Source organism: Taudactylus pleione, unplaced genomic scaffold, assembly GCF_031769625.1.
Source record: "Taudactylus pleione unplaced genomic scaffold, aTauple2 ptg000125l, whole genome shotgun sequence".
Classification (NCBI taxonomy): domain Eukaryota; kingdom Metazoa; phylum Chordata; class Amphibia; order Anura; family Myobatrachidae; genus Taudactylus; species Taudactylus pleione.
The window spans coordinates 6,042,776-6,114,864 of record NW_028284527.1 but is presented as its reverse complement, the minus strand read 5'-3'; the positions used below and the strand labels follow the sequence as shown (position 1 = coordinate 6,114,864).

General features: G+C 44.9%; 1 protein-coding gene across 8 annotated transcripts; it reads left to right on the top strand.

The window, feature by feature from the left end:
• Window positions 1-20,089: 20,089 nt before the first annotated feature.
• Window positions 20,090-64,431, top strand: CCSAP (centriole, cilia and spindle associated protein). 8 transcript variants are annotated; one of them, XM_088472513.1, is made up of 5 exons: window positions 39,418-40,029; window positions 46,838-47,082; window positions 47,666-47,720; window positions 49,914-50,050; window positions 50,815-51,025. In XM_088472513.1, the coding sequence occupies exons 1-4, from the start codon at window positions 39,690-39,692 to the stop codon at window positions 50,033-50,035; spliced, it is 762 nt and encodes a 253-aa protein (XP_088328639.1). In that variant the 5' UTR covers window positions 39,418-39,689; the 3' UTR covers window positions 50,036-50,050; window positions 50,815-51,025. The 8 variants fall into 8 exon arrangements, with proteins under 8 accessions (XP_088328637.1, XP_088328639.1, XP_088328636.1 ...); XM_088472511.1 differs by lacking the exons at window positions 47,666-47,720; window positions 49,914-50,050; window positions 50,815-51,025 and adding exons at window positions 20,090-20,224; window positions 64,114-64,431 and having other exon boundaries at window positions 39,637-40,029; XM_088472510.1 differs by lacking the exons at window positions 47,666-47,720; window positions 49,914-50,050; window positions 50,815-51,025 and adding an exon at window positions 64,114-64,431 and having other exon boundaries at window positions 39,418-39,563; window positions 39,637-40,029.
• The last annotated feature ends 7,658 nt before the right edge of the window (window positions 64,432-72,089 follow it).

Here is a 72,089-nt window from a genome sequence, read left to right as displayed (position 1 = left end):
TCTTCATGCTCTCTCACAGGTTAGCAAACTGTCAAGCGAGGAGCATGGTGAGCAGAGGCCAACTGAGGCAGGTAAGTGCGAATCACATTTTTTCAACAACACAAGAACTGTTCATATTTCCCTTAAAAAATGTTTATAATTTTATCTAATTTAAACAATGTTGTAGGTGCTGGGAATCAAATTCCACCAGTAGAGTAGGAGGTGGGCCCAAGCAGGCCAAGGCCAAGAAGCCTCCGTTTTCACGAATCGAGCTGGAGACATTGGTGACCATGACAATGGAGAACCTTGTCAATGCCCCAAGAAATATGGGGGCTGGAGCCAAAGACAGGATTTGGGAAGAGATATCCAGGGCTGTTAATGCTGTGGGGACAACCTACAGAACCATGAAAGTCGTTAAAAAACGGTAGGAAAATGATATTGTGAGTGTACTGAAGTCCAAAGCTTGATCTTATTTAAATAAACTAACTCTTAAAATTTCCAAAATCACATTGACAGATGGACGGATTTCAAGTACCAACTGAAGAGGAAGCTACAGAGTAGGGTGGACCATGCTGCGGGGATAGGTGGTGGTCGCATCCCTGAGGAGCTGGCCTTGACGAGGTTGGAGACGTTGGCTCAGGGATGTGTGACGGAAGAGGAGATAGTCAGCATGTCCACTATGGACACTGACATGGCCGACTTCAACGCTCCACATGTGCAAGTAGGTAATTTTTTTTTGGTAGCCAAAAAGTATAAAGCTCAAACTTCAATGCGATTTTTTTTTTATGAAAACAAATAAAACATTTTTTTTTATATTCCAGACTCAGAGGAGGTAGTGCCTGCTCCTGAGGTCAGGTCTGGGTCCAGCACAGATGGAGACTCTGCAGGGGAGGATCCAAGTACTCCATCTGGGGACCCTGTGGAGTCTACTCCAGGGCAACCATCAGACCGAGCAGTGCCTCTCCTCACCAGGTTGGTCTCCCAAACTCAGGAGAACAGATGTGTTCTTCTGAGGATGGAGACCACTCTGGTGAGGGTGGCGGTGGCCCTGGAGACCATTGCTGGGGCCCTAGATCGTTTGGCCAATACCTAGGAGCAGGCCAACCCACCTGCCATGATGGAGCGAGACTCCCTTCCTCCCAGGACCACCACCTCTGGCAGCCCAACAGCCACCCCCGCAAGTATGGAGAGCCCTATGCCTAGGCCAGAGGAAATCCCATCTACCTCTGGCCAGGCCAGTCGGCGTGTTACACACCAGTCGGCTGTCCATAGCTTACCTCTTCCTCCAAGCTGGCCCAAACGACGAAAGTAGCCCTGGATATCTCCTCCCTCACCTGTTGTCCAGTCCCCATATTTCTTGTCACCAATGTCTCAAGCTCTATTTTTTATTTAAAAAATATATATATATATTTTTTTTATATTTTTATTTGAATTATATGCAAATGTTGCGGTCACAATTTATATTTAAATTGTGCTGAAAGGCAAATTTCAAATAAAAATTTTTTTTTTACAACAAAAATGTAAAGCTTTAATTATATCAATGTATACAAGGTTTAAAAAGTATGGTATCTAAAAAGGATGCTACGCAAAACACAATCCTAGATGTTTTCAAAACTGTTTTCCCTAAAAAATTTACAAAAAGCACAAATAAACATTTGTGTTGCGAATTCCCTAATGCACATGCAAGTGAAATCAGCGGGTCATTCAGACCCATTCGCGAGCAAAGGACGCTCGCAAATGGGTCGATGTTGCCTCACTGCGCATGCACACGACGGAGGGAGCTCCGTCGTGCGCATGCGCGAGACCCGGATAGCGACGGGCTCTCCGTCGCTCCGGGTCTCGCACCAAAGGGGGTGTGCTGTCGATGTTGATTGACAGCACGCCCCCTTTGGTGGGCGTGTCGGGGGCGTGACTGCCAGACGGAGGTGTTCCCATGGGAACGCCTACCGTCTGAGTCCGGCCCCACTGACATCAGTAATGATGTCAGTGGGAGTGATTTTGGCTCTGATAGAGCCAAAATCACTCCTGGTGGTCACCCACAGCTATGCAAGCGGCCAGGAGGCCGTTCCAAATTTAGCTGGGACGGCCCTGATTCAGAGTTAGCGGTCTGGTCAGAGCGTTCAGCTCTGAATCAGGCCCTCAGTTACAAGGTAATTAGCAGTGTTAATAGTTATAATGCAGCAATCTTAGCTGCTTGGTTTGTGTGGTTCAAAATAGAAACATCGCAGGTAACATCAGAGTAACGATTGTACTGTTGTGGCTTACGGACGCTTCTTGCCTACCTTAGCCTGGACGATCAGCCTGTTCGTAGAGTGACGTTGTCATGCATCCGCAATTCTTGGTCGTACGAAGCAGGTAATTTATTCACTCCCCTAAAACGCCTGGAAACGCTGAAGAACGCCTCAGTTTGCAGACCACTACCCCCGTATACTCCCACAAACGGTCTTACCTGTCAATCAACTTTAGCAATCCACTTCCGTGTCGGAAGCCCTACGACCATCAGTATTTTTCATCGGTAGAGCTTGTATGCACATGCGCACTGCTAGCCGTGCGCAGGCGCAGAAAGAAAAACATTGTATGCGTACGACCGTGCGTCCGCAACAACCGACTCTGAATGAAGTCCTCTGTCTGGACAACGAACCTGCCAGTTCATTTGTCTCCAAAAGCAAGAGGGGAGATTCCGCACTGAAGCCTGATGAATGTTTGACAGGCAAAATTACATTACATTACAGAAATTCAACATCAATATATAAATGACCTTCTTATGATTTCATTAGTCATTCTGAGGCTGGTGGTGCACCCAAGAGCCAAAGGGTACTATACTGCAAGTTGTAAAGAGAAAAGAAGTAGACTCTTTTGCTGGAGCACACTATAAATTATGTATGTATTAACATAACTTTTAGTAAGAAATATAAAATTAGTATTAGAATCTTGCAAGCTAGTGTCAGACGACACCACAAAACAAACATTTAGTAATGGTTTTAATAGTAATAAATATAGTCACTGATAAGGTAACTACCCTGTAAGTTGTCACAGGGAAATATACCAGTGGCAGAAGGAAATTTCCTTCATTAATATCAAGGCGATATTTAGCAACTAATAGGCAAAATATTTGTTAAATCGCTATACAACCCTAATGGCTAAAGATAATGCTTTTCAATTGAATAATAAATTTGATTAGGATTGTATGGTTTTATCTCCAAAAAAGTTAGTATGAAAATTATGTGATACCACAATGAAATGATTAGATTACAAATATATGACCCAAAAATAATGCATAGTATAGATTTTATTTAGTACAATGAGATATTGAAATAAAAGATTTAAGAGTTTTTCTTTAGTGCCTGATAGAGTACATGATAATATCTGGTACCAGACACAATTGTAAACAAAAGACAGTTCTTTTTGTACCTAAAACAGTTTAGTACAAGAAACAAGTTGCTGATATGTATCCCAAAGTGTTATACCATACAGTGTTTTAATACAGGGGACAATTATACAAGTTATTTAAAGTGCTACACATATGCACATTAGCAAAAGATTATTCTTTTGGTACATAAAACAGTTTAGTACAAGAAACCAGTAACATATATGCATTACATGGCCCGAAAAGTGCACATTTATTTATTTATTTATTTATTAACAGTTTCTTATATAGCGCAGCATATTCTGTTGCGCTTTACAATTGTAAGCATTAATAGAACAAAACTGGATAATAACAGACAGATATATAGGTAGGAAGGCCCTGCTCGCAAGCTTACAATCTATAGGGAAATAGGCATTGATACACAAGGATAGGTGCTATATATTGCATTTTGGTCCAGCCAGAATGCACAGTTTCTTGGTTGGCTGCATGATCCAGTCACACAGGAATGTCGACCAAATGACATGAGGATGTGAGAGAAAGACGATGTGTGAGATTGTGTGTGGACTGTAAAAGGGGATGTAATTAGATATGGAAGCTATGAAGGTTATGTGGGAGGTTCTGGAATCTGATAAGCTTGCCTGAAGAGGTGAGTTTTCAGGGAACGCTTGAAGGATTGGAGACTAGAGGAAAGTCTTATTGTGCGAGGTAGGTTATTCCATAGAGTGGGTGCAGCACGAAGAAAGTCCTGTAACCGTGAATGGGAGCAAGTAATGCATGGGGATGAGAGACACAGATCTTGTGCTGAGCGGAGAGGTCGGGTTGGGAGATATTTTGAGATGAGTGAAGAGATGTATGTTGGTGTGGTTTGGTTAATAGCCTTATGTGTAAGTGAAAGTATTTTGTATTGAATACGGTAGAAAAGCAGCAACCAATGGAGGGACTGACAGAGCGGGGCAGCAGAAGAAGAATGTTTCGCAAGGAAGATAAGCCTTGCAGCTGCATTCATAATGGATTGTAATGGTGATAGCCTGTGTCATAAATCAAGGGCCAGCTGGCTTGTCCATTAAAGGGTGCTGTAACCCCCAAAGTGCACTCCAAAAAAAATAATAACATTTTTTTTGTGTGTTTGTGAATTGTGTGCGCAGTAGCAGCACGTGTATCAACAAAGTAACACCAAGCGTGCGCCTGTGTCATAAGTAAAGGGCCAGCTGGCTTGACCGTTAAAGGGTCTAAAGTGCACTCCAAACAAAATATAAAATAATTTTCTGTGTTTGTGAATTGTGTGCACTGTGGCTGCACATGCATCAACAAAGGAGCAGCGCCAAGCGTGCGCCTGTGTCATAAGTAAAGGGCCGGCTGGCTTGTCCGTTAAAGGGTGCTGTAACCCCCAAAGTGCACTCCAAAAAAAATAATAATTTTTTTTTGTGTGTTTGTGAATTGTGTGCGCAGTAGCCGCACGTGCATCAACAAAGTAACACCAAGCGTGCGCCTGTGTCATAAGTAAAGGGCCGGCTGGCTTGACCGTTAAAGGGTCTGAAGTGCACTCCAAACAAAATAAAAAATAATTTTCTCTGTTTGTGAATTGTGTGCACTGTGGCTGCACATGCATCAACAAAGGAGCAGCGCCAAGCGTGCGCCTGTGTCATAAGTAAAGGGCCAGCTGGCTTGTCCGTTAAAGGGTGCTGTAACCCCCAAAGTGCACTCCAAAAGAAATAAAAAATATATTTTTTTGTGTTTGTGAATTGTGTGCACAGTAGCTGCACGTGCATCAACAAAGTAGCGTCAAGCGTGCGCCTGTGTCATAAGTAAAGTGCCAGCTGGCTTGACCGTTAAAGGGTGCTGTAACCCCCAAAGTGCACTCCAAACAAAATAAACAATTATTTTCTGTGTTTGTGAATTGTGTGCACTGTGGCCGCACGTGAATCATCAAAGGAGCAGCGCCAAGCGTGCGCCTGTGTCCCATAAGTAAAGGGCACGGCTGGCTCATCTCTTAAAGGGTGCTGTAAGCCTCCAAAGTGCACTCCAACAAAAATAAAAAAATATTTTCTGTGTTTGTGTTTTGTGTGCACTGTGGCTGCACGTGCATCAACAAAGGAGCAGCGCCAAGCATGCGCCTGTGCCCCATAAGTAAAGGGCTGGCTGGCTCATGTCTTAAAGGGTGGTGTAACCCCCAAAGTGCACTCCAACAAAAATAAAAAATTCTTCTTTTCTGTGTTGTGAATTGTGTGCACTGTGCGTGCATCCTCAAAGCAGCAGCACCAAGCGTGCGTCTGTCTGTTAAAGGGTGGTGTAACCCCCAAAGTGCACTCCAACAAAAATAAAACATTTTCTTCTGTTTGTGAATTGTGTGCACTGTGCGTGCATCCTCAAAGCAGCAGCACCAAGCGTGCGTCTGTCCGTTAAAGGGTGGTGTAACCCCAAAAGTGCACTCCAACAAAAATAAAACATTTTCTTCTGTGTTTGTGAATTGTCTGCACTGTACGTGCATCCTCAAAGCAGCAGCACCAAACGTGCGTCTGTCCGTTAAAAGTGGTGTAACCCACAAAGTGCACTCCAACAAAAATAAAAAAATTTCTTCTGTGTTTGTGAATTGTCTGCACTGTGCATGCATCCTCAAAGCAGCAGCGCCAAGCGTGCGTCTGTCCGTTAAAAGTGGTGTAACCCCCAAAGTGCACTCCAACAAAAATAAAACATTTTCTTCTGTGTTTGTGAATTGTGTGCACTGTGCGTGCATCCTCAAAGCAGCAGCGCCAAGCGTGCGTCTGTCTTTTAAAGGGTGGTATAACCCCCAAAGTGCGTTCCACAAAAAATAAAAAATTCTTCTTATTTTTCTGTCTTTGTGAATTGTGTGCACTATAGCTGCACGTGCATCAACAAAGGAGCAGTGCCAAGCGCGCGCCTGTGTCCCCCCAAAGTGCGCTCCACAAAAAATAAAAAAATCTTTTTTTTCTGTCTTTGTGAATTGTGTGCACTGTAGCTGCACGTGCATCAACAAAGGAGCAGCGCCAAGCGTGCACCTGTGTCCCATAATTCTGTTAAAGTGTGCAGTAACCCCCAAAGTGTGCTCCACAAAAAAGAAACAATCTTCTTTTTTTGCTGTGTTTGTGTGCAAAATGTATGCGCAGTAGCCACACGTGCATCAACAAAGGAGCAGCGCCAAGTGTGCGCCTGTGTCCCATAAGTCTGTTAAAGGATGGTGTAACCCTCAAAGTGCACTCCACAAAAAGAAACAATTCTTCTTTTTTTGCTGTGTTTGTGTGCGAAATGTATGTGCAGTAGCCGCACGTGCAACAAAGCGCCAAGCGTGCGCCTGTGTCCAATAAGTCTGTTAAAGGGTGGTTAACCCCCAAAGTGCGCTCCACAAAAAAAAAAAATCTTCTTTTTTTTCTGTTTTTGTGAATTGTGTGCACTATAGCTGCACGTGCATCAACAAAGGAGCGGCGCCAAGCGTGCACCTGTGTCCCATAAGTCTGTTAAAGGGTGGTGTACCCCCAAAGTGCTCCAAAAAATAAAAAACAATTTTTTTCTGTGTTTGTAACTTGTGTGCGCTGTAGCTGCACATGCATCAACACAGTAGCAGCGCCAAGCGTGCACCTGTGTCATAAGTCAAGGGCCGGTTTGGACATCTGGTCCGGACTGAAGGACGTGCCAACAATTTCTGACATGTCTACTGTCACTGCATATGATACTGTCACCACTGACAGAATGGTGGATGATTACATTGGTGACAGCATCCAAGTAGGGATGTCAGACAGTCCGTACTTGTACTGGCAGGAAAAAGAGGCAATTTGGAGGCCCCTGTACAAACTGGCTCTATTGTACCTGAGTTGCCCCCCCCTCCAGTGTGTACTCCTAAAGAGTGTTTAGTGAAGCCTGGAACCTTTATCAGCGAAATGCATAGGAGGTTGCTTCTACAAAATGTGGAGAAGATGATGTTCATAAAAATTAATTGTCAACTCTTCCAGGGAGTCCAGCCTCCAGAACGTACAGAGGGACCTGTGGTGGTGGATTCCAGCGGGGACGAATTAATGCTCTGTGAGGATGAGGATGTACACAACACTGAAGAGGGTGAAGAATCGGTGGATGAGGAGGATGAGGATGACATCTTGCCTCCGTAGAGCCAGTTTGTGCAGGGACAGATTAATTGCCAGTTTGTTTTGTGGGGGCCCAAACGAACCAATCATTTCAGCCACAGTCGTGTGGCAGACCCTGGTACTGAAATGATTGGTTTGTTAAAGTGTGCATGTCCTGTTTATGCAACATAAGGGTGGGTGGGAGAGCCCAAGGACAATTCCATCTTGCACCTCTTTTATTTCTTTGCATTATGTACTGTTTGGGGCCTAGTTTTTCAAACTGCCATCCTGTCTGCCACTGCTGTGTCACTCCTAGATGGGCCACGTGTTTGTGCCGCCCACTCGTGTCTCTTAGCATAGTCATCCAGCTAAATTGGTGCAACCTTTTGGACTAAAAACAATATTGTGAGGTGTGAGGTTTTCAGAATAGACTGGAAAAGAGTGGAAATTAATGTTATTGAGGTTAATAATAGCATAGGAGCAGAAAAAACCACAAAATCTATGATTTTAGCTGTTTTTATGCTTTTTTAAAAAAAAATACAGATCCAAAACACAAACCCCAGAACCCAAAACACGGAAGGGTAGTTCTGGCAAAACCAATCCAGATCCAAAACACGAAGAAAGATCCAGATCCAAAACCAAAACACAAAACACGAAAAGTGGCCGGTGCACACCCCTATATTAAATAAGGATGTTAGATGGTTATGGGGATGGGAATTACCTCCTAATAGAATACAGTAATAGGAGAAAGGGTAACAATTAAATAATTGTAGCAGTGTGAATAAAGGAAAATATGTTGGAAGAGGTAAAATGTGTTTTAAAGAGTGTTTGTGTGGAAGAGATTGTGTAAATGTTGACCTTATCAATGTGGTGAATTGTGGATTGTAATGATAATAATAAAGTGACTGGACGAAGCAGTAATGACACTGAGATGAGGTTTATATGTTTGGATTGTAAGATAAGTGCTGGGAGTGATGATAACCAGTTGGGAAAATAGTGGTGAGTGAAGGAGATGGTGTTAGGAGTGGGGGGGCAGAAAGGGGTTTGGATCGAATTGCAAACTGTAATAAACATATTGGGTAGGATTTTATCAAAATTTAAGCTATAATGTATTAGGTGATGATAGAGCAATTGCAATAGAGGAAGTCCCACTGGTCAATGGTAAAGTACACATTTTAGAGTATAGGGAAAAAGGAGGAGGAGTAGAAAGTAGGAGATAGCCATGTGTTTGCCATGGTAAATCAAAGGTTAGATAAAGACATTATAGTTCATGAAATCATTCAGTCCATTTGGTGTCAAGGCTCCTAATTTAAATGTCCATTAGCTCTCCCTTTTTAAAGATCTTTTGCAAATCTCCACCGCGAATGCCCAGAATGACCCTTCCAAGTCCAAATATCTTGAAATCATGGTATGTATTTTGGTGGTGGTAATGAATATGGCGAGCTACTGATGGTAGTTTTTGTATTTTGTTAGGGGAGATGATACATTTTTTTATGGATCCTATATTGTCTAATATGCGATCTTTGAAAATCTGAGAAGTCATGCCAATATATTTTTTAAAATTTCAACTTTCAATTGTTATGCAGCAGATCACTCCTATTTGTCCATGACCTGATCTGTCTTAAGCATATGCTGGCAGGCCTTGCAGGACCCACAAGGAAAGGACCTGGTTAGCTTAAATGTTCTTGGAGGATTTTTTATGAAGAGACTTTTTACCAAAACATCTCTAAGATTTTTGGAGCTGTGCCAACTCATAGATGTCTTTTGGTCAAGAATTCCGAGAAGTTCTTCATCTAGGTGAAGAATTGACCAGTGCTTCTGTATCATATCTTGTGTTTCCCTCCATTCTTTACAGAAGTTCCCAACAGATCTTGTTTTTTCCTTTTTATATTTTTTATCATTGTTACTTTGGGATTTGTCTGTAAAGATGAGTGATTCTCTTTGGGTTCTAGAGTTTACCATTTTGGATTTTTTTTATAGCTCTCTTACTGTAGCCTCTCTCCAAAAATCTTGAACTCAGTTCTGCACATTTTTTCTTATAAACTTTCTGGTCTGAGCAATTACATCTCATACGTAGGAATTCTCCATTGGGTAGGTTTTCTATGGTTGGCGGGAAGTTGGCACTAGTCTGGTGTAGTAATCTGTTTGTTACAGTCTTCTTATGATAGAGTATAGTATGTACTCTGCCAGTGGGTGCTTTGTAGATGTTGAGGTGCAAAAATGGTACCGCACTGTGAGTGATAAAGTGTGTCAATTTCAGATTTATTTAGTTTTTGTTGAGGCTCTCAATGAAAGACAGAAGCAGGCTTTCATTCCTCTCCCAGATCATAAAAATGTCTTTGATTTATCTCCACCATATAATCTGTTGTACTCTCCAAATACTGCTCCCACCAGCTCAAAAAGAGGTGTGCATACATGGGGGCACAGGCAGCGCCATTCCTCTTGTTTGTAGATAGAATTTGTCCCTAAAGGGGAAGTAATTCTTGGTTAGAATGAATTCCAATAGATCCAAATGAAAGTCATGGAAGTACTGGGTTCTTCCATCTGCAAAAAATACTAAATGGCATTGATACCAATGTTGTGGTCTATGCTCGTATAGGGCTTCTGCATCACAGGTTACTAGCATGAGTTGATCTTCTAATTCAGGGGTGGGGAACCTTTTTTCTGCCGATGGCCATTTTGATATATATAACATTATTTGTGGGCCCGGTGCAGACCATGCCCCCTTCAAGTGACATCACACGGGGGCGAGGCCACAATTGCCAGTGATTACAGCCAGGGGCGTAGAGAGCACCGCCGGGCCCCAGTAAAGAGGGGGTGTGGACTAATCATGGGAAGCATGGCCACGCCCCCTTGAAAAAAAAAACCCTACTTTTGCAGCCCTCCAGCCTGGCACAAAGCTGGGGGAGGCGCGATCTGTGTGATCGCTCCCCCCTCAGGCATAGGAGATTGCTGCGAGGGAAGGAGGAAGGGAGGGGGGGCGGAGCCGGACCTGGGCCCCCGCCAGGCCCCTTTGGAAGCCCGGGCCCAGGTAAATTGTACCCGCTCCCCCCCTCCTCTTGGCGCCCCTGATTACAACAATGCCCGAAGCATTCTGAGGATGCTCCGGGGAGCTGTAAGGGCAGCGGTGTGACCATCTGAAACATCCTAAGGATGCTCCAGGTGGCACTGCTGCATAGATTCTGGCTGCAGGGTGCCATTCTAGGCACCCTGCTAGCCAGATGAGGCTAGCAGAAAAAAGCTACAAAGGGCCAGACCAAATGACTAATTTAACATCATGTCATTTATTTATGTAGTATATCAGATGTGTCTTGGAGATATGACGGCAAGCCAAGAACATGATGGCATAAGTGCAGGTTTGGGAATATGCTTGCCTTTTTTGATAATGCCTGACACTACTGGTATCCCTAGTGGTTCAATGTTTTTTTGAACCTTGGGGAGAAGGTAAGTGTTTTTGGATATTCTCAGATATGATATTCATATTCCTGTTGAAGAATTGTGTCCTCAGATAGTGCCTTATCTATTATCCTCTTCAAGATTATGTTGTAATTGTCTGTGGGATTAAAAAGCACCTCTCATCTTCAAATTGACTTAATGCCTTCTTTACATACATATCCATAGGCCTGCTTATGATGTTTAATTCCTTATCGGAGGCTATTTTTTTTTTGGACCAAATCACTCATTGATTCAGATTTCCCTTGAAGCATATTTTCTTTCTGACTTTATGTTGCACTTTATCTAGATCTCTTGATACTAGTTCTTGAAACATCTTCACCTCAGGACAAATATATTTCTGTGAGATGAAATCTGATTTCTTTTTACACAGTGGCCTTTGGGGAGGCTGGTGTATGCTAGTTAATTAGATCTCCTGTTGGAGTACTTCTAGTGCTTGAAGTGCCCTTATTGCATCCTCCTGGAGAGTTTGGTCTTCTAATAATGTTGATATATTGCTTTTGGATCCCATAACTCTTGTTGGATTGGTTTACTTGGCAAATAATTTTCTGAATAACAGTTTCCATCTGAATAGTTTAAGGTCCTTTTCCCACTTGAAGTGATTAAATGATGTTGTGGATGAGAAGGATAAACCTCTGCAAAGCATAGCAATTTCTTCATCTGTTAATACCCTTTCAGAATGGTTGATGACTTTTAAACTATTGCTAGTGGTTACATCCTTATGTGTGTCCTGGTGTAATACAGAGGTGTTAATTGGGAGTCCCATCCTTGTTGATCAATGAAAGATGCTTCCACTCTATTCCCCTTTAGCCAAACCACAGACACCTTTTACAGTTCAGGTTGAGTGACCAGCTGTACCAGTGAATGGTGATGGTGTTTGGATTGGTGAACAGTCCATATTCCTTCACAAAAGAAATAACAGCTGCCATATCCTGATCCTCCCATCTTCCTCTTGGACAATATTTTACCCTTCCTCCTCTCCTAATCCTAAAAAATGGTTGTCTCTACAGGAACATGGATGTGGCCCAAAGACATATTTCTAACCTTTCCTTGTACAGTGACAAGGAGTGGGTACCACCAATCCTGTTGATATAGGATACTGCCGTGGTATTGTCTAGACAAAGAAGAATTCGAGCACTTTTGATGGAGGAACCAAGGACTGAAGAGACAGTTTTGCTGCCTTTAACTCTAGAACGTTGATGTGCTGGAGTGATTCTACTGGAGACCATTTTCCTCTAATTGTTGTGTCCTGAGAAACAGCTCCCCACCTTGGAAGGGAAGCATCTGACATAATGGAGAGCCTGGGGAAGGTGGAATGAGGGGCCTTGAAGCCAGAATAGGTGCAGTTGTCCAGCTCTGAATGTCTTGAGCTACTTGATAGGGCAGACAACATATGTATGATCAGTCGCAATGATTGTGAATTAGTGCTATGAGGACTCTCTGATGACCTCTGCAAAGTAGAGGCACATAAAAATACCCTGGATAAAGGGTCAACATCTATCGTAGAACTGCAGCCAGGTCTCGGAGGGATATTGTCTGCCTGCATAAAAAGACTGTGGGGAGATTCTGCACCACTTTCCATTTGTCCAGAGGAATGCTGAGTGAAAAGTAAATTGTATAACTGAGAAATCCTAGATACGGAATCTGAGTGGATGTGGTGACAAATTAATTTTGGTACTTAATAGTAAAGCCTAATTTTACCAGAAGAGACACAGCAATATTCTGATGTGCTCTCAGTGTTTCTATGTCTGGGCTTACTAAAAGGATACTGTCTGTATAGCCCATGCAATGTATGCATTGCTGACAAAGGTGGGATATGGCAGCTGTTATTTCTTTGGTGAAGGAATATGGGCTGTTCACCAAGCCAAACACCATCACCATCCACTGGTACAGCTGATCACTCAACCTGAACCGTAACAGGTGTCTGTGGTTTGGCTAAATGGGAACAGAGTGGAAGCATCTTTCAGATCTATCTTTATCCAGTAACAATCTCTGGTAAGAAGACAAGGAAGATCCTGCAATCCTTCCATACGAAAAGTTTTGTGTTATAGAAAACAGTTTAGAGCTTTTATATTAAACACGGGATGAACTGAGACGTCCTGTGTTATTATCAGAAAAATATGGCTTGTCCTGCCCTTTCTGGCAGGATCTGCGAGTTCTATTTTGCTTGCAGCAAGGCCATCTGCAATATGGCATCTAAATGCAAACTGCAATTTTTGGGGATACAGGGTTTCTATTGAGGAAAGCAAATTAAGGGCTGATTTAGTCCAAACTGAATAGTTTCAACAAGCATAAGTCTGAGATAACCTGGGCATATTTGTGAAAGCTATGTGACACAGTTATATGGGGAGAAGGAGTACTGACTGGCTGTCCTTCCTCTGCCTGGATTGGGAAAAGAGCAGTGGCGTCCCTCCCCACGGTATCACCCGGTGCGGGGAGGGACGTTGTGAGCGTGGCGTAGTCGCACGTGCTCCGTAAAGGGGTGCGGCCTCGTGAGAAGGGGTGTGGTCTCAGGGGACGGGGTGGCAAGATCCCTCGTGGACCCGTTCTTAATTTTACTGGGGAGGGGGGTGCAGGGGGTACTGACTGCCCTCACACTGTCAGGAGCTGGGTGCTGCACTTAATACTACAGTGTAGCACCCGGCTCCTATCACTGTGGGAGAGTGTCAGTCTGCACCTTGATGTCACTCCCCGGTGGGCGACACCCAGGTGCGGCCTGCACCCCCCGTACACCCCTTGTGACCCACTGGCCAAGAGGTGAAGAGATTTGTCCAGCACTCTGTGGACTTATGTGAAACCTCCTCTATCAGATCTGCTGTAGCCATGGAAGTTTTGGGTCAGGACCCCAGCTCTGGCTGCTCGACACACTTGGAGAAAGGGCTTCTTTCTGACTTCAAGATTTTTTTGCTTGAGATCAGCTCTTTCTAGCTTTATAACCTCATTAATAAACTCAGGGCCAAATACATTTTTATCTGAAAAATTTGGAAAATCACTAGTTTTAGGAGCAAGACATGAGAGACTAACTCTAGTAAGCCAACAAGCTCTGCGTAAATTAGTAATGTAGATAAAGGTCTGCCATATAATGATGAGGGTTGCTCTACTGACTTGAGCAAAGCAAATTTAGAGGCTACTAGTAACCCAGTGGATGAGATGGACTCATCTACACTTTCAGCCTTGTCCTGGACATATAATAAAAGACCTGAACTTCTGCAATTTTATATTGTATCTTACGTAAGATCTTATCATTAGTGTTAGGGTGACCTTATCTCTCACGGGGAACAAGGGAAGCCGAGGGAGATGCCGGGCACTCCAAGATCGCGTCACTAGGCCACCAACTAACGCGTCTCATGGCTTCCCTGAATCCCCGTTGTTCCAGCACGTTGTGCTCTCCTGCGTTGGATATCAGCGTGAGTCGTGTGTCCCAGAGGTACCTGTGGAGGACGGTCGGTGTTTTGCCTGGGTGATTAAATACATATGCCATATGGTAACCAACCCACAGAGCGAATACATTGGGTACAAGTAAATCTTGAGGAGTGTGTTCAACCTTTTTAGAGTTATATGTATTCAAATACATTTCTATGCACTATTGTTTTATCAGATGTTTGACCCGCTGAACCTGGGATTTGTTCTCACAGAGGGGAGCAGCAGTCCACTATTCATATTTTTACTGGTGCTTTCTCACCTTTATGCTGGATGTAAGGTGCTGGTGAGCTGAACATAACACTCACAATATTTATTCTGGGACACAGCCTCAGGATAATCAAGCGCCATCCAATTTATTTATACTACATATATTTATATTAGCTCTTATTATACCTGTTTTCTTATACTTCTAAATAAATATATATATACCCTATATCCAACTCCTTTATTAATATATATTAACCACATAACTAGAGGTTACAGTATTACACCAGTATTGTGTTAACCTGCTCTAACATAGCAAGTGTAAGTGTAAAGGCTGAAGCTAAGAGTTGGTTGAAAGCATTTAACACTGCTTATTTAAACTATGATCCTTATATGCTTAAATGCTACCAGGACATTGCCCTGAAAACAGAGGCATCACCAGGTCTGGTGACACCCGATGCACACCTCATATTCCCCCCATGCGATGGAGCCGTGTGCGTCCAAAAAGGGGGCTTTGCCTAACACAAAGGGGCGTGGCCTCATAAGAAATCCTGTTCGCATCACTGTGGGAGCATACCCACCATCTTCTGTGACAGGAGCCGACTGCTGCAGAAGAATGTCACACTGCAGCACCAGGCTCCTGTCACTAAGGAGGAGCTGGCATTTTATTGTCATCTCCTCCAAGGGTGACACCCGGTGCGGCCCGCAACCCCCCCCTGCACCCCATAGTGACACCACTGCCTGAAAACAATACTACAAACAGGGCGTTTGAAGTTATAGATAGACTTGTGGTTTTTACCATACACCTTACCAGATGCTTAGAAGTGGCTCCCTTATGGTGCTTTTAGTAAACGTACTTTGGCAAGATTATTGCCAACCACTTATTATATTCCAGGTAAACAATCACCAGTAGAATAAACTCCTACTCATATGATGGTCATATGGGATGTTCAACATTTGTTTGATGTGCCATGGATTAATCTATGTTGCATCAAGAAGGCTTTTTCTTTTATTATTGATCTGGCTGATAACATCACAGAAGAGTATGATCAAACATTGAGGGGCTCATTTATCAACAAATTTGATCACACGGAATGAATTTTAAAATTTGTTGTGTATAATAAATGGTGTTCAAGCCAATCAGCTCACAACTGTAATTTTTCAAGCAGCTAGTAAATAGATACGGCATCTGCTGGGTCACCTCAGCCACCCTGGCTCTGTCCCCGCCCCATCACTTGGGGATAATAGGGTGGGACTATGTGCACAGGGCTGCACAGGGGTGGGGCCTGGATGAGTCATTACATGGGGCATGACTGAACGGGTTGTCCTTAGGAGGAGTGTCGTGTCACTATGGTGACGAAGGCTTAGAATCATATCTAAGATGGGCGCTCCTCTCCCTGTGGTGCCCATGACTGCAGACACTGCACTCTGTTACTTGTGTCAGAGGGTTCTATCTCCAATGCTTCAGCTGTTGTCCCATTGCGGTGACTTGGGCACCTGGTGATAACAGATGTAACTGACAGAGCGGCAGTGTGACTTTCATAGAGTTGAGTGAGAATAAAAGTTCCCAAATTCCCGCAACCTCTCCAGCATAAAGAAAAGAGAACTATCAAAATTTGGGTGTCAGCTGAAGATCAAAGGGTCCCCCACAGGTGTGGATACTGAATTTCTGAGACATTTATAAGAGCTACATAACAAACAGAGTTGAGTATATTTAATCATTTGTTATTAATTATATGTTGGTTTATTATCACTTTTTTGTATTAAATAAATTGTATTGCACTTTTTACATATTTTGCTGTTATCATTTATGGACTGCCATTTGAAAGTATTTATCAAGAGATATAACCCAAGCGCAAGTGGTGGTGTGTTGTCAACTTCCCTCCTTGTGTGAATTGCAGCACACCCACAGGAAGTATTGCCACACTTCCAACAAAAGCAGATATATACACAAAAATAGTAGGCGGTGTCTAAAAACACATATCAGGGAGTATAGATTTAAATCACCTTTAATAAAATCTCATATATCTGAGTATAAGTGAACATTCAGAAGCATCAATAAAACTCGCAGGAGTATATAAAAGATATACACAACATAAATAAAGCACAGAATCAAAATTCAATATTATGATATCAAACAGATATAATAAAAAAAAATCTCTAATACTTCTCAGCTAATGAATATACATCTATGCTCCAATGCATCTGTAGAAACAAATGTTTTAAGCCAAGTTCAAAGAGGCCCAGTTGACAACAATGTATCTGGTAGCTGAGAAAAGCTACTTGTGTAGCAGTAGGTTGAGAGCTGAGTGGCCCAGTATAACTAAGTGGCTGACAGTGTTCCACAGTGCACTAATGGTGTGCGCTTCCAATATGAAATTGTGTAGCAGTACGGAGTGAGAAGACTCAATACTCCGCTGTACTCACTCTCCTCTTGTTAGTCCCACCGCTCCAGCGGCTTTCAGATGGTGGTAGCTGCGGCTCCAGCAGTGTGGAAATGATGACAACACAAATGGACGCCGTCTCTCCATGTGGAAGCTCCGTCCGCAGTCCTCCGAGTGTCTCACCCACAAGAGGCTGCGTGGGTCACATGGGGCGTCAGCTGTTTGTAAATGTGTGAGCCGGAGAAGTAACTAGATGTAATCCCAGAGAGTGAGCATTCGCCTGCAGTTGGGCTCAGCTCTCAAATGATGGCCCGTGTCCTCAACACGTTTCTCCGCAAACCGGCAGCTATTTCAAGAGCCTCAAGCATGGATATCTCTAAAACCAGAACTGTTGGGGAGCCTTGAGGACCGCGTTTGAGAACCTCTCCATTAGGGGTTAGGGTTAGGCACTAGGGGAGGGTATGGTGCGGGAAGGGGGAGGTTAGGTTTAGGCACTAGGTGGGAGGTTAGGTTTGGGCACCAGGAAGGGAGGGTTAGGGTAGGGGGAGGGTTAGGATACCGACTGGCAGGTGCCGGTATCCTAACCCTGTTGGGTTGCAGGCGTTGGTATTCTGACCACCGGGATCCTGAGTGCCGGCTTCCCATACCGAACCTTTATAACATTCTACATTCTGATGTCGACATTATGAATATCGATATTATGAGTGCATACCAATATAAGTACCCGTGTTCCAATTTTACTTAAAAGTTCACAGGCACATTTTTTTTATATCAGGTGCTTAATTACTAAGAAATGACAATAAGGGGTATATTTACTAAAGTAAACCAATCAGATTCTAGCTATTATCTTCTAGAAGATACTTGATGAATGTAAGGAGAATCTGATTGGCTGCTATAGGCAACAAGTCCACTTCTAAAAACCTCACTTTAGTAAATATACCCCTAGGACTGGTTTTCTGTTGCCATTTATGCCAGTGATAGATCCACCTATTCAAGGATGTAGCAAAAGTTTGTAAGGGCCCCTATGTACCACCCAATGGTGAAAAATGTATATAACATGTAACTTTGACAAGGAAGATGGGCCCCATAGCAGCTGCATCCCTTGCACCTATGGCAGTTACGCCATGCACCTATTGCAGTGATTTATCAATAAAATCTAATTGTTGATGTTGGAAACAGTCGAGCATTTTTTTCTACTTCACATGTTCCAAAGCCTCACTGAGGGCCTGATTCATTACGGAAGGCTTTTGCAATCGCAGCTCCATAATTACACGCAGGTCTGCTGCGAAAATATGCTAATGACTGCTATTGCAATGCCATTGCACTACCAGCATAGAGAGACACCCACTGCTTCCCACTACCACTCTCACATCCGTAATACCTTGCAGTCCTGTGTACACATCGGAAACATCAAGTACCATCGGCCCCTCACACAGAATTACAGCAGCCCTGACCTTACTCAGAAATTGCTGACGTCGTTGCACCCGGTAAGTACTCAAGCTGCATATGCCGTCGTAGTGGCTAAGTTATGCACACCCATGTAACAGCGTTCAAACTGACAGGCACGCCTGCGTTTCTCCAACCACTCCCCCGTCACCACCCCCAAAACGCTGACTACCTGTCACTCACTCTGCGATGGCGTACCACGCTCTGCGTAATCGCAGTGCGATAGCTGTGTAGTCTTCGCGCACGAGCACTCTGATGCACACACATGCGCAGTACGCAACAATCATCTAACCGTATGCTGTTGAAGTTGCGATCCTTAATGAAACAGGCCCTGAAAACACATGGCAATGGATTAGTGATGGTGGTCATAGAGAGAATTTATTCAGGAGGTAACTGCGGGTGGTTAGGAAAATGCAGTGTCAGGGCCATTTTCTGGCTGTGCTCTAGTGAGCCTCTATGAATTAGTTCGCAGCTGGAGGGGCTGTGGCATCTTAGGAGAGCAGCTCTGTATGAGACAGCATAGGCTTACTCAGTTGATGTGCGACCGATGTTTTAGCTTTGATACGTAAGCAGCGGATGTGAGACACCGGAGTTGGCTGTCTCAGTGCACAAGAAATCAGCTAAATCATTAGAATATTTTTGCTAGTCCGCTAGGGATTAGCGTTCATCTCTGATTTTGGCCCTTAGGCACGTGAGCGATACTGTACAAAAACGTTAAAGCATCATTTACCACTTTGCGGGGTGGTCACAGCCTGTGCATTTTCATGAGAAAGAGCCAGCTGATAAACACATGTACAAGTTAACGGAAAGTGCAAAGGTACAAAAATAATAAAAAAAATATTTTTAAATCCTACCTTCACCAATAACACATTATTTTGCCAGAGATAACTAGGGAAAGATTCAATTCTTGGTGATGTGCAGCTATGATGCTGCACAAATCCTTATATATGACAATAGCCAAACTTCGCTAACGTGTGTGCATTCCCTTATGTGGTGTGAGAGAAAATTAGTGATGTTACCGGTCGTGAAATGCTTTCATCTGACCATCCCAGGAGACACTGGATTGAATCCCCTCAACCTTTAAACACCATTGGTTTTCACTTCCTGCTATAGTACTGTAACAATGGGCGAGATGAACTAAGCATCGCATCCACAATGCGGTACATCCTTATCGGGTACATATCGGCGTTAATTATGCTGATATGTACCTTGAAACGCAATTAAAATCGTAAAGGACAGCTCTCCCGATAAGAGCTGTCCTTTACATGCTGCGCCGCGGGGTACACCTATTTTCAGTCACCTAATTGAATAGCAAATCCAGGCGGCTGCGGGAAAAACCCTGCACTGCGTTTTTTTTTAAAAGCCCGCCCGCAGTTGGATATGCCCCTACATGTTCCTTGACAAGTGACGAAAAGCTTAGCTTGGTAATTTCCCAGCACGCTTCGCTATCATACCTGGCTATTGCAGTGGCGTTATTAGGAGAAAACAAAGCACTCCTGGGGAAATCTCTGCCTTCTATATGGACTTCCCTCTAATACATCTACATACACTGCTTAAGTTAATACATTTGACCCATATTTCCCTGAATACAGCAATGTAGGAAGCATAACGTTCTCTATTGTCATTCCTTCATCCCTGTAAGGAAAGCTGTAAATCAGCATCAGATGGTGTATGCATACAAGCTGCAGCTACTGTAAGTAGAAGCACTTAAATATATATTACAATCTGCACTACGGGGGCAGGAAGAGGAGGAGCGATCAGGATTTGGATTTCTCTTATGTTAACCACATAACAGCAGAGTATATGTGTTTATTACAGTCACACACAAACAGCAGGGAATCCTGATCTGTGGAAGCCATATATGAGTAGAAGCCTCCCAATCCTGTTTATGAACTGTGAGTATTCATCAAGCCCCAATAGGTTGTCTCAGGCAGTGCGAGAGAGAATAATGCTGGCAGCCCGGCACAGAACATCAATGGATGTCTAGTAATAATATTATCGTCCCATGTAGCCGGCTACTGCACTCACACAAGTGTCATTTTCCCGATAGATAGGGGGAATATCGGCTTATTTATATAGTAGTGTTTGTTTTCTACGCTGTAGCAACAGTTGCAACCTTGGTTAACAAACGTGTTTGATCGCTACTTATTGTATTTACATAGCATACTTGTGTGTGATTCCGAATCTGCGATCGCACAGCAGTAGTGGAATGGACACGGATACAAGGTGGCACACAAAGGGTGGCTGGAGATGTTTGTGGGGGAACGCTATAAATAGATCTTCCTCTCTCCGCGCTGCCAGCCCTCTGTGTGTAATAACTGATGATGCCCGGGCCATCTGTCACGGTTCTGTGTGTGGGTAAAAGGAAGGCTGATTGCAATAGAAATAATCTTGGTAATGCATATATGTTTATGTAAGGATCGCCGTACAGCCACAGGGAGGATTACAGGTGTGTGGAAGCACCATCAGGGTGAGGAATAAAAAATGAAGAAAACCTGCACTGCTAAGCACTATGTATGTGCTCTTGCATAGTAGACTGGACTTCCACTTTTCTGGGCCGCACTATACGGCTTATATAATGTTTGAGGTCTGGATGCCCTTTTTGTTTATTTGATAATACTGTCATATTAACTACAAGTTACAACTACATTGGATGGACATCGGAAGCTGATGGCTAGCATGAGGCTGAACTTTGCTTTTTATTCGTCCAGCTTCTTATTCACTTCTTATTCAGAACATGTTACATTAAATCAATTCAATCAAGTTAGATCACTAAGTTAACCTTAAATAAACAATAAATTGTGATTCTTACGCAAATTTAAATTGGATTTTACCTGGTACATCAAGGATTTGGGCATAAATAGGGCGGTAAAGCGGGCACAAGCACCACATTTTGTTCTTTTAAATAAGTAGCTGTAGGGGATGCAGTCAGAAAGCCGACGGTCGAAATGCTGACCGCCGGCTTCCCGACTGTCTAATCCCAGCAGGGGTCTAATGATAGGCGTTGAAATCCCGAAGCCAATCATTATCCCTGTGCCAAGAGCCCGATGCTCGGCATACCGAACGAAGGTAAGCCGGGCGGCGGCCACGGATAGCCGCGCGGGGCGGAGGGTAATGTTAGGGGCTCCCGGGGGAAACGTAGGGCTAGGCTAGGAGAAGGGGGGGTTAGAGTTGGGCAACCCCTGGGGGGAGGTTAGTGTTAGGCACCCCCCAGGGAGACTTAGGCTGCAGGAACGGGGGGGTTAGGTTTAGGCACTTAGGGGGGGTTAGGGTTAATCATTACTTACCTAAATCCCCTGTCGGGATCTTCACCCCTGCCGGGCTTCCAGCTGTAGTTGTGCAAGGGTTAAATAGCCTCGGTCAACAAATTTGACACTTGGAACCCACAGAGGGTGGTCACTTACAAATGACCCACTTGCCATTTGTCTTGATCAACAAGGATTTGGGGACTAGTAGGGCGGTAAAGCGGGCACAGGCACCAGATTTTATTTTAGATAAGTTGCTGAAGTTGTGCAAGGGTTAAATAACCTTGGTCAACAAATGTGACACTTGGAACCCACAGAGGGTGGTCACTTACATGTGCCACTTGCAATTTGCCTTGACCAACAAGATTTAGGGCATAAATAGTGTGATAAAGTGGGCTCGGGCACCAGATTTTGTTATTTTGAATAAGTAGCTGTAGTTGTGCAAGGGTTAAATAACCTTGGTCAACAAATTAGACACTTGGAACCTGCAAAGGGTGGTCACTTGCCATTTGCCTTGACCAACAAGGATTTGGTCATTAGTAGGGTGGTAAATCGGGCACAGGTAAAATATTTTGTAATTTTGAATAAGTAGCTGTAGTTGTGCAAGGGTTAAATAGTCTTGGTCAACAAGTTTCACACTTGGAACCCACAGAGGGTGGTCACATATATATGACCTACTTGTACTTTGCCTTGACCAACAAGATTTTGGGAATAAATAGGCTGGTAAAGCGAGCACAAGCACCAGGTTTTGTCATTTTGAATAGGTAGCTGTAGTTTTGCAAGGGTTAAATATCTTTGGTCAACAAATTTTCCACTTGGAACCCATAGAGGGTGGTCAATTACCAATGACCCGCTTGCCATTTGCCTTGACCAACAAGGTTTGGGGCATAAATAGGGAGGTAAAGTGGGCTCGGGCACCAGATTTTGTTATTTTGAATAAGTAGCTGTAGTTGTGCAAGGGTTAAATAACCTTGGTCAACAAATTAGACACTTGGAACCTGCAAAGGGTGGTCACTTGCCATTTGCCTTGACCAACAAGGATTTGGTCATTAGTAGGGTGGTAAATCGGGCACAGGTAAAATATTTTGTAATTTTGAATAAGTAGCTGTAGTTGTGCAAGGGTTAAATAGCCTTGGTCAACAAGTTTCACACTTGGAACCCACCGAGGGTGGTCACATATATATGACCTACTTGTACTTTGCCTTGACCAACAAGATTTTGGGCATAAATAGGCTGGTAAAGCGAGCACAAGCACCAGGTTTTGTCATTTTGAATAGGTAGCTGTAGTTTTGCAAGGGTTAAATATCTTTGGTCAACAAATTTTCCACTTGGAACCCATAGAGGGTGGTCAATTACCAATGACCCGCTTGCCATTTGCCTTGACCAACAAGGTTTGGGGCATAAATAGGGTGGTAAAGCGGGCACAAGCACCAGGTTTTGTAATTTTGAATAAGTAGCTGTAGTTTTGCAAGGGTTAAATAACCTTGGTCAACAAATTAGACACTTGGAACCTGCAAAGGGTGGTCACTTGCCATTTGCCTTGACCAACAAGGTTTGGGGCATAAATAGGGAGGTAAACCAGATTTTGTTATTTTGAATAAGTAGCTGTAGTTGTGCAAGGGTTAAATAGCCTTGGTCAACAAATTTCACACTTGGAACCCACAGAGGGTGGGCATATACATATTACCCACTTGTAATTTGCTTTGACCAACAAGGTTTTGGACATGAAATATGGCGGTAAAGCAGGCACAGACACTAGATTTTGTAGTTGTGCAAGGGTTCAATAGCCAATAGTCAACATATTTGACACCTGGGGTCCTTACCCAAATTAGTAACAAGCCCGACACCTCGGAGCATGGTCTGGTATTGGAATACAAATTTTAAAATCGGTATGGGGTTCCCCTTATTTTCTGATTACCAGCACCAGGCTGGTTATAGGGGGAAGGGGGGAAAACACTATAGCAGGGAGACACACTTAGCATAATGTCCCCCTGCCATCACATTATCCATCTGCAAACTATTCATCACAGTTCTGGAAACCCTTGGAAAGTTGGTATCCTGGCAGTGGCGTAATGATGGGGTGCATGTGGGGCACCTTGCCTTGGACACCATCTAACAGGCCCAGCAGAGAAGGAAGCCGTCAGCCAGGGCAATGTCCAGCGCTGTGATCAAGTGTTTAATCCCAGTGCTGCAGTCCGGTGAGATGTGTCCCCATCAGGACACATCAGTGTCCGCCGCTGGGACAGTATGTCTGTTTCCAGCACTTGTCAAGGACCAACGGTGGGTGACATATGGCACCTGCTGCCAGCTGGGTGCAGCTCGCAGACCGCCGGCCATTGAAGAGCAGTGACAATTTTGAATTTGAGCCAATCCCGGCGTGCAGACCGGTAGCCAATAGAAATCGGCCATGGCAAGCCAACTGGCTATGCTCTTGGTGTCTGACGTCAGACGCTGCTGGGTGGAAGAGTCAGTTTGGTGGAAGCGCTCAAAGAGCTCCAGTGGCCGTGGAAGAGTCCAGAAGATAACGGGCTCAAAAGAAAAGAGCTCCGGCGGCTGCAGAAGAAGCCAGAAGACATCAGGCTCAAGAGTAAGGATCTCCGTTGGCGGTGCCGCTGGCCAAGACGGGCCAGTGGCAGAAGAATGCGGCTGAGTACCTAAGAGTGCTGTAGTGGTAGGGAAGTAAAAGAGCTAATGAAGCTCTCCACCTCTCGCTAGACCACCAGGTTGTCGGGCACTAGGCCCTTGGGAGTAATCAGGCCTTAGACCTGTGGCCCTGATAGGCGGGCATTAGGCCCGTACTCACGAGGTTATAAGTGACCTTGGGCAATAGGCCAAGGTCACAAATAAGGGGGGTGTAGTTTTTTCAACTTTCCCTGGGCGCTAAACACACTAGTTATACCCCTGGACCCCAGTCACTGCTACCTGAGTGAAGACTGGTGTGCCAGTGGTAGTTGGCCAGCTCAAGGTGAAGGCTAGAGGTATCCCTAAGATGGTGGGAGTCGGCCCACCTCGGGTGAAGTACACATAGTGGTCGTGGCTGAACTAGGGTTGGTTCATTTAAAGACTACTGGACTGGTAAGTCTAATTCCAGTGCGGTTAAACAGGGGCGCCACCCCATAGAGGGCGCGCCCCTCCTAACATCCCGATTTTAGTGGGACAGTCCCACTTTTCGGGCACTGTCCCACTGTTCCACTAGTGGGCCGGAGTGTCCTGCGGGTGGTCGGGAGGTTGGGCACCCTGGACACCGGAGGTTGTGTGCCCGACCCCGGGGTAGCTGAAAGGATGCTGTGTGCATGCGCTCGGCATCCGTTCAGTGCAGGGAGAGGACTGGGGGAAGCCCAGCTAGTGACGGAGTGCTGGGCTCGCCCCCTGCCTGACGTTACATGGGAGGCATGCCATGCGGGCATGCCCCCAAATAACGTCATTTAGAGGTGTGGCCTGTGGTATTTAGGCGACGCCCCTGATAACGCAATGCAGTGTAATAGCTGAAAAAGTTTTGCCTATGAATACCCGGCAGAAAAAAGTGCAGAATCTGGTTTTTGAGGTGCAAAATTGCGGCAACCCCTCTAAGCCCTTTTTACACCCCCCTTGACGCTAATTGCGTCAAAAAATGCAAAAAAAACCCCACAAAACACATCCCAAATAAGCACTTAAATAAAAAATCAAAGTGGGGACACAAAATCAAAAAGTAGCAAAATAGCTTTTGGGGGTGTCTGGAAGTATGGGGGAGGTGTATTTTTGATTGCATGTGGTTGCTGAAGGTGCTATTTAATGCTTAACTTTAGCAATTTGAAAATATGCTTGCACCCATTTTCATGTACCCCAAATTTGATGGGGAAACTTATTAACCCCCCAAAAAAGTTGCAAAATGCTATTCTTCACCACTTGCTCAAAGACGCTGAATAGCGCCTATTGAGACCATTTAAAAACCCCACATACCTTCAGCAGGGCTAATCGGGGGTACCTATAGTGAACGGTGTGCAATCGGGAAGCTGGCGCATGGAAGCCCGACAGCCGGCTTCCTGACTGCTTTATCCCGGCGAGGGTTAAATGACAGGCTTCTAATTCTAGACGCCTGTCATTTTCCTGACGCCGGGAGACTGGCGCCTGGCATCCCGATCAAAGCCGCAAGGGAAAGCCGCGATGGGGGGGGAGGGTTAGGTTTAGGGCTCCTGGGGGGGGCTTAGGGTTAGGCACCCCCCCGGGAGGTTAGGGTTAGGCTAGGGGAAGAGAGGGTTAGGGTTAGGCACCCCTGGGGGGGAATTAGGGTTAGGCACCCCCCCGATGGACTTATGTTTAGGCGGCGGGGAAGGGGGGGTTAGGGTTAGGCACTTAGAGGGGGGATTAGGGTTAGGCACTGGGGGGAAGGTAAGGGTTAGGCACCCCTAAGGAGGGTTAGGGGGGTTAGGTTAGGTTAGTTCATACTTACCTGCGGACAATCGGGATCTTCAGCCGTGTCGGCCTGCCGCTGCCGGGATTTGATTTGGTAAATCGTATTTATTCCACAGTGAACATTGGTCAGAGCATCTTTAGGGGGGTGTCAGGCTGATTTGCCCAAAAACGACATGACTTTTCGCCGATTTCCACTTCGCCGGGTCCCGTTTTTGCACATTTGCAATTGAACACGGGGATATGCGGGGACGCGCACAATATTTTTTCGGAGGCAAAACCTCCGTTGATGGCGAAAAGTCCAGCCTCAGACTTTTCGCTCCAATTTACGCAGTGTTGCTTATTTGAGTGTTATAATCACTAATGCAGCAATGTGTATAAACTATGTCCTGGACCGGCATTGTATTGTACTGTAAGTCACTGGTTTCTAGTTCACTTATTTGTTTATGTACTGTGTAAGGCACTGCGGAACACTTGCGGCACCATATAAATAAAGGATAATGATAATAATAATCTCCCCTCCCTCCCAATCCACTTGGTTCAAACTGGTAGTAGATATTGATAAATAGGGGGTACCCCATGCTGATTTTCCCCTCTAATTTCCAATACCAGACCAGGCTCAAAGGTCTGGGGATGATTACTGATTTGGGGGGCAAGTGTCAAAGTTATTGACTAAGACTATTTAACCTTTGCACAACTACAACTACATATTCAAAGTGACACGTTCTGGTGCCCACTTTACTATCCTATTTATGCCCCAAACCTTTGGCTGAGACAGAGACCCTGATTCAGAGCCGGACGCTCTGACAGAGCGCTCGCTCTGAATCAGGGCTGGTCTTTTTTTTTTTTAGAGCGGCCTCCTGGCCGCTCGCATAGCTGTGGGTTACCACCCACAGCTATAGCGAGCGACCATCGGACTTGCGACGAGACCCTTGTGGTAGGGTCTCGTTGCCGCAAGCCCCAGAGAGCTTTCCGCTCAAACAGAGCCGAAAGCTCTCCCACTGACATCACTTGTGATGTCAGTGGGGCCGCCCCCAGACGGTAGGCGTTCTCTTGGGAAAGCCTCCGTCTGGGCTGCCACCCCCCCCGGCCCGTCCACCAAAGGGGGCGTGCTGTCACTCAACATCGACAGCACGCCCCCTTTGGTACGAGATCCGGGTCTCGTGCGTGCGCACGCCGGAGCCGGCTCCGTCGTGTGCATACGCTCTGGGCCACCATCGACCCGCTTGCGAGCGCTCAGTGCTTGCGACCGGGTCTGAATCAGGCCCAGAATCTGTTAAAGTTAAAATCTGCACAACGCCATTTTGCGAATGGCAACAAGACGCCATTTTGCGAATGGCCGCCCAACGCCATTTTAGCAAATCTCACACAATATCAGTACATACGGCGATGTTATTATTTAGCACCGTGCGTCTCCTAAGCAATAGAACACTATTAAGTCCTTACCAAAACTATACGTACATTTATTAATACCCATAATAGGAACAACCCTGCAAAACACGTACCACGGTGTACTCCACAAACACGTAGACGCACAACGCTAACTAGCGTATTTTCTTAATATCCCTACACATACACATTGCACACTTACATAGAAAGGTTCCCTAGCATTAAGGTTAATATCCAAGGTTATATTCAGTATTAATTATGCTATGAAGTGATTGTATTTAAGATCTAAGGTTTAGTACATGATAAGCAGACAGCGTTTGGTGCTATTCTAAACCACTGTTTATTTGCAGACTTCCGGTTCCATCGGCAAGGAAACCACAACATGCGTCTGTGAATTATGGATCATAGAGAGGTAGGCATTGAAATGTACTCTGTAATGTAATGTTTATTAGCCAGTTTAGACTTGTTCTTCGGCGGGAAAGCGGACACAAAGAGCTGTTGGAGGCTGAACTATTACAATACAAACTGACCTGTGAACTGCATCGTAACAGAAGAACCAGGAGGAAGTACCAATGGGATTATGTCAACTTGTTCTATTGTATTGCCTATCTCTGCAAGGGTTTATATGCAAGCATAATGGATCTAGTAGTTAGTCATCTTTCCTTTCTGTTGACGGAGGTTTCATAGTTGATGCCGGGAAATCTGGATCCAGAGCGCATGCGTATGTATTGACTGTACCTTGTGATTGTATAATCTGTTTGCGCTAATTGTATTTAGATCACAGCGTGTAACTATATGCTTTTTGTTGAATAATATCTTTTTTGTGCTTTGGAACCACAATCAAAGTCTGGAAAGCAATTATTTCTTGTGCGACTTACAACGCTAAAGAGCGACATTTTGGGTATAGAGATCATTAGGTATTCATAGTTGGGGGCTCGTAGAGTGAGATCATGCTGCCAATTTACACGGTAACACACGGTTATCGGTCCCTCATCAAAGGGTGGTGGCGCCATACGCAGGAAAGAACACATTACGCCTTCGAAAACCTGCTACCACTTGATGCTGAGAGACCGCTATCCGTTATTGTGTGAGTTCAAGGAGTGCTGATTAGAATCCAGTGACAAGGAAGGAAAAAGTTTGTTTTCCTCCGTTGATAAAGTTTTGTGTTAAAAGGGGAAGTCACACAATAGCGTACGCATATTTCCTGTATTGCTGCCACGTGTTCAAAATGGTTATTGTATGTATAGCGTGATTGCTTGTTAAAACCTCTGAGTTATACTATATTAAGGGAAAAAGGGTTTTATTTTCTGCGCAGAAAAGGTGTGTAATTGAAACGTGTGATTGTAAAGGCTCCTGTCTGTTAAGCCTAAAATAGTGGAGGTTACTGTCTGTTAAACCTCGGTGGAAACTCGGTAGGTGCCTGACGGGCCGTATAAACTACTGGGCCAGTGTACAAAGCATGTACATTGTGGTTTAGGTTATCAAGAAACTAAGGAGTTTCTTGGTCCGGCATCTATTAATCGCAAAGTCCATTGCTCAGTTAGGTTCTTTGGGCAATGCGATCGGACCGCATGGTTATATAAACCGTGATTGTGAAGTGGGTTGTCGTGGGAGTGAAACTGCTGGCAAGGTTAGGAGTTATTGGAACTTCTAGATGCTACCAGTGGGAGTAAACTCAAAGCAGGAAGCGAGCGACGGAAGCTTGAGTTAATATCGTCGCAAGTAGAATAATTTGCAATAGGTGGTTATTCTGCACCTCATTATACAAGCCGACTGTAACGCCAGGTGGGTCTGCTGTGTATAACGGGAGGGAGTACGTGAATGTAGCTCACTGAAAATTCTCTAGAAATTGCCAAGCATTTTCTCAGATGGGTGCGAAGCAATCTCTAGTAATGGTCGATGATGTGCTGCAGATGGAAGGGCCGTTAGGGTCGGCCAGGTATGTTATGTTTAAAAAGTATGGTGCGTACGCTACAGCGTATTGCGACATATGGGTCAAAATGACCAAGAAATGTAAAACACCTTTTCCTAAGATTGGTAGTTTTGATTTGGAGGTTCTGAACAATCTCAGAGACAGTAAATGTTTAGTGAAGTCTCTGAAGAAAAGGGTAAAGTTTAACGATTGCTTGAAGTTGTGGCAGCACGAGGGGGAAATGTGGCTTAGCGGTGTGCACGCGATGCAAACCAGCGTCTCGTTCACGACGCAAGGGAGCGCACATGCAAATAGCGTTGCATGCGCGCCGCAAAGTAGCGCACATGCACAGCAATGTAGTGTTGCGGAAGGTAATATCAGTAGTGCATGCGCACCACCACCGCCCTATGCGGATGGGGGTGAAGGTACAGTCGATCTAAAAACTCATAATGTAACAAGTAACTTGTACCCTCTTCTAAGTAACTATAAGGAACATGTTTATGATGCAGATGATGAACCTGTTGTGATGTCCGCTCTTTCCTATGTTGCACAAATGTTAAATGTACCACCACAGCAAGCACAGGTAGCTGCCCCGCTAGTGCCAGAAATGGAGGTATCCCCACCAGTGCAGGAAGTATTAACACCCGCCTTAACAGTAGCGGAGATTACTAATACCATACGTAGTAGTAGTAGGCTGAACCCTCAACTAAGTAATCAGACCAAAGGTAGCATTATGGCAGGCATCCATCCCGTCCGGACAATAACTGTTCCCAATGGGAATCTGAATGCACATGGTGTGGTGGCCACAAGGGATGTAGCGATGCATTGTCCATGGACAAGAGCAGAACTACGTTCCATAATGACAGATTTCCCCGACCCTAGGAAAGAACTAGCAAAGTGCCAGAGATTTGTAAAGGATTTAGGTAATGCTCATGAGCCAACCAATAAAGATTGGCGAGTGGTATTACGGGCATGTCTTCCACACAATACTGACGTGAAAAAGTTTATCACGGCCTCTGTATTGGATGGAGATAGTCCCATAACTGATGCAGGTAATCAGGACAATATAACCCACATTGCTAACCAATTGGCTGTATTTTTCCCATTAATTGTAAACTGGAGTAAAATCTTCACGATTAAGCAGAAAGAGAGTGAGTCTGTAGCAGATTATTTTACCAGAGCGCTGCAGACTATTACCCAATACACAGGCATAGAGGATATAAAAGACAACATCCATCACAGGGAAATGACAATCACAGTGCTTAGAGTGTCTTAAGGACACTCTAAAGGCCTGGGTTCAGACCTCACATCTTGGGTGGAGGGGAGTTACAGTGGACAAACTCAGGGAATCTACAATTGAACATGATAAAAACATCTTTAGGAAGAGAGAAATGCAGAGCGAGAAACTAATGGCTGTTAGTATCCAAGCTCTGGAAGGAATGCAAATAACACCGCAGCATTCTTACCACACTCAGCCACAATACACCTACCCCATACAACCTCCAAACCCTTATCCCTATACACAACCACAATCTTTCCTCATTCCCCAACCCACACAACAACAACCTTTCACAACACGTCAACTACGAAGGTGTTATAGATGTAACAAGGAGGGCCACATAAGTAAGTTCTGTAAGGCTAAGAAATGGGAAACACCAAACCAGGGAACATCGACATACCTACAGAAGGGGTACCCACAACAGTCAGGACAATTCCAGCCATCACCTGCTCACGTCGCAGCAGTGAACGCTTTGCTGGAAGAAGATAGTCAGCTCTAGGGGTCAGGTCACACCTGTAGTCTACAGTCAGTCAGGTTAACTGGGGATGTTAGAGAAGAACCTGTCATGTTAGTTGATGTAGCTGGTACTAAACATTCTTTTCTTGTAGACACAGGGGCGACCAGATCAGTGATAAAATCTCCATCTAATTTACAGGTGACCAGCAAAACAGTACCAGCAATGGGTATAATGGTAAAGTGCAACATTATCCTTTAACCAAATCTGCAGAGGTTACTATCGGTCCATTGCATACCAGGCATTCCTTCCTCCTGGCAGCAGTGGCCCCTACTAACCTACTGGGAAGGGATTTGTTATGTAAAATGGGGTGTGTCATTTATTGTACCCCTGATGGTATATTTCTAGATATCCCAGAGAGAGTTGCGCACGAGGTGAAGGATATAATGGACACTCCCCAAAGGTTAATGTTTCACTCTACCGGTTCAGATAAAAATTCATCTCAGGTAGAGCAAATGTTATCCCAAATACCAGGTTCACTTTGGACCAAGGATGGACAGGACACTGGATTGATGGCAAATGTAGCTCCAGTAATGGTAAATCTACAAAGTGGTAGGCAAGCTCCAAAAATTCCCCAGTACCCATAAAACAGGAAGTAGATATAGGGGTTTATCCCATAATTGAGCAGTTATTGCAACAGGGAATTTTAGTCCGTACAGCGAGTGTAGCTAACAGTCCCATCTTTCCTGTGAAAAAGAGTGGTGGGAGGGGTTATAGGCTGGTACAGGACCTTAGAGGGGTTAATAAGGTAGTAGAGAGCCAATTCCCCATAGTGCCGAATCCAGCTGTTATCCTAAATGCAGATCCCACCAAATGCTACCCATTTTACTGTCAATGACCTCTGTTCCTCTTCATCCTGTCTGTCAGTACCTATTTGCATTTACATACAGGGGGGTACAATACACATGGACACGATTGTCCCAGGGCTTCATAGACAGCCCCAGTATCTTCTCCCAGGCCTTACACGACTGTATACAATCTTTTCAACCTGCCAATGGATCTGTTTTAATACAATATGTGGATGATTTATTGTTGTGTTCTGATTTGTTTATGTCATGTTTAAATGATACTAAACTTTTATTGTTTCATCTCTCGCAAACAGGACACAAGGTTGCTAAGGACAAACTACAGCCATGCCAGTCCAGGGTTAAATACTTAGGACACTGTCTAATGCAGGGATTACAACATCTGACTACTGACAGAATCCAGGCCATACGCACCATGACACTGCCGCAGAACCAACAGCAAATCCGTACCTTCTTAGGAATGTGTGGATACTGCAGAATGTGAATCCCAGTTTTTTCTATTTTGGCTTTACCATTACAGGACTTAGGGCTGTATTCAGAGGCGGCCGTACGGTCTACGACCGCCTCGATGTTTGTCTAGTGCGCATGCGCACGAGGGAGCCGGCTCCTTCGTGCGCATGCATGAGACCCGCTACAACTGACAGCGCTGGTCGTAGCGGGTCTCTTTCCAAAGGGGGTGAGCTGTCGATGTTGATTGACAGCTCGCCCCATTTGGAAGGCAGGCCGGAGAGGTGGCAGCCCAAACGGAGGCATTCCCATGGGAATGCCTGCCGTATGGGGGAGGCCCCACCGACATCACTAGTGATGTCAGTGGAGAGCTTCCAGCTCTGACAGAGCCAGAAACTCTCCGGGGCTTACGACAAGTGAGACCCTACCCTAGGGTCTCGTCGTAAGCCCCGATGGTCGCGATGGCCAATGACCATCGCGACCATCACCCTAGTGGTCGTTAGAGCTGTGGGTGTTAACCCACAGCCTAACGACCGAAACAGAGGCGGCCGGTCAGGATGCAAGCGGCCACCCAGTTTCTGAGCGACCGCTTGCATCCTCCGACCGCCTCTGAATGAGGCCCTTAGTCTCTTCCTCAAAGCCCAAACATGTTGTACACACAGAGGAAACAGAGCAGGCTTTCCTTAACCTTAAGGATAGTCTGACAAGAGCACCTGCATTGGGAATACCTGATTATGAAAAACCTTTTGATTTGTATTGTACGGAAGCTGAGGGTTATGCAGCAGGTGTCCTCACACAAAAACATGCTGATGCCAGTAGGCCCGTAGCATACTACAGTGCACAATTGGACACTGTGGCAAGATCACTGCCAATGTGTTTAAGAAGTGTAGCAGCAACTGCTCTATTGGTCAGTAAGAGTGAGGATGTAGTACTAGGCCATGATATGATTGTCTATACACTGCATGCTGTATCTGCTTTGCTAAATTCTGCCCAAACCAAACATGTCTCCTCAGCTAGATTCACGAAATGGGAACTAGCCTTAATAGCACCTGCAAACATCACCATTAAGTGGTGCAGTACGTTAAATCCAGCAACGTATTTACCATATGTGCCTCAGGATGCGCAATGGGTGGAGAGAGGTGAGTCGCTGGCGGAAGGTGGGTTTTGCAGGTATACTGATGCACATGATTGTATGGAATATTTAAATCAGACCTTTACTGCAAGACCTGACATACAGGATACACCTTTAGAAAATGTAGATGTGACATTTTACACGGATGGGAGTTGTCATAGACAAACTGATACTGGAGAGTTATGTACAGGTTATGCTGTTGTAGATGACGAAGACATCATAGGAGCCGAACTCCTTGGTCCACCCCACTCGGCCCAAGTGGCGGAACTGGTGGCACTAAGGAGAGCATGTGAATTAGCAAAAGGCAAATCTGCTAATATCTACACTGACTCTAGGTACGCCTTCGGGGTAGTACACGATTTTGGTGCTCTATGGCATCTGAGAAATTTTATAACAGCAGCAGGCACACCAGTCGCACACTCAATACATATAAAAGGACTATTGACAGCTATCCAAATGCCTAAAGCAGTAGCCGTCATGAAGTGTAAAGCCCATACATGTGAAGACGATCCGGTGTCACTGGGCAATTACAGGGCAGACGAAACCGCCAAATGAGCAGTAGGTCTAAGAGTAAAAATGCCAAGTAATCAAACGATGATGTAGAAATTAATTGAGATGCAAGATTTGTGTTTCATTCAGGAAAAGGCAGTCTGGAGGTCTAAGGGATGTGAGCAAGAGTCCTCTGGACTCTGGAGAGATGGACAAGGTAAGCCAGTGGCTCCCAATGCGTACTACCCAAGCCTGGCTGAGGCAGCGCACGGTCTGACTCACCTGGGAAAGCAAGGTATGTGCAAGTTGGTGAGAGCATACTGGTGTGTACCGGGTTTTTCTTCCCAATTGGAAAAGAGAGCAATGTCCTGTTTGACCTGCTTGAGGAAAAACATTGGGAAAATAATCCCTACCGAGCCATCCCACATTCCTCTGACCGACGGACCTTTTCAGGTAATACAAATTGATTTCATCCAATTACCACCCTGCAGGAATCTCAAGTATGTATTAGTGTGCACTGATGTTTTCTAATCGGGTTGAGGCATACCCAGCTGCCACTAATACTGCTGCGTTTACTGCTAAAAAGATTGTTCAGGAGTTTGTATGCAGATATGGTATCCCTAGAATTATTGAAAGTGATAGGGGTACTCATTTCACAGGTGATGTCTTCCAGAACATGTGTAAGTTGATGGGTATTAATAGTAGACTTCACACCCCTTACCGACCGCAAGCCAGCGCCAAGGTGGAGAGGATGAACAGTGCTATTAAAAATTAATTAAGATTATGGCAGAAATTGGACTGGGGTGGTCAGAAGCACTACCACTTGTCTTTCATAGTATCAGGACAACTCCTAGACCCCCTCTCAATCTGTCCCCCTTTGAGATACTGTTTGGTAGATAACCCCATTTGATTATAAGTCTGCAGGAAGATTTGGAAAGTAACAACGAGGTTACTGTAAGGTATCTTATAACAATGAGTAAACAGTTAAAACAGCAACAGCAGAAACTGAAATTGTTATCACATGATATGCCTGAAACAAACTGTCATGATGTTGAACCTGGAGAATTTGTTATGATCAGAAATTTCTTGAGTTCAGGTTGTTTGACAGATCGATGGAAAGGTCCGTATCAAGTGTTGCTGATGAGTACAACTTCCTTGAAAGTGGCACAGAGAGATACCTGGGTCCATTCCACTCACTGTAAGAAGGTGGAGAGACAAGGCAGAGTCGAGGCAGATAATGTGGACCTGTCAATTGCGAGTCTGTTCCGGGAGGGTTAAAGGTTACAGTGAGATACCTGAGCTAAAGAAATTTGTAGATCATTGTTTTCAGCAATGGAGTGGCCTGCTGTGGTTATTTTTGTGTTTTCTCACAGAGTTTTCATCATCCTGGGTTGTTTCGGGATCTCTGTTTTCTGTGACGGAGGACAGAGATCGGAGAGGGGCGCTGATGGTGATATTGATGGAGTGGAGTTGGGAGAAGGAGCAATACAGTCACAAGGGCGGTATCTGACCAAACCCAGTACAGTAATTGTTAAGAGATCTGCTTTTGTGGAAACTCGGAGACAGTGTGAAGGTCTATCGTCTGAAGATTATTGAATTTGTGAGTTATGTGGGTCCCTAGTCGATGAGAGATGTATCCAACGGTGGCAGCCTAAGAATAACCCGTATTGGGGTGGGTATGCTTTAGAAGATTATCATACCATGGTAGGCAAAGTTTTAAACCAAACTGACTGTTGGGTATGCTATCATGTGCCTCAAGGACAACATAATGTAGGGTTAGTGCCATTTCCTTTAAATGTCTCTGAGGTTTTAGAATTGCGAAAAGAGGATGCACTGGATGGAAAATTTCTTATGCCCTGAACCACCTCATTTTAAACTCCACCAGTACCAAGCAGATAGATCACTTTTATGTTTGAACATCACCAACTTCAATAAACCAGGAACATGGGAGGTGACTGGGAATAACCAGACGATGACCTCACTAAGAGCTGATAGTGAACTTATAAATTTCAAACTTTTACGCACAATTAGAACAGGTGGAAGACACTTCCGGTATAAATATACACTACGTTCCACCAAGGAAATGGTTGGTAGGGTACCAGAAGGGTACTGTGCCATGGTAATGCAACCAGAAACTTGTATGAGTCAAATGGGAGAACCTGAAATAGGATCACTGGCTAGGGAAATGTGTTTAACGATAATGATGTTTACTATTCCTTATATACTCAATGATGATGTGTATTTTATATGTGGTAGAAAAGTGTATAAAAAAAGGCTCTCTACGAGTTCTGAAGGTTTGTGTTATCTGGGAAGAGTAGTTCCAGAAGTTATGACCCTTACACATGGTGAAATGCTTGGTATTCATAAAAACACACCATCACCATATCTTCACACACAGTATGAACACCGTGACAAAAGAAACATGATACCTAGTGATGTACAGAAAGCCACACAGTTAATTAGTGAAACAACTGGATTTCAAATTTTAGTAGCATTGGTTCCCACCAGGATCGCTCGGGGTACTCTAAATTTCCGATATATTCAAGATCTTGCTAAATTAATAGATAATATCACTGAGATGTGTGATGACACATTTAGGTACATAGGTATGGAGTTACAAGCTTATAAGAAAGAACTTGTGCAACATAGGCTTGTGTTAAATTATTTAACAGCTGTCACTGGAGGGTACAGTGTGACCTTAGCCACCCAATTTGGTGTCAAGTGCTGCACATATATTACATATAATACTAGTGACCCCAAGGAGGTGATAGACCGGAAGATGGACGATATTCTGCAGCTGAAATGGGAATTTCGGAAGAACCATAATGCTTCAGTGGCTGAAATAGAGGAGAAGGTAGAAGAATGGGTTTCATGGTTGAACCCAGTGAAATGGTTCTCCGACCTAGGAGAGTGGGTCCAGGAAATAGTTGCTAATACAGGTAAACTCCTGATCCTTATATTGGTTGTCATCTTAGTAATTGGCTTATGTGTCAGATGTGTTCCTACTGTGTTGAAATGTGGAAAATGTAAAGATAAGGTAGATCAAAGGAATTAAATTATGATGGTGGTCAGTAGTAACAATATGAATACTGAGGTAAAAGAAGGACTGCATTACAACCCTGAACTAGAATGTACCATCAGATGATGTATAGATTTTGCCATGCATTAAATGTATTATGAAATGTTTTTAAACATCTTAAATAATGTGAATCCCTATCCCCCTTCAAGACTTCCTTTATAGGTTAGGTGCATCCCCACATCTTTCCCATGATCTCCCAAGATCCGCGGTGTGCGTATAAGGGTAGTGTTATGTCCCTCCCAGATACACATTATTGATGGTTTAAGAACCACCTTGTGCCATGCCATAATATAACATTAAATAATATGTCATAGTGTAAGACTAAAAATAAATTTAAGACCAGAGTGTGATAGCGTATTGTTTGCTATCAAAGGGTGGACTGTCGAAGCCGGATGATTGGCTGAGACAGAATCTGTTAGAATTAAAATCTGCACAACACCATTTTGCGAATGGCAACAAGACGCCATTTTGCGAATGGCCACCCAACCCCATTTTAGCAAATCTCACACAATCTCAGTACATACAGCAATGTTATTATTTAGCGTTGTGCATCTCCTACACAATAGAACACTATTAAAAGTCCTCACCAAAACTATATGTACATTTATTAATACCCATAATAGGAACCCTGCAAAACAGGTACCACGGTGTACCCCACAAACACGTAAACGCACAACGCTAACTAGCGTCTTTTCTTAATATCCCTACACTTACACATTGCACACTTACATAGAAAGGTTCCCTAGCATTAAGGTTAATATCCAAGGTTATATTCAGTATTAATTATGCTATGAAGTGACTGTATTTAAGATCCAAGGTTTAGTACTTGATAAGCAGACAGTGTTTGGTGCTATTCTAAACCACTGTTTATTTGCAGACTTCCGGTTCCATCGGCAAGGAAATCGCAACATGCGACTGTGAATTATGGATCATAGAGAGATAGGCATTGAAATGTACTCTGTAATGTAATGTTTATTAGCCAGTTTAGATTTGTTCTTCGGCGGGAAAACGGACACAAAGAGCTGTTGGAGGCTGAACTTTTACAATACAAACTTACCTATGAACTGCATCGTAACAGAAGAACCAGGAGGAAGAACCAATGGGATTATGCCAACTTGTTCTATTGTATTGCCTATCTCTGCAAGGGTTTATATGCAAGCACCCTGGATCTAGTAGTTAGTCATCTTTCCTTTCTGTTGACGGAGGTTTCATAGTTGATGCCGGGAAATCTGGATCCAGAGCGCATGCGTATGTATCGACTGTACCTTGTGATTGTATAATCTGTTTGCGCTAATTGTATTTAGATCACAGCGTGTAACTATATGCTTTTTGTTGAATAATATCTTTTTTGTGCTTTGGAACCACAATCAAAGTCTGGAAAGCAATTATTTGTTGTGCGACTTACAACGCTAAAGAGCGACATTTTGGGTATAGAGATTATTAGGTATTCATACCTTGTTGGTCAAGGCAAAGTACAAATGGGTCATATGTATGTGACCACCCTCTGTGGGTTCCAAGTGTGAAATTTGTTGACCAAGGCTATTTAACTCTTGCACAACTACAGCTACTTATTCAAAATGACAAAATCGGGTGCCTGTGCCCACTTTGACACCCTATTACATGCCCAAAATCTTGTTGTGCCAGGTAAAATACATTTTAAATGTGTATAAAAGACTCAATTTATTGTTTATACAATGTAAACTTAGTTATCTAACTTGATTTAATTGTTTCAATATAACATGTTCTGAATAACAAGTTGGAGGACGAATAAGAAGTGAATAAAAAGCAAACGTCAGCCTCGTAGGGCACAAAGCTTAAGTGCACAGGATAATGAATATTTTAGGTTAATCTAGTTACAGTTGAGGGTTAGGGTAATCGATTCTGTAGTCCTTTTTGCCCAGGAGCTGACATCTCTAGTTATGGCTTGATGTGCAGTATGCTATAACCTAGCAAGAGAATAAAATGCATAATGCAAAATGCTTCTCTATGAAGGTCATATACCATTTCCTGAAGGTGGAGTAAATGTATTCCATTTATAGATTACATTTGTTTCTGTTGTACATTTGTTTATATATTTTATAGTATAGTATATTCCTGTTGCACCATCAGATCGTGGTATAAGCAGACATGCAAAAAAAAATGTTCATAAACCGCAATTAGTAGAAGATGCTTTAAATCTGTTCCCTGCAGGCTGCGCAGCTGCTGTGTCATATGCTTGTTCCAAACTTTGCATATTATTGTCTGTTTTTATAAGGAGATTTCTGTTTACTAATGTACAGTATGAGTCATTCAGCACATGTTGTACAGCCCCGGCCAGATCTACCTCTACGCGCTCTCATTGGTTATTGGGCTTTAAAGGGGCGTGGCCACGCAAGTGTTTTGGTTTAAATGCCATGCATGCATTCTCCTTGCGGTCGGAGCTCGCTGGCACCGGCAGCTCTTGGGGCCGGGCCGGGGTGTGTACAGTGTAGTGTGATGGTGATGTGCTCGGTACACAGCTTGCAGGCCCTGGGAGAGTTGTTATACCGCACCCGCTGAAAGCAACGCCACGCTGTAAGTTGCTGTGCCAACGGCGTGTACATAAAGCAGTGACAGCGGAGTAACTATACCAACTTTCCTCCCCTAGGGCCCTGCATGTGACCTGAGCATCCAGCCTGTGTGTCGGAGAGACCGGACAGGATGCACTGCAAACATCTCCGCACTGAATACATGAAACGATTCAAAGACCCGCACTGGGATGCCCACAGGAAATGCTATGAGGAGATGCTGAGGTACAGGCTGGCACGCCGGCTGCTGGAGCACGCACATAAGCCCTGGCTGTGGGAAGGATGGGAGGGAAGCTCAGATTCAAGCAGCGGGCACTCCACACCCCCAACAAAGCCATCAGAGCCAGCTCCTGCAACCCACCAGGCAGCAGAGGCCGCTCAGGTGTCCCAGAAGCTCCCACACACTGATGACCCTGATGTGCAGCCAGCAGACCCAGAGGTGCCCACAAATGGCCATGGTCCCTTCACACAAGGTATGGTTTAGTGACAGTGTTATGGTGCTAGATGTCTACAATGGAGTGCTCTAATGTGTAAAGCTGGGGACACACTATGATATTTGAATGATTTGCCTGATTCAGACGAACATGAAATTGTCAAGTGTGTATGCACGCTCCCGTGGTGTTGTCTGTCACATCTTTAGGTCGCCCCTACATGCAGCTGAATCTGAAAATCTCTTTACATTTTGTTAAAATCGTGCAGTGTATAGGCACTACCGGCCGATATGTTATCTTAATGATCTAACGACTGAACGTTGCATAGGGTATTTGGAGGATTGCACAATGGCCCTGATTCAGAGCCGGACGCCTCCTGGCCGCTCGTATAGCTGTGGGTGACATCACCTGTGATGTCAGTGGGGCCAGCCCCAGACTGTAGGGAACGCCTCTGTCTGGGCAGCCACGCCCACCAAATGGGGCGTGCTGTCACTCATAATCGACCGCATGCCCCCTCTGTAGCGAGACCCATAGCGACGGCTTGGCCGTCGCTATCCGGGTCTCGCGCATGCGCACGACGGAGACGGCTCCCTCGTGCGCATGCGCACTTGGCCAACATCGACCCGCTTGCGAGCGCACAGCGCTCGCGAGCGGGTCTGAATTGGGCCCTGCGTGTACACACAATATAGTTTGTCTGGGAGTTTAAGGAAAATCGGGATGACCATCGCATCATTAGCACAATGTAATAGTGTGTACCCAGCTTGAGGTGCTGTAATGTTCAGGGGCCCAGGGCAGGTCAGTGTACCAGCTTCTGGGGTCTGAGGTCCATCTTCCTTTAGGAAAAGTAGAGCATAAACAGCACTCAGTAGTTCTGTTCTAATCATGATTATAACTAGTATAATGGAGCTGCATATGCCAGGTCATCTCAGTCTCCTCACCCCGCTCTTCCCCCATCCTGCCCTTCTCTATGTCTGCCCCCTCACCTTATCCTATTGTCCATCAAGCCGACTCCCACTCTGATACTAACCCAAATTCTGGAAGCCAGACTTTCACTCATGTCTGTACCATCTCCCTCGCAGTGGGAGCTGTTGGGGCGAGCGCTGGTTGGTATATACAGTAGTAGCATGCACCTATATGCACACACATATACAGTGGTGGCAGCGGCATGTATCTATTATATAGTGGTGGTGACACAGTGGTATAATGGGGTCTTGTATAGTTCTGTACACAGTCTCCATTATAGGAGACACACGGGTACGTTCTTCAATCTGGGAAGCTGGGAAGGAGAAGACACGCAAAGAACCGCACATGTGCAGTAGCACACTTGCTCAAGTCGGAAGTCTGGCCTATGGCCACTCTGGGTCTTAGGGCCTCATTTAGACCCAGTCGCAAGCGCTGAGCGCTCGTAACTGGGTCGATGTTGACCCACTGGGCATGTGCACGTCGGAGCCGGCTCAGACGTGCGCATGCGCGAGACCTGGCTAGCGACGGGCGCTCCGTCGCTACTGGTCTCGTACCAAGGGGGGTGAGCTGTCGATGTTGAATGACAGCTCGCCCCGTTTGGGAGGCGGGTGGGGGGGTGTCCGGCCAAACGGAGGCTTTCCCGACGGAACGCTTGCCGTTTGGGGGCAGCCCCACTGACATCATTGCCGATCAGAGCAGGGAGCTCCCTGGAGCTTGCGGTTGCCGAGACCCAACCTTAGGGTCTCGTCGCAAGCCCTGATGGTCGCGATGGTCTTGACCATCACCCTGGTCGGTTGCTAAGCTGTGGGTGGTAACCCACAGCTTAGCTAGCGACCAGGAGGCCGCACTTCAAGATCCAAGCGGCTGCCCTCATTCAGAGCCCTCATTCAGAGCGATCGCTTGCATCTAACGACCGACTCTGAATGAGGGCCTTAGTGCCCAGAGACAGAAATATAAGATGCAAGAAACACAACTATGGAATTCCAGTTAATACTATGGGCGTGATGCATTTGCGGGAATTTAGCTCTTGGGCTAAATGCTTTGCTATTCATTTACTTCCTGCAAATAGCCCCAAGGCCACACTTATCACAGATTTCTGATTGCACCTTCCTGAGACGTGAGCAGAAATCTGCATTAAGCATGGCTTCGGGGTTATTCACGATCTGACAGCTGCATTGCACCTGGGAGCTGCAACATAACGCGGCTAATACAGGGCATTATTGTTGGAAAAAGTGTCCGTCCCGTGTATGAATTAAATCGCACCCTATGAAACAGGAGAATATAAAAAATATAATTTATACAAATGCGCAATGGGAATATGTCTCTAAAATAGTTTAGTTTTTCTTGTAAGGTATTGCCATAAAATAACTTCTGTTTGTCTATTAAGGGGCCTATCCGTTACCCGACTTTGTGACCAATCCGACTAAAACCTCCTGTTCACAAAGTCGAGTAATGGCTAGCCATCAAGGACCAGCAATGCGCATGCATGCTCGGTCCTTACCGTCCCCGACTGTCTACTGAACATGCCCGTCAACCTGACAACGCTCGTCAGGTTCGGCATGTTCAGAGATAGGAGGTCGGGCTCCTTCACAGACAAGCTTTTTGTAATCTAGAATAAATTCATTTACTAAGGGGGAGATGTATCAACTGTTGTAAAGTGGACAAAAAGAGAAGTTACCCATAGCAACCAATTGGCTTCTTCCTATTATTTTGTAGAATTACAGTGCATCCGGTAAGTATTCACATCACTTCACTTTTTCCACATTTTGTTATGTTACAGCAGTGGCGTAACTAGGGTATATGGACCTCTTGGCAAATTTCGAAATGGAGGCCCCCCCTGATGCAGTGCCCCCAGTAGTAGTAGTCCACAGTAGAGGCCCCCCCCCGATGCAGTGCCCCCAATAGACAACACACGTGTTAAAAAATAAAATAAAATGCCACTTACCTTAAGCCCCGCTCATGCTCTCGCCGCCGTCTGCACCACTGTAGTCCTCCCGGGCTGGCGCGCTCTCCCATTACCCACTGCAGGAGCCGGAAATCGGAACTCATGAGTGAGCTTCAGCCCAGCTCTTGCAGTGGGCGCAGCAGCCAATGAGTCTGTCTGACTCTTATTGGCTACTGATTAACACACACACAGCTGCCGGGCGGCGGCGATGTGTATGCAGCAGCAGCCAGTGAGAGTCTGTCTGACTCTCATTGGCTGCTGGCTGGTTAACACACACATTGCCGCCGCGACACTCTCTCGCTCCGGAGCTCACTACAAAAGGGCCAGCTGTCGATGTTGATCGACAGCTCGCCCCGTTTTGTAGGCGCGGCGGGGGGGTGGTTACACAAACGGAGGCGTTCCTGACGGACATCAGCAATTATGTCAGTGGGGAGCTTCCTGCTCGATCAGACCAGGAAGCTCCCTGGGGCTTGCGGTTGCCGAGATCCAACTTTAGGGTCTCGTCGCAAGCCCCGATGGTCGTGATGCTCTTGACCATCGCGACCATCACCCTGGTTGGTCGCTAAGCTGTGGGTGGTAACTCACAGCTTAGCTATCGACCAGGAGGCCACACTGAATTAAAAAAAAGAAGTGGCCGCCCTCATTCAGAGAGAGCGATCGCTTCTTGTGACAGCCTCTGAATGAGGGCCAGAGTCTTCACACAGTGATTGACAGGAAGTGTCGGTTTGGGGGTGGTGGTCAGAGAAATGCAGGCGTGCCTGTGCTTATGAACGACGTTATAGGGGCGTGCATAATTAAGCCCCTGCGTCGGCATATGCAGCCTGAGCACTCACTGCGTGCAGGAAGTTTAGCAGTTTGTGAGTGAAGGTCAAGTACACCACAACTGTGCGTATGGGTCCGATGGCTCTCAATATTACCGATGTTTTCGCTGTTTTGCTAACTAATGCGAATCATATATTTAAGAGAGAGAATGAAATGCCTAAAGTGGTGCACAATAAAATTAAAATATAACTTTTATTGACTTATATTAATATTGTCATATGAGACAAATTCAGCAGCGAAAATTTAAAAGGTAAGTAGTGAAAAAAAGTGTTGAATATAGTGATTTAAAATAAATGCAACGATCCTGTACTTCCACAAATACATATATAATCCACTATATTGAATGTGTTATATATTACCCCTTCTGTATTATATAACATATATATGGTATCTACTCCTTGCTTTATATCAGCATAAGTCAGATACCTAGATTGTAGTCAATAATAAATGGCTATGGACACCATTCTGGGGTGATAGCTGTGGCTATTATAACGTTGTCTAAATCTGTATTTGACAAATGGGTAAATCGCAGAATTAATAAGTGATGTTTTATAATTGCTTATAAACTCATAGTGCAAATCACTTTATTTAAATAAGCAATATTATATCTCTCCTGTTTTTTTCACATAGATAAACATATATATCTCCAAATGGTCATTTTTGTTCTGGTATAGATTTTATATAAATCTTAATATCAACCCTTAGTGCAATGCTCATGGGAAATATATGTAAATTCTATTACAGTGTAATTTCTGGTGTATCTGTTTCTCATGGGACCATGAGTCAGCCCTTCCAGATACTGAATGGATAACAGGAGGATAATGACTCCCAATATGCAGCCACAGATTATTTATACAACACACAATATTGCAATCGCCATATAGACTGGCTCTCTTAGGTTTTCACGGAGAGCATAAGGAGTATTGGATTTTTAAAGCATAGTTAGTGGTTACAGGATGCGTCGCGAACCAACGCGGCGTTTCGCTTTAGAAGCTTTATCAAGCTTTTTCATACTAACTAATGCGGATGTAAGTAAAGGTAAGGGGGCGGCTTTATGTAGTGCTGGGTGTCTGCATCTTGTGCTGAGGCGGCAGTGCGATCACATTCATTTGCATAAATTTGTTTCACCTGGGTGCGTGCGAACGCAGGCTCGCGATCCGTGCTGAATCAGGCTCGTAGCGCACACACACAGCGCGTCCTTCAAGCCTGCTCTTTCAACCAATCTCTACTGGCAGCATCTCTCAACCAATTGCCGCTGGCAGTGTCTTATCCAACTGCCACTGACCGGAAACCACCTGCTCCCTTCCCTGTCCGCCAGCGTACTTTGGGACTTATTCAGCAAGGAATGCAGTTGCTTATACGCACACATTCGGTCGATTAATTCGCACTGCGCATGCATCGCAAGGCGAAAGGCAGGTGCTGCGTCATAGTAAACCATTCCTGAGTAAGGTCTGGGCTGCCCTAACTGTCCGATGTTACCGTTTTGTTTCTCTATGTTCGCCAAGTATACGGATGCGAGTAAGGGGATGTGGGCGTCATTATGTCAGGCTGCGATCACAATGCGAATGTAAACCTTTACATGTCACTGCTGATATTAGCAACTGCGTTGCGTGCGTATAAGCAGAATAGCGATCCGTAGTGAATCAGGCCTCTTAGTTCCTGGCTCTGTATCCATCGGTGCCGCAGATCCTCCTTGGCTGCAGCAGTTCTGCCTGCGCTCTATCCCAACTCGCTGTAGGCGGACAACAATGACCAGGCGGGGGGCTCCCACCAGGAAGGAGGTAACCACTGCCCAAGCTGATATCTACTCTTACCTACCCCCAGTATTGCCCCAGCTGCTATTATAACCCCCTGCACTGCCTTCAGTATTGCTTACCCCTAACACCCTTCATGCCCACCAGTACTGCCCCAGCTGCTATCTACCCTTACCTCTCCCCCCTACCCCCAGTACTGCTTGTCCGTAACCTCCTCCTTGCCCCCAGTACTTCCCAAGCTGCTATCTATTGTTGCCCCCTCCCTACCCCCAGTACTGCATGCCCCTAACCCCCTCCTGGCTTAGGATGCAGGATGGGAGGGTTAGGGGGTGAAGGGGGGAGAGTTTGAATACTTGCGTAGCTCCTGTTCTTTTGACGCCCGACATATTGACTGCCGGTCTCCCATACCCAACCCCTGTAATGATGTTCTGTTGTAAATGTGTGTAAATGTTACATCACTGGTATTATGAAAGTTACAGTACTAATCTTCCTGATTAACAATTTCTTCTTCTCTGCTGTTCTCCATCTCTTACCAATAACATAACTACCGCTGCCAACCTACCTGCTCCTGACCCAATCGCAGCCACTGTGCCTCCTACCGCTGTACTGTCTTAGGGCCTGATTCAGAGCCGGATGCTATTTGCGCTGGCTCGTTCAGAAAAAAGGGGTGGCTATTCAAATGAACCATTCGCTCTTTGCGGTCTGTTCACGCCTCTAGGTCTGAACGAGCGAACAAAACTTGCGGTTGTTTTTTGGAAAACTACGCCCCCTGGCCGCTCGCATCCTACGCCATGTCCGCTATTTATTAATCGAGTACATCGACCAGCGTATGAACTGCTCGCTATTCTTGTGGTTGGTTTTTCCTACCGCAATCATGCGAGCAGTTCTGACTATAAAATAACCCAGTGACGTGGTCAATGACGCTGCTGTATTAATTATGCACACCCATAAAACGCCCATTTTGACCTTTAAGCACGCCTGCGTTCTGATCTCCACTCCCCGTTTTCAAGCACCTTCCCCTGTTACCACCCACATACGCCTCCTCCTGTCACTCAAAATAGCAGGCATTCGCTATTTAGAGAACAAACTATTTTTGGCCGCACTGACTGGTTCGCGCATGCGTATTACGATCTGTACGCATGCGCAGTTGTGCAAACATCGCTCGGAACGAACGAGCGGCCGCTTACGAGCGGCTCTGAATCAGGCCCTTTCTCCCCTGGATATTCTCCTTGTGGTATATACCATGTTTGAGCAGGGAGATCTTTACCTTCTGTGTTGGCAATGTATGTTATTTATTTGTGTCATGATCCCTACACTGTGTTGGAGCTATATAATTAAAAGATAAGTGATTTGTGTTTTGTGACAGAGAATACATGCCACAATGAGAAGAACACAGAATTGGATGAGAAATCTGTAAGTCGTTCCAGACCACAACTAAGTCAGCGTGCTTCATCCAGAAAGGATGGTCAGAAGTCAACTAGAAGTCCAGAAAAGACTAACTTGACCAAGGAAAGCAGGCATGCTTTTGCTCTTTATGCCTGTGGAGAGAGAGAGAAAGACACAGGAAGCCAGAAGACCCACAATGTGTGTGCTCCCACCCAGGAAAATGAGGTGTGTGGTTACTTTTCCAGAGAAAAGTCTATTGTGGAAAAGGGTTTCTGTTAATTTGTCTATAGATATTCTCATGGGGCAGGCTGCATCACGCAGCGCATTTTGGATGTGATGCATTCAGCTGCTGATCGCATGCACATGCAAAGGACCGCTCTCCCGATAAGAGTTGTCCTTTGCAGTATGGGGACTTTCAGGTTTATGACCCGGGAGTCCGTCTGTGCATACGCAAGTTCCTCTTGGGGAAGTCTCCGAAAAGAAGCCCATAGGCTTCTATTTGGCAACATTGAATATCTGGTCCAAGCCTCAGAAAGTTTAATTTTCCGGAGCTTGCTGTTGATGCATCTCGCCCAAGGTGACTAATGTGAGGAAATATAACATTTAAGAAGTAAGTTCAAGACAGACTGATAACTGCATCTTTGCCTGCTTATACTGCGCTGGCACACTTTATCCTGAGCAACATCATCTCTTTAATATGCCCACCCATGTGGTTGTCCAGAACGGACAGATCAGGTCACTTGGCTGGTCATGTGGGGCCATCGTCCAGATCGTGTTCATTGCTCACTGTTTTCCCCTTTTTATGAAGGACATCGACAGTCTTCATGGGAGGACTCCAATCAGTTTGGACCTACTCTATTACGGTATGCATGGGTACACTTTTACTTACACCACATTAATTAAGTCTAGCTACCTTAGTGCATATATATTTGTAGAGCTCTGTGTACATTGGCAATGTTTGTTCTGGCATCCTGTTATTGCTAATGCAGTGAATACAAGTCAAATCAAAATTAAGGTACAAACAAAAATATCTTGGTCTATAACTGCAACACAGAATATCAGCACCATCAGCATGGAGTGTGAAATTGTGTACTGTTCTTACTTTGTTATTGCTTTTACCCACATGTGCCGTTACTTTCGTTGCACATCCGGTGCATATGGGATCTGATTTTTTGGTATTCTGCTGCTTCATATACACAATATGTACATATTCCTCACACACGGTGGTTCTTGTTATTGTTTATGGAAATATAGTCCATATGTGCTGTACGCATTTTGAGATGCGTGTGTCTTTGCATAGGTGTGCCTGCTTTTCTACTAACTATTATCACTAGTGTGTACTTGCATAACCCTAAGTAACGAGAGATATGTCTCTTTACTAATGTAGTTTCATTTATGTAAGGTCTGTATGGGTACCATTTGCGTCAACTCACTCTTGCTGAATTCAGCAAATGTGCAAATGCCTTTTTCCACCCCAGTACCCACTCTGTGGTTGGAACAGTCAATGGATACAAGCTGCATTTACATTATTTTTTTTTCTTTTCTGCCATCATTGTTGCACTATTTTTGCATATCCTGTTACTTTTTGTCCCTCATCTTGGCTTTTGCTAGAAGGTAGCGGGTAGTCTGTCAATAGTAACATATTTTTAAGCCATCTGGCTTCATGTACACTCCAAGAGCATCGCACCCATATGAGCTTGCTGTACATCTTAGTCCAAAACCATGGGTATTAATATGGAATTTGTTCCCCCTTTGCAGTTATAAGAGCCTCCATATTCTGAAAGGCGTTCTATTAGATTTAGTACATGGCTGCAGGGATTTACATGTATTTGGCCACGAGCACTAGTGGGAATCGCATGGCACAGATGTTGCGCAATAAGGCTTGGCATTTTTAGATAGACTTCACTTTGTTTCAGCATGGCAATAGGTCCTTCCCTAAAGGTACGTACACACTAGACAATATTTTACACCATTATGTCCAAATCGTGAGTGTCCTGTTCTTACAAACTTTATAGACATACGGTTAGCTTTTATAAATAGCGCTGTTTACAGAGGCAGTGCACGCCCGACCATCTAATTTGCAGTCAGGCCATCCATCCGCAGCGCACACTTTGGGGACCGCTGTCCTAGACCTTTGAAATATGGATAGCCATATTCCCAATGTATATGTGCAAGACTCATTTGTAGCGATTTGACTTCACCATATCACCACATGGATATTATGGTAGCTAAATTCGTACAGGGGGGATATGGGTTGTCAGCTTTCATGAAAGCAAAAGATTGTGCGTCACTTATGCCTAGGCAACGGTTGTTGACTTCTAGGGTGATGGGGTCCGTGGTCACAATATAAGCGACTGGGTAATGATAACTGATGCGACAGGCTTAGGGACAGCAGTATTGACACAATTCTTGCAGCACAAGAATGCTTCAAATGTTTAAATTGTCTTACATGTCGTTACCTTACAGTGGGAGTTTTTGGCACCCACGTAATGGTAAGCAGTATTCAAAACGCCATAGGGCAACATGTCCTACCAAGTATATTGTTTATATGATCTCGTGTCTGCTGGTTGTGTTATGTCGGCAAGACCGGCGGAGCCCTCAGGGAACGTGTGGCCCTACATGGAAGTGCCATTAGAAATGCTCTGAATACTGGACAAGGTGATCAGCCTGTAGCGTGGCACTTTGCACAGGCAGGCCACAGTCTGGCAGCTTTACACTACATCATAATTGACCACATTCCTTTCTCTATGAGAGGGGATGACCGTTTCTTTAAACTTTTGAGATGCAAATGAATTTTTAGCTTGGGAACATTATCCCCTAAAGGGTTAAAAGAATGCCTGGGATTGCATTGTTTTATGTCACATCCTGCAGTAGCCGTAGTAGATTTTTTCGCAGTGTGTTCTGCTATGTTGCACTTGTTGATTGTTTCCATGGCAAAGGGCAACGGGAACTGACGTCACTGGTGGGCGCTGTGTTCCGGCCCTGGGATGCCGTGTATGCATATGGTGATGGATTTAATGTGAGCTGTTTTTAACATTTGTATCCTTGATGACTAGGTAGTAAACATCGGAACGTTGGCATATCCCTGCGTCCTGTGCTGTGTTATTACCTGAGTGGCGCTGACATTGGTGTATATTGTGGACTACGGGGTACCTATGGAAGGCACCAGGGCTGTTAGAATCTGCATTGTACTGTGAGTGCTGCCCGACTGTGTAATAACCACCTTTCACTAATGGCCCCAACCGTGGTGTGATGCAAAGGGTTCCTTACCGGTCAGATTTATCCCTCGGTTCTTGTCAGTAGCCGGCTGTTATTACAGGCAACAAAAGGGTTTCACCAAAGGAATTTATTGTTCAATAACAATCTAAGTATCAGTTTTTCATGACAATTGATGCAATTCAGCAATTAAAGATACAATTCTAAACATACACTTTAAACTAGCAAATGACCCTTGGATCTGTAAAATTTTATTACAACTGGAACACGAACTTTGGATCAGACTGCGAAACAAGGGGTTAAATGCAGGCATACATATCACATAACATTCACATACAATGGCAAGTATGAAGACCGTATAACCCTCAGTTATTTTGTGCACAAAGATCATTTTGCCCACCCTTTTTTGCATGCAAGAGTGTCTGAATAGGAGTCAGCGGGGTAGATGTATGATAGCGGCACTTTACGTGCCGCTATAACGCCTCCTGCTTCGCCTTGGTAAAGCGCCCCTGTCATTTATCGCCCAGACCCCCGATCATACATCGGGGAGAAGCGGTATCAGCGCACCTAACGTGCGCTAATACCGCTTCTGGGCTTCATACATCTTCCCCAGTGTTTGCAAACGGTGCCCGAGATAAATCCTGTGGTTACAGGGATCAATTCTCCTAGCAGTGCTGCAATCTGAATTGACCTAGTGACAAAGTTAATGTCTCCTATCTTTTATGTGTCCTTAACTTGTAGATACTTGAAGAAATGGCTGCTGTGTTTATTCCTGACTCCCTCTCCGTGTGTCCTGACTAATTTTTGCGGTTATACAGTTGCTATCACAAACTGACGGGACTTTTCCTCATTCTAATGATGGTAGCTCAGATGCACTTAGGCTGTGATTTTATTTTCTTTAGCTTTCCTGAGGTTACTGCAAAGTTTTTATGATGCCTGTCCACATATGTCCTCTAATAAATAATCATTTGCCTGCTATAATACATGCGTTGGAATACTATGATAAGACCACTGGGATGCAGTGTTATGGTAGGCTGACCTCTAACCATTTAGTTCTTAGCTAGCCAGGTGTTATTGCTTTCTATCCTTACAGCTACACTATGGGGCAGTGCAGCTACAGATTATTAGGGGAGGCTGATGAGTCTCTTTGTTGTGATGGCTATATCACTATGTACACAGCTGGAGACTAGTAGTTAAATCAGGGCTGTCAGCTGAAATGTAGGGTTGAGGTGCAGGAGGTGTGATAGATTATTTTTTACAAACCTCTCTCAGACGCTTGTTCCGGGCGTTAAGCAGCCTTTCAATGAAGTAATCTCCCTCTCTCTCCCGTCCGTCCCTCAGAATGCCGCTCACTGCCCGCCTTAGGGGGAGGGAAGTTCACCTCTCAGCCTGCCTCTTGATGGAAGGGATCCACCGTTCTCCAGCATGTCCCACAGCCACAGAATCTCACTTACAGGTCTGGGGAGCTCCGTGAATCAGACCTGACAGGCAGCACCTCTCACTCTGCACAGGTTTTCACAGAGTCAGGTGAGCGTCCCTGCGCAAGTCTGCTGCCCCAGACTGCCAGCTCGACCTTTTTTTAACGTTTGCAGGCTCTCTCCCGCTCAAACCTCGTACCAGGCAGCCATTAACTTAAGCAGGGAGGTTTCCCCCCCTAGAAGTCAGTTGGGAGAGTCCCGATCTCAAGACCTCTAAATTAAGGTTTGTTAGTAAGTCCACTGGAAAAAAACATCATGTCCTTGTGGGAGGGGTTAGCACAGCAGTGAAGCACCATAAATTTACATATATATTAGTCAGGTGCATAAATATTGGGTCATTGACAGAATTTTCAGATTTTGGCCTCTATTCACCGCCACAGTGGCTTTGAAATGAAACAAACAAGATGTGCTTTAACTGCAGACTTTCAGATTTAATTTGAGGGTAATTACATCCAAATCAGGTGAACGGTGTAGGAATTACAACTGTTTCTATATGAGCCTCCCACTTTTTAAGGGGCCAAAAGTAATGGGACAAACTAAACAATCCTAAATCTAACTTTCACTTTTTAATACTTTGTTGCAAATCCTTTGCAGGCAATTACAGCCTGAAGTCTGGAACATATAGACATCACCAGACGCTGGGTTTCATCCCTGGTGATGCTCTGCCAGGCCTCTACTGCAAATGTCTCCAGTTCCTGCTTGTTCTTGGGGCATTTTCCCCTCAGTTTTGTCTTCATCAAGTGAAATGCATGCTCAAACGGATTCAGGTCAGGGGATTGACTTGGCCATTGCATAACATTCCACTTTTTAGCCTTAAAAAACTCTGTGGTTGCTTTTGCAGTATGCTTCGGGTCATTGTCCATCTGCACTGTGAAGCGCCGTCCAATGAGTTCTGAAGCATTTGACTGAATATGAGCATATAATATTGCCCAAAACACTTCAGAATTCATTCTGCTGCTTTTGTCAGCAGTCACATCATCAATAAATACAAGGGAACCAGTTCCATTGGCAGCCATACATGCCCACGCCATGACACAACCACCACCATGCTTCACTGATGAGGTGGTATGTTTTGGATCATGAGCAGTTCCTTTCCTTCTCCATACTCTTCTCTTCCCATCGCTCTGGTACAAGTTGATCTTTGTCTCATCTGTCCATAGGATGTTGTTCCAAAACTGTAATGGCTTTTTTAGATGTTGTTTGGCAAACTCTAATCTGGTCTTCTGTTTTTGTGGCTCACCAATGGTTTACATCTTGTGGTGAACCCTCTATATTCTTGTGAAGTCTTCTCTTGATTGTTGACTTTGACACATATACACCTACCTCCTGGAGAGTGTTCTTGATTTGGCCAACTGTTGTGAAGGGGTTTTTCTTCACCAGGGAAATAATTCTTCTGTCATCTACCACAATTGTTTTCCGTTGTCTTCCGGGTCTTTTGGTGTTGCTGAGCTCTCCGGTGCGTTCTTTCTTTTTAAGAATATTCCAAACAGTTGATTTGGCCACACCTAATGTTATTGCTATCTCTCTGATGGGTTTGTTTTGATTTTGCAGCCTAATGATGGCTTGCTTCACTGATGGTGACAGCTCTTTGGATCTCATTGAGAGTCGACAGCAACTGATTCGAAATGCAAATGTCACACCTAGAATCAACTCCAGACCTTTTACCTGCTTAATTGATAATGAAATAACAAGGGAATAGCCCACACCTGTCCATGAAATAGCTTTTGAGTTGATAGTCCCATTACTTTTGGCCCCTTAAAAAGTGGGAGGCACATATAGAAACCGTTGTAATTCCTACACCGTTCACCTGATTTGGATGTAATTACCCTCAAATTAAATCTGAAAGTCTGCAGTTAAAGCACATTTTGCTTGTTTAATTTCAAAGCCATTGTGGTGGTGAATAGAGGCCAAAATCTGAAAATTCTGTCAATGTCCCAATATTTATGCACCTGACTAATATATATATATATATATATTGATGAGCAGAAGCCGAACATTGGGGATCCGAGTCGGGTGTTCCCCGCCTGACTCGGATCCCCGTTCGAGGCCGAACGGCGGCCCCCTGATGTCTGATTCTCGCGAGAGAATCCGACGTCAGGGCCCCTCTAGTGTAGAAACAAGAAAATTATTCCCAGCGCAATCCTGCTCACACATCAAACATAAAAAAATATTGGTTATATCAAAAAAACCATGTGGTTTACAGTAGATAAATATGATAAGTTAAATTGAACTCCTAAATAATACCTTAAGCAATTGGAATAGGAGTTGTTCAATTTAACTTATCATATTTATCTACTGTAAACCACATGGTTTTTTGATATAACCAATATTTTTTTATGTTTGATGTGTGAGCAGGATTGCGCTGGGAATAGTTTTCTTGTTTTGACATATATACCTTGGGGTTTGTAATGTCCCCAGTTTAATTTATTCCATTAGCAGCATTTCAACACACTTTTTTTTTTTTTTTTTTATATGTGACAGAACTAGCGCAGTCTCTACCAATTCCTTTTATCGTTAGAGCAATCCCCACTAGTGTAGGGCAGACCGCAGTGATAGCGGTCTGCCCTACACAGAAACAAACACAGCCGCCAGCGGCAGCTGTGTGTTTTTTATAGCAGCCAATGAGAGTTACACACTCTCATTGGCTGCTGCACGGAGGGAGCCGGGTGGAGCTCACTCATGAGCTCCGTCTTCCGGCTCCCTCCTCAGCGGATGACAGAGCGGAGCGAATGGCGGCAGGAGTGGGGTTTCAGGTAAGGTTTTTTTCTTTTTCTTTTTTTTTTTTTTTTTTTGTGTGTGTAAGAGGGTGCTAATGGGGGCACTGCTACTGGGGGGCACCGCATAGGGGACCCTACTACTAAGGGAACTGCATAGGGGGCCCTACTACTAAGGGGACTGTATGGGGGGGCACAACTACTTGTGTAAGTGACACTATTGCTGTGGGCATTGTATAAGGGGCACTGCTACTGTGAGAATTGTATAAGGGGCATTACTACTGTGGGCATTGTGTAAAAGGGTCCCTACTGTGTGTTGTAACAATAGACACTACTTTTATGGTGTAATGTGAATTAGGAGCGGGCCTGATTCAGAGCCGGACGCTCTTTGAGAGCGCTCGCTCTGAATCAGGGCGTCCCCTTTTTTTTTTTTTTTTTTTTTTTTTAAAAGACTGCCTCCTGGCCACTCGCATAGCTGTGGGTGACCACCCACAGCTTATGTGTGCGGCCAGGTGATGGCCGCGATGGTCAAGACCATCGGGCTTGCGACAAGACCCTTGTGGTAGGGTCTCGAGGCCGCAAGCCCCAGTGGACTTCCTGCTCTAATAGAGCAGGAAGTCCACCTACTGACATCACGAGTGATGTCAGTAGGGCCGCCCACAAACGGCAGGCGTTCCTGCAGGAATGCCTCTGTTTGGCCAGCCACCCCCCCTGCCCGCCTCCAAAACGAGGCAAGCTGTCAATCACCATCAACAGCTGCCCTGCTTTGGTGCGAGACCCGTAGCGATGGAGCGCACAACGCTGGCCGGGTCTAGCGCATGCGCACACCGACTCCGGCATGCGCAGTGGGGGACCATCGACCCGCTTGCGAACGCTATGCGCTTACGAGCGGGTCTGAATCAGGCCCTATGTGCGGTGTAATGTGAATGAGATTGTGCACTGTGACTCCTAGGGCCGTAGCCCACTTTGTAAACAAGTACTGTGACTCTGCTGGCCGTACCCCACTGGGTGGGTGCACTACTTTTTTTCATTTCTGCCACTGCTGTGTGACAATGTTTCATAGATGTGCTTTAAATTGTGGTGTCTGTGTCGCTGCGCCGCTGCTTTGTCGCTTAGTAACCAGTCAGCTCACTGTAACCTTTGGCCAATAATGGTGAAAACAAGACTATAAGCTGTGAGGTGGTCTAAATTGACTGGAAATGAATGTTATCGAGGTTAATAATACTCTAGGAAGAAAAAAAAAAACAATTTGTGATTTTAGCTTTTTTGTCAATTTTTATAAAAAATCCAAAGTCAGTCACCGCAGTTTGGCAAATCCAAAACTGGACGACGAATTAGAACCAAATCTGGCAAAAATGATCCCTAAAGCTGGGCATCCACTATACAATTTTCTGTTAATTATCTGGCTGGTTGGAATGAAAACCTGATAATGTATGGGAGCAAATGACAATCGTCCATTTGCGCACAATCACTGGAAAATAGCCAAAAATGGTTGTTCAGACAAATTAGTTAAAACACACAAATGTAACCAATTTGAAAAAAAAAATTTTGTCCTTTTTTTTTTCTGTTTGAAACTGTATGATTGACTTTCATTTGCTCCCATACATTACCAGGTTTTCATTCCAACCAGCCAGATTGGACAGATATCTGACAGAAAATTGTATAGTGTATGCCCAGCTTAATAAATAAATAAATATATATCTCAGCACTTTGGCACAGGGTTACAATCACCAGTACCTCTTTCACCATTTAACTACAAGCCTAACAACATTTGCAGTAGCAGTGGTTTAAGCAACATTTCCATACATTGAAATGTATTGCCAAACACCATTTTACATGTATATGCGTGAAATTACGTATATCATAACTAGTTAGGTGAGGGAAAGGGCTCTTTCTCGTGTGTGTGTGTGTTCAGGGTCCATAGGGAGACCTTGGGGTGTAGGTGGTGGATCAGGAAGCTGGGCACCATGCAGTGAAAGTTTTCAGCTCCCAGGATGCACTGGTTCACTCTCCCTATACCCCGCCCGCGATCCAAAAGCACCTCAGTTTCGTTGGTGCCCGGCCGAAGTCGGGCCACCAATACTCGGAGGGCTGCTTAGGCAGCACTAAAGCTTTTTATTTTATGATCTTTCGTTTACTTTTTATCTACTTAGAGCGCGCAGCAGCAGACTGTCCATAGGACGTCTGCACTGCTGCTCCGGCGCTTCAACGCCAGTTCAGGCTGGGGATCTTGGCGGGTATCCCGGGGTCCCTACTAGCCGGCTGTGTGGAAGGACCCAGACTGCAGCCGGACGTTAAGAGGACAGGTAAGGCGGGTCACCACTTGCGGTGACCTGCACTTTGGCAGTCATACCTCCGGTCTCAGGGGACAGACCGGAGGTGCTTAGTGTGGACACAGACTCCAGCGACCGCAATCCACTAGCCCACCAGGGACAAATGGTGCGGGAACCAGCATCCTGGGTGATAAACAATCAGCAAGGAGAGGTTAGCTTCCCCATTAAAGCAGCTCCTCCACTCAGCTCAGGGCACCTTTCCTCTGAGGTCTCTCTTCTCTGAGCTGTTCTCCTCTTCCGACCACGTCCCCTTTGAGGTCTCCGGTGGCCATTTTCTTTCAGTGGCACAGTCTCAGCTCTTACAGGGTAATGCAAGGTCCGGTCCCCCTACATACCTCTCCCTGGAGTTAGCGTATGTAGCGCTATAGCCTACCAGACGCTGAGTCTGTGTAGTTGATTGTAGTGCCAATTTGCATTGTATGTGACTTACACTAGCGCTGCCTGTCTGTGTCTTTTTTTTCTACTGTCAGCATATATCTTTACCCTTTCTCTGTGTCTGCCCTAATACAGGTGTAGTTAGGGTATTTCCTATACCTCACATCTATAGAAATATTTGTGTGGTTTGTCACATACGGTTGTGTGGTACTGTGCCATATTTAGGCTGTGAACTCCTGCAGTTTACCCAAGCATCAGACAGGACCAGTGTATTGCTCTCCTACTGCTATCCTATTTACTCGTGGTTGCATTATACCCAGTGCCATATTGTGCATTATATTACTCTACAGATATGTCTGACAAGGGTAACGAGCACACTTCTGCACCCATTCTGCTATCTTGCAGATTATGTGCTGCAGGTTTAAGTGAGGATTTAGTTTGGGATGGATTATGTGTGAGGTGTTATAATCCACCAGGCACCTCAAACCCCCCAGCATCGGTACAGGAGCCCCCTTGGGTTGCCTTTTCTAAGGTTCTGGCCTCCATTGCGGGCCGCTTAGCGGTTCCTGATGATTTTCCCTGTATGGGGTTACCACAGCAGACCGTTATTCCCTCGCAGGGATTACCACAACAGATTATGCTGACTCCTCCTGTGCCTCCACCATGAGTAGACGTTTTCTCTACTTCAGTGCAGAGCCTGGCGGCTTTTTCTACTGCCCTTCAGACCATGTTGCAGGGTGAGAAACCCCTAAAGCCAGCTAAGCATACTATGTTGTCATCACAGTCCACACAGCTCTCAGAGTCTGAGATGTCATCGGACGACAGAGAGGTTGCTGATGGCTCTAACCCCGACTCCCCCATGCAGGAAGTGGAGACTCTGTCAAAAATTAAAATTCCTGCTTTGGTGAGAGCTGTCAGATCCGTCTTGGTAATAGTGGATGACTAGCCAGCCCCTCAATCCAAGCATCCTCTGTTTAAAAGAATAAAGGTGACTTCTGCAGAATTTCCTCTGTAAGATCAGCTAGTTGAACACATGGCTGCTGCCTGGCAAGAGGTATCAGCCTCAAAGGCGTTTGGCCTCATGTTACCCATTTCCTGAGGCTCATTGTAAAAAATATGAATCGCCCCCTGCGGTGGATTCCCATGTTACACATTTAATTTAAAAGTGCTACGTTACCTATGCCTTCCATTTCTTCCTTAAAGGATCCTACAGATAGGAAAGTGGAAACTTGCATGAAATCTATATACTCTTCTTTCAGGGGCTTTTGCCCGTCTGTCCATGGCTTTCATGGGTAGCTAAAGCTATAGAGAGCTGGGCCGATGCTCTTAAGGACTCCTTTCCCTTAGAAGCTCCTGGGGATCAGGTGTCATTGGTGGGTCACATTCAAGATGCGGCTGCATATATTGGAGAGGCTGCTCTGGATGCCAGTCTACTGACCTCCAGAGTCTCGCCGTGTCTGCTTGCCGTGCCCTGTGGCTGCACTCTTGGAGGGCGGATGCTGATTCTAAGAAAGGCCTGGAAGGCTTACCCTACAATGGGGAGATCTTGTTTGGCCCAGACCTGGACATGATTGTTGATATGTTGGCAGCATCAAAATCGGCATTTCTGCCTTCAGCATCTGCTTCTTCAAAGCCTCGAACCTCCTTCTTTAGGTCCTTTCATCCCCAAGGAAAGCCCAAATGACAGTCCTTTCATAGACAGTCAGCTTCCAAGATGGCCACCAAACTAAGAAGCAGGCCTGGAACACAAGACGCCCTGCCCCTAAACCAGAGGATAAACCAGCAGCCTGATGGGGCAGACCTCCCTCTGGGGGATCCCAGAGTGGGAGGCCGACTTCTTTAGTTCGCTCAGTGGTGGTTTCAAACCACCACAAATGCTTGGGTAAGAGAAATGGTCTCACGGGTACGCCCTCTCATTCCTTCGAAGACCTCCCCACCAGTTTTTTTGCACAGACACGAACAAGGCCTTACAGATCCAGAAAGCCATACAGTCCTTGCTGCAAACGGGTAATTGTGCTAGTCCCGCTATCTCAGCAAGAGACTGGTTATTATTCTACTCTCTTTCTGGTTCAGAAGCCGAATGGATCTCATAGGACTATCCTCAACCTCAAATCCCTGAACAAATTCCTCAGGGTGCCCAGGTTCAGGATGGAAACCCTATGCTCCATCATACTGGCTATAGAACCTGGGGATTTTATGGTATCGCTGGATATTCAGTATGCATACCTACATGTTCCTATAATGCCCTCTCACCAGCGTTATCTCAGGTTTGCTATACTACAGCAACACTTCCAGTTTTGGGCTCTGCCCTTTGGCCTGTCCACAGCTCCACGGGTATTTACCAAAGTTATGGCTATCATTGCGGCCCATCTGCGGAGTCAGGGTGTCCGGCTGCTACCATACCTAGACGACCTCCTGCTGTTAGCCAGTTCTCCAGAGGTGCTTCGTCACCACCTGTAACTGACAATTTCTTTTCTACAGGCACACTGGTGGTTAATCAATTGGAAAAAGTCCTCCCTGAATCCCTCACAGAGGATGGTTCATCTTCGAGCCCTACTGGATTCTCAACAGCAGAGAATATTTCTGACTTCAAAAAATCTCCACACTACAACTACGAGTACGCAAATGCCTCCACAGTCGCCGGGTGTCAGTCCACTCAGCTATGCAGGTTCTGGGATCCATGTTGTCCACCTTTGACATGGTGGATTATGCACAGTTTCATTCCAGGCCTCTCCAGTGGCTGATCCTCTCCAGGTGGAACGGATTACCCCATCGGGTCAAAGCTCAAACAATGGTGCTCTCTCCGGAGGTGCGTCTCTCTGTCTTGGTGGCTACTGACATCTCCTCTAACCAAGGGTCCCCCCTTTTGGATCCCGGACTGAGTAATCCTAACAATGGACACCAGTCTCAGGTGCTGGGGCGCAGTGACCAGTCCGCACTCCTTTCAGGGCCGTTGGACAGTGGTCGAAGCAACCCTACCAATCAACATATTGGAACTTGGGGCTGTTTACAAACACATACTTCAGGGGAAACCCGTGCAAGTTCAGTCCGACAATGCCACAACGATGGCTTACATCAACCATCAAGGAGGTTCTTGAAGTTGGGCAGCAATGATAAGTGTCACCCATTCTGACATGGGCAGAGGGTCACCTCCCAGCCATATCGGCAGTGTTCATACTGGGAGTTCTCAATTGGGAAGCAGACTTACTCAGCGGTCACGACGTGCATCTCGGGGAATGGTCTCTTCACCAAGAGATATTGCAGCTCCTGGTGGAAAAATGGGGTCTCCCAGAGGTGGACCTCATGGCCTCCCGACAATCACAAACTGCCAGTGTATGGGTCCAGAACAAGAGATGCCGAGGCAACCTGTCAGTAACCTGGGCCTTCCAGTTTGCGTACCTGTTTCCTCCAGTTTCCCTGCTTCCTCGTGTTCTTCGGAAGTTCACACAAGATGGAGGCACTGTCCTGCTGGTGGCTCCAGCTTGGTCCAGACATCATTGGTACTCAGAGTCTCTCCATCGATACTCCTTTCCTGTTGCCTGAACGTCCGGACCTGTTGTCCCAGGGTCCTTGCCTTTACCCGGACCTGGATCGTCTGTCCTTGACGGTGTGGCTCTTGAGACATCCCTCATAAGGTCCAAAGGATTCTCTAGCTCTGTCATTCAAACGATGCTTAGAGCACGTAAGCCAGCATCTGCTAGGATCTACCACAGTGTGGCATACATATTTCCAATGGTGTCGTCCCAGAGATTACGACCCCCAGGTGTTTTGGATTTCCAGAGTCCTGGCCTTCCTTCAAGCTGGATTGAACCTTGGCCTCCACCTGGCCTCACTGCAAGTGCATGTCTCTGCTCTGTCCAGTATGGTTCCAACGTAGAATTGCTCCGTTACCGGACATCCGCACCTTCCTCCAGGGTGTCCTCTGGCTTCAACCACCCTTTGTCCCCCCCAGTGGCTCCTTGGGACTTGGCAGTGGTTCTTTTGGTCCTCCATATGAACCCCTAGATTCAGTGGAACTCAAATTGTTAACAGCAAAGACTCTCTTTTTCTTCTGGCTATTGCCTTCACTAGGAGGGTGTCCGAATTAGGGGCACTCTCCTGTCATCCCCCTTTTCTGATATTTCACCAGGACAGGGCTGTGCTTTGGACCCGCCTTGGGTTCCTTCCTAAAGTTGTTTCTAGTTTCCACATTAATGATGAAATTATAGTCCCGGCCTTTCAATCACTGGACTTCTCGGTTGGTGAGGCCTCTTTTGGATGTGGTCCGTGCCCTCAGGATTTATGTGGACCATACCAGTTTCCTTTGGAAATCAGACTCCTAATTTGTGCTCTATGGATTTCACAAGAAGGGATGGCCAGCCAATAAGCAAACATTGGCTAGATGGTTTCGTATGACTATCGCAGAGGCTTACACACAGGCAGGCCTTTCTGTTCCAGCTTCTGTTAATGCTCATTCTACTCTGTCTGTGGGTCCCTCATGGGCAGCTCGCCGTGGTGCCTCGGCTGTTCAGCATTTGTAAGGCGGCCACGTGGTCTTCTGCTCAGACCTTTCTGAGGTTCAATGCCTTTGATACCTTCGCCTCTCAGGATGCTTCCTTTGGGCGCCGGATTCTCCTCCCAGCGCAGGAGCGTCCCCACACTTAAAAGGACTGCATTGGGACATCCCTAAGGTCTCCCTCTGGAGCCTATGGACCCTGAAGAAGAAAATGAGTTGTGATAAAACTTACCTTTGTTAACTCTTTCTTCAAAGTCCATAGGGTCCACAGGGCACCTGCCCTGATGCACCTGGCTTCAGATGGGTTTTGTTCTTGGTCACCGTTTTTACGTCTCCTCTGTGAGTGATTCTTGTGTGTACCAGTCTTCCTTCTCTCTTTTATTCTCATTTGGCTTGCCACAAACTGAGGTGCCTTTGGCTTGGGGGTGGGTTATAGGGAGAGTGAACCAATGCATCCTGGGAGCTGAAAAGCTTTAACCGCATGATGCCCGGATTCCTGATCCACCACTTACACCCCAAGGTCTCCCTGTGGACTTCGAAGAACGAAGAAAAACAGTTAAGAAAGGTAAGTTTTACCATAACTCTCATTATATAATATCCCTATAGATTGTAAGCTTGCAAGCAGGGCCTTCCAACCTATATATCCATTTGTTACTACCCAGTTTAGTTCTATTAATGTTTCCAATTGTAAAGTGCAACTGAATATGCTGCTCTATATAAGAAACTGTTAATAAATAATAAATATCAGAGGAACAAACTAACTTGCAACTCAAACTAAAAGTTTTAAATAAGTGCACCAACTAAACTGCAGTATACCAGACTCTCTATTCTAGCTGTTTTTTTTTTTTTTATAGAAATGCATGCACATATCAGATATGTGAAGTTTTGTTATACTGGTTACATATATTGTAAAGAAAACTATATGGTTAACGCTTCTAGTGGTCAGCTGACTCACTTAGGACACCGTAAATTTTTATGCTTATGTAAGTCTCATTACATCCATTTTATTAAAATACTAGCTAAAGTATCTGGCGTTGCCCGGGTTTAAATTTTCAAGTTATTAAGTTTTATTATGTGATGTCGTCCAAATCCATCCAGTGAAAAGCCCAGAACCGGCTCTGCCAGTTCTGTCTCGTGCACTCTGCCGTGAGGTCTGACCAGGACCCCAACCACTATTAGGCGTCCCAGACCAATTGCCACCACTCTGAAGTTTTCATCCAAATCCATCCAGTGGAAAGTTCAGAACAGGCACCATGGGTCCGAACAGGCTGTCTGGTTCAAAGTTCTTCCTGGTGCACTCCACCATAAGGTCCGACCGGGACCCAAACCACCCCATTAGGCATACCAGACCAATTGCCAACCCTCTGTGAAGTTTTCATCCAAATCCATCCAGTGGAAGGCCCAGAACAGGCTCCTCAGGTCAAAGTTCTATACAGCATACACCACCAAGAGGTCCATCTGGGACCTCAACCTCTTAGTATGTTTTCTGGGATCCAATGTTGCCACTCTGAAGTTTTCACCCAAATCCATCCAGTGGAAGGCTCAGAACAAACAAATAGATGTTTGCTAAGAGCTTCAGAACTTGGTGGATCTTGTTCTGTGAGCTAGTGACCGGCCGCTACGTGGATAAGTGGTTTTACTTTGCAATAACAGCTTGCAGTTGACCAGGAAGGGTGTGACTGAGTTGGCCAAACACTAATTACAAGGGGTATCGATATACTTTTGGTCCTGTAGTGATAAATAGATGTGCAGATTAAGAGAAGACACATTCAGTAGTGAATTTTATAAATTTAGTAAAAAAAAAAATTATCTTAAAACCAATAAATTACTGTAAACAATTGAAAAATAAACCACTATCCTCCAGTGTAATTATGATGCCCCCAAGTTTTTAATCTTCAACTCAGTCTAACTTCTAAATTCTTTCATATGCACACATAATAATGGCAAAACACTGGACTAGTTTGCAAGGTTTTGTTCAGTGAAAAGGAATAGTTTAGATCAGTGGTTCCCAAATGTTCTTGAATCTCTGTGGCACCCCTAGGACAACATTTTCTGAGAAATTCGGCAAACCTTAAGTAAATTTGTGATTATCTGTCATTATTGGGTTCAGTTATGTGGTGGTGCACAAGGATGCACTTGTTTGTCCATCGTATTTTATGATGGCCAAAACTAGTGTTGGTGGCTGCCAATCAATTGACCATAAATGGACCACTGGGTTAGATGGATTATGAGCATTTTACTCCTAAACATAGCAAACCACTATGATCAGAATGTATTTTTGGCTAAATTGCATAAAGCAGTGCATTGATTTAGGTGTTACTGGTGTGCCTATACATATACACAACTATTGACAGCAGCACACATATAATTTAATCTATATATCTGTGATGTTTGGAGAGTGCACAAACTTGATCCCAAGGCAGGAACCCTTACCAAAATGCTGGAAAAGAAAGAAACAGGCATAAATAAATTAATTGGCTATAGGAGTATTTTTCATTCTATAGGAACTTTTGCAAACTATGTTCGTTCTCTAGGGCTTTGTCAGCATGTACATTTTATGTGGGAAATTATTATGGTTTTTGCAAACTTTTCAGTTCTGAATTGTTTATTTTTGACATTTCTATGGTATTTTTCCCCCTTTTAAGATTCATGAATCTGCTTTGAGAGCAAAGAACAGGCGACAGAGAGACAAGAGGCGGCAGCTCCTGCAGAAGCAGAGGGCTCGTTCGGCCGATGCAGAGAGTGTTCTAAGAAGGCAACCCTCCACTGTAGAAAATCCATGGATGACCGAATACATGAGATGCTACTCAGCCAGAATTTGCTAAATTTTTTTGATTGTACATTAAGTTATTTTCTGGGTCTTTTAAATAATATGGCTTGGCCAATTAAGTCGCTGCAAATCAGATGGTTTCCATTCTTCAATTTGTTTCATTCATTTTTAATAAAGACTACTCACACTTTTACACATTTCCAGGCTGGAGCAATATCAAACAAAATGAAAAGTACACTTTTATACTGAATGTTTTATAAGTTTTCTGCAATAAGGCTATTTGAACAATACATTTTATGTTTTTAATCATATTTTAAGTGGCTTTTATTTAAATTAAAATCAAGCTAAAGTTAACTGAAATATACAGATATCTGAAGTTAACTTCAGATGGCAGATGGGACATTCTGTTTTCAAAGCAAATTTATTTGTTGTACAGAACACAATCTGCCTCGATTTTTGGCTGTGGAGGAAGATGGGCCTACTTCTTACAAAAATACAGAAATTCAAAAATCTTAATCACAACAAAATAGAAAAATTACAAACAAAACAATATTCTTTCTTCTATTTATATTGGGTGTAAGTTACATCCAATAATTATTATTAACAATGAAAAATGAGTTTTTCAGAACAAAAATTATCGGAACAATCTGTTACGGGGTTGAGGCAAATTGTTACCGATAAAATAATCTATACAAAATCTTAATATAAAAAGCGTTTATTAGAAAACTTTGTACGTTTATCACAAAATCACATTTGGCATATAGTCTGACAATTACAGGGAATCGGTATGATATCCCGGCTGCCGCATGGCCGGGAGTTCGAATCCTGGCAGCAGCAGCCCGACAAAACAGCAGAGCCTGGCAGCGGAAGCCCGACAGCGCTGGAAATCCCGATCGCGGTAAGGTAAGTATCAACTAACCTAACCCCCATAACCCTAATCCACCTTATAGGTGCCTAACCTCCCCCCCCTGTGCCTAACCCTAACCCCCCTTTCCCCTCTGCATAAACCTAAGTCCCCCGGGGGGGGGGGGGGTGCCCTAAACCTAACCCCCCCCCCCCCCCCCGCGGCTGTCCGCTCGCGGCGCCCGGCATCCGCTCGATCGGGATGCCGGGGTCGGGGAAATGAGCGGCGTCTAGATATAGACACCGTTCATTTATCCCACGGCGGGATAAAACAGTCGGCTTCCCGATTTGTATACCCAATTACAGACATCCTTCATCGTCTTCACTGCGATTTCTGATTCACGATTACTGCAAATAAATGCTACTGCATCACCTCTTACGCAAGCAATATGATCCCACCCTTTACATGAAATACACTGGACCCACTCCTGGCCAGGACTCAACAGATTGTAACTCTTAGTACACATTATATAGAAACACTCGTCTTCAGAACTCGACAATGTGTTTTTTTTTCGTATATTTGCCTCTACTTCTAGCTGGTCTTTAATGGGAGTGTCAGTGAGTAACAACTCGCCTCCGATATTGTGTAACAACTTGCCCCAAGTGACGTCAGATAACCAAGATGGCCATAGTTTGATTTCTGTGCTTCAATTCACGATATTAACAATGATAATAAATACACTAATGGTCTGATGCTAACAAAATGAATGATAAACCAGTCCAGCCAAGATATGAATCTAGGTGAAAAATATTACTTTGGAACAAGAAAAACAAGTTTGTTTAGGTACCTATTACATAAACACATCTGCGTTAGCGGCATTTCGATGAGCACTGATGGTTCATTCTTTTTCACAGTTGCAAGAGCCAGGCGCTGCGTGGGGCGTCGTTTTAGATTCATCGTAACAACTAGTCCCGCCTTCCCCTTATTAGAAATAATAGATTGTGGATTGTGGTTAGTTACAAATTCCATAGCAGCCATGGTTCTATGTGCAAATAGTGCTTGCCAAGGTGGGGGGTGCTTTGCCTGCTGCACTTTGTGTGAATGGCATTCAGATGGTGAAAGTCTTGAACATCTGTCCTGCCGTTATCAAAGGCAGTGCACCAAACCTGTTTTTGTGACATTACATCACCGTACACATCAACAAGTTCACAATGAAATTAGGCTGCTGATGTGCTTTTTAGGTGCAGAAATCTGATCACACTACGCACCTCAATGTTTGACCATGTTTCCACAAGCCCCGTCTTCCTACAACTGATGTTGGGACAGTATGACTGATATGAGGTGCAGCCTAAAGGCGTGAGGGGAATCAGTGGGCTACCTGCTCTGGCCTGGCAGAACCACTTATTGAACCACCCTTGTATAATGGCAGTATGATCCACAGCACTTTACAAATGGGAACAAATACAGTATTAAAATAAGACTGGACATAAAGAAGTAAGAGAGGGTAGTTACTTTGCTGGTTACAGTGTTGACATTTAGGGGTCTATTTACTAAGCAGTTGTAGGAGACAGAGTGAAAAGTGATAAGGTGCCAGCCAATCAGCTCCCAACTGTCATCTCACAGGCTGTGTTTGAAAAATGACAGTTGGGAGCTGATTGGCTGGCACTTTATCACTTTCTTATCACTATTCACTCTGTCTCCTAACACTGCTTAGTAACTAGACCCCTTAGTATGTGGACAGCCTAATACCGGTGTGGTACTAATGCTAATTAGAGCATTATAACAGTATTTGCATTATAGCTTTAAATACAATGCTTTACCATCATGTTTAAAGTTATAATGCAGAAATATTTGAATTGGCATTACCACTGCACTGCCATTATGCTGTACACATAGTAATTGTCGACATTGTAATCATCGACAAATCCTGGCACTCCCATAAGACGACCTTCTCAAATATTGTATATAATGTTTCAATGGAAACATGGGATTTAAGATGTTTGTGGTTTTAATAGTCAAGCAAGTGCAGGACATTATAATCCAAATGGTATAAACAGAAGTCAGTATCTTCCATTACAATCAGATTTCTGAAATGTTTATGTTTATGGATTTTTTTAATATCAACCTCATGTAAATAATTTGTATGTTCACTGACAAATCTGTCACTGTTCTAATTTTTTTTTTTAAATTTTATAAATTTAGTTTTTTTTTTTTATAAATGTGATTCTACCAGTTGTCAACAGAATTTCAGAAGTGTATATGTCTATTCCTTAATGTGAATTACATTTTCCTTCTTGTGTATTAAAATGTGCTTATAATAGGATGACATCTGTGATATTGTGTTTGATATACAGTTTTATTATCTGTAAGAGTATCGCTGGAACTGGATGGCACTGAAAATGGGTCAGTCGCTAACCTTATGCTAAGTAGAAGTGAGCTCACTGATGTAAGTTCTAGCTTATCATGAATTATATCATCTGGAGTGGGGTTCTTTGTATTGTAAAATATTAACATGTATTTGCATATTTCTCTCATATCCATGGGGACACTGAAACCGTGAATATAGTTGGAGCTGGAGAAGTCTGGGCACCATAGAATTAATGTTTGAAGCAGCATAGGCTCCTCTTCCCCTTTACCCCACCTCCTGTATGTTACAGACAGTATTTCTTTGGTGCCAAAGTAGCTGGGCACATTTTTTTCTGGCTGCAAGTCTGCAGCATTATTTATTTTATTACTTCCACTCCACTGGGACCCTGCTCTGGTGTCTGGATCACTGGCGTCGGGGTCAGTAACACTGGCTGGTTCCTGGGACTCACAGCAGGGACCCAGCTGCAAGCGGGGCAAAAGGTAATTGGCTTCTCGCAGTGCGGGAAGTCGGGACACAGTGGCCGAGTTCTCCACTCTGCTGGATCACCAGGAACATATTTGCAATGGGAACACCGCAAAATCGGCAGCAAGTCCCTGGGATCAGTCAGGAGGTGGAACATTTGCCAGGTTAACTCCTCCCCCAATTTTGGCACACCCCCTTTCACAGGCTGCTCGCCAAAAGATGCTCTCTGCCTCACAGACGCTGGACAGCTATTATATACAGACTGTACTACATCAGAGAAGAACACTACTCCTGCTTCCCTTATGCCTCACACTGTGAGGTTATAGATTTTTCTTCTCTACCTCACCTTCAGGATCCTAGTGCAGTTGGAAGTGATATATAATGTTTCATATTGAGCACTTGTATTTTCTGCTGTGTGTTTGCTGCTGTATGTATGTTAGATAAGTTTAGTCAAGTTCTGTGTAGTTTTATATATACATAAATATATGTAAAAAATATATATCTACTTTATTTTGTTTCCTGTTTTGTTTTTCCCATGTAATATTTTCTTACATTACGTAGATCACATCTCCATTTTTTTTACTATGCAGGTTTATTTTCTAACTGTTATGTTTATTCAGTTTAGGTTAGACTACATCTCTTTTTGTAACGGGGAAAGTTTATTTCCTACTGAAGGCTTATATTGCTACTGTCTGTTTTTTCAGGTTATAAAATTGTTAGTTGTTTGCAGCAATCACTGTATACCACTTATCTTATTTGTAGTATTTCATCTATTCATTGCTCCCCCCTACACACAGCACACTTTACGTGCCCAGTGTGTGTATTCCACCTATTTGAATATACAAATACATCTCCGAAAGAAGTTCATCTAAGGCAGCGGTGGCCATCCTGTGGCTCTTGAGCCACATGCTGCTCTTCCATTGTTCTGATGTGGCTCCCCTGACTGACACACACTGCCTCATCTGAGAGACGCGCAAGCTGTTCAGAGGAGGCTCGTCCTTTGGCCATACATGCTCCGGAGCAGAGCAGACTGCTGCAACAATGTAGTGATGTAACGCCGCAAACAGGAGATGGAGCTCAACTTGTGACTGAACCTGCAGCCATGAGGCAGACGCTGGAGCCTACCTACATGACATACAGTCGCAACAGGGTAAGAGCTGTGTTTTTGTTTTGTTTTTTATTTGTGATGTGTGGCAAGCTGGAGTGGCCCATGGATTGAGAGGGAGTTTTGGGGAAGGTGGCTGGACTGGAGTGGCCCAGGGAGAAGGAGGGGTACTGGAGTGACATGGGGGGCTGCTGAAGTGACACATGGAGGGCTGGAATGACATGGAGGGGCTGGAGTGACACCAGGGGAGGTTGGATAGTATTTTTGTGTATGTGGCTTTTTCAGTGTGATTTATGTGGATCTGGTTTTTTCAATGTTTTTTTAATGTTCTTTTGCACATACGCATGATCTCAGCTTTTTGACATATCTACAGATATTTTTGGGTTCTTTGCTTCTGACTGGTTGGCCACCCTTGACCTAAGGCTACACAAGAAATGGGCGCTTCTGTGCTGACGGCCAATTCCTGCGGCAACTTTCAAGAACCATTGTCTAGTTCAGCACAGGATAATGGGGGCTTTGTGGACGGTGCTTTGTAGGGGCACAGAACAGCTGGTTCTAGGCCTTCCCCTGGTGAGGGTCCTTCCCCAGGAACCTTCATGCCAGTAGGGTATGCAGTCGGGATGCCGACTGTCTAAATGCCGACCATCGGCATCCCTACTGTCTAATCCCGGCAAGTGTCTAATGACCGGCGTTGAAATCCTGACGCCTGTCAGACCTACACCGGGAACCCGACACCCAGTGTACTGATCGAAGACAAGCTGGGGGCAGACAGCTGCGGGGGAGGGTTATGTTAGGCGCTCCCGGGGGAGGTCTTAGTGTTAGGCACCCCCCCGGGAGGTTAGGGTTAGGCTAGGGGAAGGGGGGGTTAAGGTTATGCATCCCCGGGGGGAGGTTAGGGTTAGGCACCCCCCAGGAGACTTAGGGTTAGGCTGCGGAGAAGGGGGGGTAGGTTTAGGCACTTAGAGGTGGGTTAGGGTTAGGCACTTGGAGGGGAGGTTAGGGTTAGACACCCCTAAGGGAGGGTTAGGGGGGGAGGTTAGTTAGCAAATAGAAAAAAAACTTACTTGTTGGGATCTTCACTGCCAGGCTTCCGCTGTCTGGATTTTAAACAGCGGTAGCGGTCTTTCCTTCTGTTGAACCCCTTTGGGCTCAGGGATTGTCCCAGTCGGTACAGGGCCTAGTACAGGTTTCTACCTCTGTTCAACAGACCTCTTTGTCCCCCATGGGCATTTCCAAATGTCACCTCTACTCTACAATTAGGAAGTGCCTGACTCACAAATTTCCTGTGGCCCAGAAAAGGAATTTCCAAAGAGCTCTGACCTACAATCGTCCTCCATTCAGGGTGATGAACAGTCTAACCCTGTAAATGTGGAGGCGCTAATTGCTGCGGTCAAATGCATCTTAAGCTGTGTACACACTGACAAATATATTGGCCAATATATCTGCTGCCTGTCGGGCAGTGTGTACCCGCGATATGTCGGTGAATGTCATCGTTCACCAACATTGCATTGGCTGTGCTGCACAGTCGATGGACAGATATTTCTGCAGACATATCTGTCCATTGGCAAGTGTGTACGGGCGGTCTGCAAACTGCCCGTAAACACACAGTGGGAGGGGGGGCGGGACACGCCCACCGGGACCCGTGGCCAGACACAGATGATATCCGTTCAGTGTTTATGAACAACCATCATCTGCAGATATATCTGCAGATCACTCAATCTTCTCCTTCAAGATTCAGATAGTAATCCCCCTCAGGAGGTGCCTTTCTTGAAGCGCAAGAAGAAAGTCTCTTTCCTTTACTTCATACACCCAACTGGAGGATCTCCTGACAAAGGTTTGGACTTAACCTAATAAGCGTTTTAATGAGTCAAATTAAATCTTGACCTTTTATCCACATCCTTCAGCTGACACAACAAAGTGGAAATCTCCACCTCCTGTAGACATGCCTTTCCGAGACTGGCAAAATCTCCTATTACTCTCCCTGTTCCTAATGTGGCTTCTCAAAGACACTACAGATTGGAACATTTTACAATATTCTTCTTTTTTTTTTAACCTAATTTGTTTAGTCCATTGCAGCTCTCTGCCCAGCCCATGCCTAGGTGTCTTGAGCTGTGGGTGTTTTCCCTGAAAGATGGCCTCAATTTAGGAACCCCTCACTAATTGTCCATTATGGATAATATTCAGGAAGCAACTTCTAATTTGGAAGAAGCGGCGGTTGACTTCAGCCTCCTCTCCTCAAAATTTTCATCTTCACTGTTGCTGCCAGACGTGCTCTTTGGTTTTGTTCCTGATGCATGGACTCAGAATCAAAGATGGACTAGAATATCTTCCTCTTGCTGAAGATATTCTATTCCTGATTTGGATAAGATCATTGCGACTGTGGCAACTTAAAAAAACGCTTTTCATTCTTCTGCAGCCCATAAATCATTTGTTCTAACCGCCCGACTTTAGCGGGCCTGTCCCTCCTGCGGGTTGCAGTGTCACGCGGTCAGGATATTGTGGGACATGCTGTCATCGCCGTTGGTGAAAGTGAATTATACTGCGCGTATTCAGTGCTGGGATAGCCCAGCAGCTGCAGGAGTGCTGGGGGCTCAGCCCCAGCATGATGTGAATATAGGGACATTACATTCACACCCCTAAAATGTCATTCTCCAGGGGGCGTGTCCTAGTAGTAAAAAGGCCATGCCCCCTTTTCAGGCGCACATATCTTTAGCGCATGCAGGGGTCCCAAATTAAAAACCCAAAATGTTGGGCGGTATGCCTAAAAGCCCAGGACTTCTTCCTTTCATTCAAGAAATCTGCCTTTCTCGAGGACCCTGGGTTCCTCATACAGAGGCAGTAAGTGCAAGGCCAGGCAGGCTTGGTCAGGATTCCGTCAGAAGGGCAAACCTGCCGATAACCCTGTGGCATGATAGCACAAGACTTACACCTGGGAGTCCCTAGAGTCGGAGGCTGTCTTCTGCTTTTTCTGAGGTCTGGCTACAATCAATTTCCAACTCCTGGGTCCAGACCTTAGTATCGCTGGATTATGCCTTGGACTTGTGGGAATGTTCTTCAAGCCAATACTTTTCC

Excerpts from the sequence above, each read along its gene's own strand:
- CCSAP (XM_088472511.1), top strand. The coding sequence starts at position 39,690 with ATGCACTGCAAACATCTCCGCACTGAATACATGAAACGATTCAAAGAC. Across the intron at positions 40,030-46,837 it reads CCATGGTCCCTTCACACAAG|AGAATACATGCCACAATGAG; the intron begins GTATGGTTTAGT and ends GTTTTGTGACAG. Across the intron at positions 47,083-64,113 it reads CTCCCACCCAGGAAAATGAG|ATTCATGAATCTGCTTTGAG; the intron begins GTGTGTGGTTAC and ends CCCCCTTTTAAG.